The sequence below is a fragment of the Aegilops tauschii genome, chromosome 4 (genome assembly GCF_002575655.3).
Source record: "Aegilops tauschii subsp. strangulata cultivar AL8/78 chromosome 4, Aet v6.0, whole genome shotgun sequence".
NCBI lineage: Eukaryota > Viridiplantae > Streptophyta > Magnoliopsida > Poales > Poaceae > Aegilops > Aegilops tauschii.
In genome coordinates, this window is record NC_053038.3 from 90410103 (window position 1) to 90481494 (window position 71392).

General features: G+C 48.3%; 3 protein-coding genes across 4 annotated transcripts; all 3 read left to right on the forward strand.

The window, feature by feature from the left end:
- The first annotated feature begins 29526 nt into the window (after positions 1–29526).
- On the forward strand, positions 29527–33943 carry LOC109769285 (calcium-dependent protein kinase 24). Its single transcript, XM_020328037.4, has 9 exons — positions 29527–29783; positions 29968–30059; positions 30150–30810; positions 31568–31711; positions 31790–31942; positions 32054–32169; positions 32868–33035; positions 33144–33368; positions 33476–33943. The coding sequence occupies exons 3-9, from the start codon at positions 30204–30206 to the stop codon at positions 33605–33607; spliced, it is 1545 nt and encodes a 514-aa protein (XP_020183626.1). The 5' UTR covers positions 29527–29783; positions 29968–30059; positions 30150–30203; the 3' UTR covers positions 33608–33943.
- Positions 33944–37971: 4028 nt separating this feature from the next.
- Positions 37972–40440, forward strand: LOC109769286 (uncharacterized). The gene has a single exon (XM_020328038.4). It carries the CDS (start codon positions 38212–38214, stop codon positions 39670–39672), a length of 1461 nt encoding a protein of 486 aa, XP_020183627.1. The 5' UTR covers positions 37972–38211; the 3' UTR covers positions 39673–40440.
- A 936-nt stretch (positions 40441–41376) lies between these two features.
- Positions 41377–44474, forward strand: LOC109769287 (fructose-bisphosphate aldolase, chloroplastic). Of its 2 annotated transcripts, none has more exons than XM_020328039.4 (6): positions 41377–41826; positions 42580–42849; positions 43098–43207; positions 43288–43378; positions 43478–43747; positions 43944–44474. In XM_020328039.4, the coding sequence occupies exons 1-6, from the start codon at positions 41680–41682 to the stop codon at positions 44220–44222; spliced, it is 1167 nt and encodes a 388-aa protein (XP_020183628.1). In that variant the 5' UTR covers positions 41377–41679; the 3' UTR covers positions 44223–44474. The 2 variants fall into 2 exon arrangements, with proteins under 2 accessions (XP_020183628.1, XP_073352435.1); XM_073496334.1 differs by having other exon boundaries at positions 41520–41826; positions 43478–43751.
- Positions 44475–71392: the final 26918 nt, after the last annotated feature.

Genomic DNA, 71392 nt, shown 5'->3' on the forward strand with positions numbered 1-71392 from the left:
TAGCTTGCTATGATGGAGTGCTTGCTTTTCCTTTGATGAAACTTTGCATTGTATCTAGCTTGCTATCTTCATGACACTTTGCATTGTAATATATATATGGATGGAACAATGTGTATGGATGGAACTTCCTTATGTATGAACAATGTGTATGGATGAAACTGATGTGATATGTCATATGAAACTTATGTGCTAGATATGTGTTGGATATGTGCTGGATATGAAACTTATATATGTGATATGTGCTGCAAATTGTGGGATTTAATAAAAAACAGAAAAAACAGACAATATGCAGGCTCTTTGCCGTCTGCCACCGACGGCAAAGAGCTCTTTGCCGTCTGCCGCGGACGGCAAAGAAGCCACGTGGCAGCCAACTGTGCTTCCTGGGAGCTGACCCATTTGGTCAGTTTGCCTACAGTGGCAGACGGCAAAGACTTTGCCGTCAGTGGCAGACGGCAAAGAACCTGGCATCTAGTGACGTGTAGATGACATCATAAGGCGGACTGCAAAGACCAAAGGCTCTTTGCCGTCTGCGGCGGACGGCAAAGGTCTGCCGTTAGCCACTTAACGGACTGACAGCGCAAATATTGCCGTCCGCCCTCTTTGCCGTCCGCCGCGGACGGCAAAGAGCCTTTGCCGTCCGCCGCCAGGAAGCAGACGGCAAAGAAGCTGTTTACCGTAGCCTTCTTTGCCGGAGCCTTTTGCCGTCCGCGGCTGACGGCAAAGGTCTTTGCCGTCCGCCTTTCGAGCCTTTGCCGTCCGCCATGGCAGACGGCAAAGTAGCTGTTTCCTGTAGTGCTAGAATGAAATATGATCCCGCTTTTGCTACTTCACCTATCTTTGTTACTGATAAGGATTATGAATTCTCTGTCGATCCTGAGTTAATTACTTTGGTTGAATCTGATCCTTTTCATGGTTATGAATCTGAAACTGTTGTGGCACATCTTACTAAATTAAATGATATAGCCACCCTATTTGCTCATGAGGAAAAAATTTGTTATTACTATATCCTTAAATTATTTCCTTTCTCATTAAAGGGTGATGCTAAGATATGGTTTAATTCTATTGCTCCTGGTTGTGTGCCTAGTCCCCAGGATATGATATATTACTTCTCTGCAAAATATTTCCCCGCTCATAAGAAACAAGCTGCTTTAAGGGAAATATATAATTTTGTGCAAATTGAAGAAGATAGTCTCCCACAAGCTTGAGTGAGGCTTCTCCAATTACTTAATGCTTTGCCTGATCATCCTCTCAAGAAAAATGAAATACTTGATATCTTTTATAATTGACTAACCGATGCTTCCAAAGACCACCTGGATAGTTGTGTTGGTTGTGTTTTCAGGGAAAGAACTGTTGAGCAAGCTGAATTGCTATTGAATAATATATTGAGTAATGAAAATGATTGGACACTTCCTGAACCAACTCCGAAGCCAACTTCAAAGAAAAGGGGTATTCTATTTCTCAGTCCTGAAGATATGCAAGAGGCAAAGAAATCAATGAAAGAAAAAGGTATTAAAGCTGAGATGTTAAGAATCTACCACCTATTGAAGAAATACATGGTCTTGATAACCCAACACACGTAGTAGAGGTAAACCCTCTCCGTAGATTTGATGAAGGTGATATTCCTCATAATAAGTTTGCTAGACAATGCTTTGATGAGTCTGATAATGTTATTGTTAAACAAGAAGATTTCAATGCTTATGTTAGTAGACAATTGAAACATAATGCTTATTACATGCTTGACCACTTGAGTAATTATATGAATAGTACTATTAATGATCTTAAGCTTATTAGTAAACATGCTTCCATGGTTACAACTAACGTAGAACAAGTACTTAAAGCTCAAGACGATTTGCTTAATGAGTTAAATAGTAAGAATATTGATAATGCTGCAAGAGTTATGACTAGAGGTGGCAAAATGACCCAGGAACCTTTGTATCCTGAAGGTCATCCTAAGAGAGTTGAGAAAGATTCTCGGAGAACTAATACTGATGCACCTAGTCCTAGTACTAAAAAGAAAAAGAAAACTGATAGGACTTTGCATGCTAGTGAACCCGCTATAGACACTCCCGAGAATCCCAATGATATTTCTATTTCTGATGCTGAGACACAATCTGGTAATGAACATGAACCTAGTGATAATGTTAATAATGATTTTCATGTAGATGCTCAACCTAATAATGATAATGATGTAGAGATTGAACCTGCTGTTGATCTTGATAACCCACAATCAAAGAATCAACGTTATGATAAGAGAGACTTCGTTGCTAGGAAACATGGTAAAGAAAGAGAACCATGGGTTCAGAAACCCATGCCCTTTCCTCCTAAGCCATCCAAGAAAAAGGATGATGAGGATTTTGAGCGCTTTGCTGAAATGATTAGACCTATCTTTTTGCATATGCGTTTGACTTATATGCTTAAAATGCCTCCTTATGCTAAATATATGGAAGATATTGTTACTAATAAAAGAAAGATACTGGAAGCTAATATTTCCACCATGCTTGCTAATTATACTTTTAAGGGTGGAATACCAAAGAAACTTGGAGATCCAAGAGTACCAACTATACCATGCTCCATTAAAATAAACTATGTTAAAACTGCTTTATGTGATCTTGGAACCGGTGTTAGTGTTATGCCTTTATCTTTGTATCGTAGACTTGATTTGAATAAGTTGACACCTACTGAAATCTATTTGCAAATGGCTAATAAATCAACTCCTATACCCATTGGTATTTGTGAGGATGTGCCTGTTGTGGTTGCAAACGTTACTATCTTAACAGACTTTGTTGTTCTTGATATTCCCGAGGACGATAGTATGTCGATTATCCTTGGTAGACCCTTTTTGAATACTACAGGGGCTATTATTGATTGCAACAAAGGCAATTTCACCTTTCATGTTAATGGTAATGAGCATACGGTACACTTTCCAAAGAAACAACCTCAAGTTCATAGTATCAATTCAATGGGAAAAAATCAACTATTACTATTGGAGGTTTTGAGTTTCCTCTTCCTACTGCCAAAAAGAAATATGATATTCTTATTGTTGGGGACATGCATATCCCCGTTGAGGTAACCTAGTGTTATTCGAAAGTTCTCCGGTTTCATGTCATTCAGAAGAAGTTTGTTAATAAGACTTGATCAACCTTGTTAATGGATTCCTTTTGATGAGCATGAGATGGATGAATTTAGAAAGCACAACTCTCTGTACCCATCTTTAACTTTCTGTTATTTATATTAAATAAAGAAAAAATAGTATTTTCTGTCAGTTTTCTGAATTATCCATGCAATGAAAACACGTTCCGAAAATAAAAGTTCTCCAAATGCCCTGAAAATTGGATATGATTTTTTAAATAATATTTTAGATTTTCTGGTGCAAAGAACACACCAGGGGGCCTCACCAGCTGACCACAAGGGTGGAGGGCGCGCCCACCCCCTGGGGTGCGCCCCCTGATCTTGTGGGCCCCACGTGGCCCCCCTCCACTTATTCTAGCACCCATCCACTCCTTCTTCCTCCAGAAAAAATCACTCCATTGCTCAAACCCGTGTTCTTGCTCATCTTGCTGCCATTTTCGATCTCCTTGCTCAAAGCCCCATTCACAAAACTGCTTTGGGGGATTGTTCTTCGGTATGTGACTCCTCCAATGGTCCAATTAGTTTTTGTTGTAGTGCTTTATTCATTGCAAATTTTTGCTGCTGTGGTGACCTTGTTCTTGAGCTTGCATGTAAAATTTATATGGTCCAAAGTAGTTTTGATGCATGATATAGCCTCTAGGCACTTGTAGGAGTAGTTGCTATCAATTTTGTTGAGTTTGGTTCACTTTTATTTCGAGTCACTAAAAATTTCAGAAATTTTTCAGAGGAAGAAAAATGTTCAGGAAAATGTATCAAGGTGGTTCCTCAAGGAAGCAAGCACCAAGGCGTGCAATACGCGAATCAGACCTTGAACTACCAAGGGAAGCTCAAGTGAAGTCGTGTGAATGGCCGTCGGATGAATTTATGGATCGTGCAGGTTTCAAGGATGAATTCTATGCGTACGCCCAAAATGCCGACCTCGAGGATTTCTTATCGGACAAATGCTTACAGTATTATTATCCCACTGATTCCTTCATGCGGAGGTTTGAGTTTTCATCCAAGCGTAATACTCATACTGTCCTGTTTGACCTTTATGATGAATCTTATACCATGGACCTAGAAGATTTTTGTGATGCATGCAAAGTTCCGCAATGGGGTAGTCTTAGTGAGCCTCACAAATATGAATACAATGATTTCCTTGCTAGCATCACTGTTGTAGAAACTAGAAATATCACACAAGCAACCGTAGGGAGCATTCATTTTCCTACCATACATTATTTTGCTCTCTTTATCGGTAGGTGTATTAATGGTAAACATGAGCAGTGCCATATTTGCGTACCAGATCTTAGTTTCCTCAAGTGTGCGGTGTTAGGTGATAAACGATATAATTTGGGGGCCATTATTGCTAGAAGGCTACATCTTAATGCTAAAGATGGAGATTTATTTGGTGGGATTTATGCAACTCGTTTAGCTAACTATTTGAATGTACCTATTAGAAGTTATGATATTGAGTTGCCACCTGCTTTTCTGGATTATGGGGCTATGGTACGCCACCAGTTTCTCCAGTACCGACTAATCTTTGATAGACGGCGTGTCGTCCTTGTTACTCTTCCTGCTCCTGCCTTCTTTAACTTTCAGGCAAATGGACGGTATTTTACAACTAGAGAGGAGGCAAACGAGTATGAGAGGGCAGCGGAGGTTGCTCGTCTTCAGGAGGCAGCTCGCCAAGCGGTAGCTGCGGAAGCGCAGTACAACCCCGACTTCAACTTTGGATATCCACCAGGCCATCCGTGGGCTTAGACCAACTTAGGCCAAAAGCCTAAGCTTGGGGGAGTACGTATTCCTCACCGACATTACATTCAGGTTCACACACTCATTTTAGTTGTCGGTGTTCATACTTTTTCATTGTATTATCCATGCTAGTTTATTTGTTTCTTCCGCTTTCTTCTTGTGTGTTTGATAAACCTTAAGAAAAACAAAAAAATTTAGCTAGTTTACTTTCTATGCATGCTTAGTAGTAGTAAAATTAATAGAAAATCCAAAAAGATTTCCAGTTCTTCTTTTGCTTGTTGGGAGCTTTCCCGTGTAAATAGTTTTTCTCGTTCTTGTTCTTCTTTCTTCAGAAAAACAAAAACTCCAAAATATTTCAGTGCATTTCTTTGAAATTGTTTTCTTTCTTTTCTTTGGGGGGTCGAGAGGAGAAGACCACGATGAAAATGTTGAGTGGCTCTCATGCTTGCACTCAATGTTGGTTAATCTCAATGCATGTTTATGACTGTTGTCACTCTCTAGTTGGTCGCTTCCCAGTCTCTTTCTAGCATTCACTTGTACTAAGGGGGAATACTGCTTGTGCATCCACTTCCATAAACCTCAAAGTTGTTCCATATGAGTCCACCATACCTTCCTATATGCGGTATTTACCTGTCGTTCCAAGTAAATTTGCAAGTGCCAACCTCTAAACCTTCAAATGATAATCTGTTTTGTATGCTCGAATAGCTCATGTACAAACTAGGGCTGTCAATATCTTCCATGCTAGGTGGGTTATTCTCAGATGAGTGGACTCCGCTCATCATTCACGAGAAAATGGCTGGTAACCGGGATGCCCAGTCCCATGTTCAAAGTAAATCAAATCAAAATAATTGCAAACAAAACTCCCACAGGACGTTGTTAGTTGGACGGTACCCGTTGTTTCGGACCAGCCGTGGAGTGTGCTTGTTGGTGGCGGGGTAGTATAAACTTTACCATTCTGTTTGGGAACCGCATATAATGTATGTAGCATGGAAGATACCGAGATCTCTTAGTTGTTATGTTGACAATGAAAGTATACCGCTCAAAATATTATTCAATCTCTATTTCAAAACTCGAGCTCTGGCACCTCTGCAAATCCCTGCTTCCCTCTGCGAAGGGCCTATCTATTTACTTTTTATTGCTGAGTCATCATCCTCTTATAAAAAGCACCAGTTAGAGAGCACCACTGTCATTTGTATGCATTGTTATTAATTTATATTGAGTATGACTGTGACTGGTTCTCTTTTACCATGAATTAAAATGTCTAGTCAGTCCTTAATTTTCAGGGGTGCTCTGCATTTATGTTTTGCGGTCTCGGAAAGGGTTAGCGAGATACCATCTTGTATCATATCATGATTGTTTTGAGAAAGTGTTGGCATCCGAGATTTATTATTATTGCTCGCTAGTTGATTATGTCATTGATGTGAGTAAATGTGACACCTAAAAGTTATTGTGAATATGGTTAGTTCATAATCTTTGCTGAAAACTTGAATGTTGTCTTTACATATTTGCAACAACAAGATCAAACAGAGTTCGTAAAAGTTTTTCTTTATCACTTTCAGTTTATCAACTTAATTGCTTGAGAACAAGCAAAGGTTTAAGTTTGGGGGAGTTTATACGTCTCCAGCGTATCTACTTTTCCAAACTCTTTTTCCCTTGTTTTGGACTCTAACTTGCATGATTTGAATGGAACTAACCCGGACTGACGCTGTTTTCAGCAGAATTGCCATGGTGTTATTTTTGTGCAGAATAAAAAGTTCTCGGAATGACCTAAAAATCAAGGGAGATAACTTTTGGAATTAATAAAAAATATTGGTGAAAGAATCAGCAGCAGGGGGCCCACACCCTAGCCACAAGGGTGGGGGCGCGCCCTCCGACCTTGTGGGCCCCCTGGACCTCCACCGACCTCAACTCCAACTCCATATATTCACGTTCGGGGAGAAAAAAATCAGAGAGAAGGAATCATCGCGTTTTACAATGCGGAGCCGCTGCCAAGCCCTGTTCTTCCTCGGGAGGGCAGATCTAGAGTCCGTTCGTGGCTCCGGAGAGGGGAATCCATCGCCATCGTCATCATCAACCATCCTCCATCACCAATTTCATGATGCTCACCGCCGTGCGTGAGTAATTCCATTGTAGGCTTGCTGGACCGTGATGGGTTGGATGAGATTTACCATGTAATCGAGTTAGTTTTGTTAGGGTTTGATCCCTAGTATCCACTATGTTCTAAGATTGATGTTGCCATGACTTTGCTATGCTTAATGCTTGTCACTAGGGCCCGAGTGCCATGAGTTCAAATCTGAACCTATTATGTTTCCATGAATATATTTGTGTTCTTGATTCTATATTGCAAGTTATAGTCACCTACTACGTGTTATGATCCGGCAACCCCGGAGTGACAATAGTTGGGACCACTCCTGGTGATGACCGTAGTTTGAGGAGTTCGTGTATTCACTAAGTGCTAATGCTTTGGTCCGGTACTCTATTAAAGGAGGCCTTAATATCCCTTAGTTTCCAATAGGACCCCGCTGCCACGGGAGGGTAGGACAAAAGATGTCATGCAAGTTCTTTTCCATAAGTACGTATGACTATATTCGGAATACATGCCTACATTACATAGATGAATTGGAGCTAGTTCTGTTTCACCCTATGTTATAACCGTTGCATGATGAATGCCATCCGACATAATTATCCATCATTGATCCATTGCCTACGAGCTTTTCACATATTGATCTTTTCTACTTTACTTTTCCGTTGCCACTGTTACAATTGCTACAAAACTGCTACTGTTACTTTTGCCACCGTTACTGCTACTTCCATACTACTTTGCTACTAAATACTTTGCTGCAGATATTAAGTCTTTCAGGTGCGGTTGAATTGACAACTCAGCTGCTAATACTTGAGAATATTCTTTGGCTCCCCTTGTGTCGAATCAATAAATTTGGGTTGAATACTCTACCCTTGAAAACTATTGCGATCCCCTATACTTGTGGGTTATCAGCAATGAATTCCAAAGATTTTCTTCCCCTAGATATGAACTCTTTCTCCCCCTGAATCTGATATGGGATAATGGGAGAAGATAGGGTAAGAAGAAAATCAGATCAAAGAAAAGATAGAGCAAGGTAACATCTACTAACATGTCTTTCCCCTCTTAAAGACATGTGACTTCTCTCCTTTATGGATATATACATCTGGAGAAGCTTAAAGTATGCTTTCTCTCTTATGTGGTAAGCTTTGATGTGCTCTCTCTCCCCCTTTGACATCAATTTCCAAGAAGAGATTTTCTGGAGCATGAGTCAAACAGGTTTGGTCCTTGAGTCACATGACAAAGCAGCATGTAATTTAAGATGCCAGTAGAGGACTGATACGTCTCCAACGTATCTATAATTTTGTTTGTTCCATGCTGTTATATTATCATTCTTGGATGTTTTACAATCATTTTATAGTCATTTTATATCATTTTTTGGTGCTAACCTATTGACATAGTGCCAAGTGCCAGCTGTTGTTTTTTGCATGTTTTTTACATTGCAGGAAATCAATACCAAATGGAGTCCAAATGTAGAGAGACTTTTTATGGATTTTTTATGGACCAGAAGACATCCAGTGGGCCAAAGAAGCACCTGGGGGGGTGCTCCGAGGGGAGCACAAACCACCAGGGCGTGCCTGGAGGCCCAGGCGCGCCCTGGTGGGTTGTGCCCACCTCAGGTGCCTCCCGAACCGCCTCTTTACTCTATAAACACCCAAATATTCCAGAAGCCCTAGGGGATTCACCGAAAATCAATTCCAGCTGCCGCAAGTTCCAGAACCACCAGATCCAATCTAGACACCATCACGGAGGGGTTCATCATGTCCATTGGTGCCTCTCCGATGATGCGTGAGTAGTTCTTTGAAGACTTACGGGTCCGTAGTTAGTATCTAGATGGCTTCCTCTCTCTCTTTTTGATTCTCAATACAATGGTCTCTTGGAGATCCATATGATGTAACTCTTTTTGCGGTGTGTTTGTTGGGATCCGATGAACTTTGAGTTTATGATCAGATCTATGTTTTTATCCATGAAAGTTATTTGAGTCTTCTTTGATCTCTTATATGCATGATTTCTTATAGCCTCGTATTTCTTCTCCGGTATTTGGGTTTTGTTTAGCCAACTTGATCTATTTATCTTGCAATGGGAAGAGGTGCTTTGTAATGGGTTCGATCTTACGGTGCTTGATCCCAGTGACAGAAGGGGAACCGACACGTATGTATCGTTGCTATTAAGGATAACAAGATGCAGTCTATTTCTACATAAATAGATCTTGTCTACATCATGTCATCGTTCTTATTGCATTACTCCGTTTCTCCATGAACTTAATACACTAGATGCATGCTGGATAGCGGTCGATGTGTGGAGTAATAGTAGTAGATGCAGGCAGGAGTCGGTCTACTAATCTTGGACGTGATGCCTATATAATGATCATTGACTGGACATCGTCATGAGTATTTGAAGTTTTATCAATTGCCCAACAGTAATTCATTTACCCACTGTTTGCTATTTTTCTCGAGAGAAGCCACTAGTGAAATCTATGGCCCCCGGGTCTCTTCTTTATTATATTTGCCTTTGCGATATATTTTCCTTTGCTTTTATTTTCAGATCTATTGAACCAAAAATAAAAAATACCTTGCTGCACTTTATTTTATTTGGCGTTCGATCTATCAATCTATTACAACTTTCTCCCGTCCTCGTGCCAATTTCTGGCGCCGTTACCCGAAAGGGATTGACAACCCCTTTAACACGTCGGGTTGCGAGTATTTGTTATTTGTGTGCAGGTGTTGTTTACATAGTGTTGCTTGGTTCTCCTACTAGTTTGATAACCTTGGTCTCATCACTGAGGGAAATACCTACCGCGCTGTGCTGCATCATCCCTTCCTCTTTGAGGAAATACGGACATAGTTCTAGCAGACATCAAAAGGAATTCCTGGCACCGTTGCCGAGAAGACATCATCAACATCTTCCAGGTTCCTAATCACAAATCTCATCTCCTCGCAATTACATTATTTGTCATTTGCCTCTTGCTTTCCTCTCCCCCACTTCACAAAAACTTGTCGTTTTATTTGCCCTCTTTTTCGTTCGCCGTTTTCTTGCCGGATCTGTTTTTGAGTGCAGTCTTGTTGCGTAGTCACAATGACTCAAGAGAACACCAAGTTGTGTGATTTAACAAATACCAACAACAATGATTTTATTGGCACTCCGATTGCTCCCGCCACTAGTGCGGAATCTTGTGATATTAATACTGCTTTGCTGAATCTTGTTATGAAAGATCAATTTTCTGGTACTCCTAATGAGGATGTTGCGTCCCATCTTAACACATTCGTGGAATTATGCGATATGCAAAAGAATAAATATGCGGACAATGATGTTGTGAAGATGAAATAATTTCTGTTTTCTTTGCGAGATCATGCAAAAAATTGGTTTTCTTCTTTGTCTCGCAATAGTATCGATTCCTCAAATAAGTGCAAAGATGCTTTTATCACTAAGTATTTTCCGCCCGCAAAAATTATTTCCCTTAGAACCCAGATCATGAACTTCAAGCAACTTGAACATGAGCATGTTGCACAATCTTGGGAAAGGATGAAAATGATGCTAAGGAATTGCGCAACTCATGGGTAAAATCTTTGGATGATCATACAAATTTTTTATGCGGGGTTGAATTTTATTTCTCGTAATCTTTTAGATTCTGCCGCGGGTGGTACTTTTATGGAAAATACTTTGGGTGAAGCCACCAAATTGCTTGATAATATCATGGCCAATTATTCACAATGGCATACCGAAAGAGCTCCTACTAGTAAAAAGGTTAATTCGGTTGAAGAAATTTCTTCTTTGAGTGAAAAAGTTGATGCTCGTATGAAATTGGTTGCTAGTAAAAGTGATCCTATTGATTTCAATGATATGCCTTTGTCTACTTTGATTGAGCATAATAGTGATGTTGTAGATGTGAATTTTATCTCGCGAAACAATTTCAATAACAATGCTTATAGAGGTAATTTTAATCCTAGGCATTTTCCTAATAATTCCTCTAATAATTATGGTAATTCCTATGGAAATCCTTCTTATAATAATAATAGGAAGACCTCTGATCTTGAGAATAATATTAAAGAATTTATCAACACTCAAAAAGTTTTCAACACTACAATGGAAGAAAAGTTGAATAAGATTGATGATTTGTCTAGAAGTGTTGATAGAATTTCTCATGATGTAGAAAATCTCAAGATGAAAATTTTTGTGCCTAAGGTTGAGGAATCAATTAAATCTCTTTATGTTTCTATGGATGAAAGTAAGAAAAGAACCGCTATGCTTAGAGCTAGAAGAGAATTTTTAGAAAACTCATTTTCTAGTGATTGCTTTCATAAAAATGATGGAGATCTTAAAATGATTGGTGTTTCTTCTATTGATTCCTTGTTTAGTAAAATTAAGATTTATGAAAAAGGGACTGAAGAAGAGTCAACTTTAGCTGGAAGGCATCCCGATAATTCGGAGGGTGAAAATCTTGTTGAGAAATTTCATAAAAGTGGGTTTGAAGAGGTCAAAACTTTAACTAGTGATGTGCCCACTCTTTTGGATTACAAAGACTTTAATTATGATAGTTGCTCTTTGATTGATTGTATTTCTTTGTTGCAATCCATGATAAGTTCACCCCATGCTTATGATGAACAAAATAAAGCTTTTACTAAACAAGGAATCAATAGAAGAAACTATGATGAAAGCTTTAGAAGAAAAAATGGAATTAGAAGTCTCAATTCCTAGAAAATTACATGATGAGTGGGAACCTACTATCAAAGTCAAGATTAAAAATTATGAGTGTTTTGCTTTATGTGACTTGGGTGCTAGTGTTCTACAATTCCGAAATCTTTATCTGATGTGCTTGGTCTTACCGATATTGAAGAATGTTCTTTAAATTTGCACTTGGCGGATTCTACTATTAAAAAGCCTACGGGAAGAATTAATGATGTTCTTATTCTTGCAATTAGGAATTATGTTCCCATAGATTTTATTGTTCTTGATATTGATTGCAATCCATCTTATCCAATTATTCTTGGTAGACCGTTTTTACGCACTATTGGTGCCGTGATTGATATGAAAGAAGGCTAAATTTCAATTTTCGCTAAGGAAGGGTATGGAACACTTCCCTAGGATAAGAATTAGGCCACCATATGAATCAATCATGAGGGCATCTTATGGATCTAGAAACAAAGATGACAATACTTAGGTCCGTGCTTTATGCCTAGCTAAGGGCGTAAAACGATAGCGCTTGTTGGGAGGCAACCCAATGAATAAAATTTATTTTTGCTTTTTGCTTTCTGTTCTTGAGTGTTTGCACAATTATGCTACTGTTATGATTGTGTTCTTTGTGTTTTAATTAGTGTTTGTGCCAAGCAAAGCCTTTAGGATCTTCTTGGGTGATAGTTGTTTTGATCTTGCTGAAAAACAGAAACTTTTGCGTCCAGAAAAACAATTGTTAAAAATCTTAGAAGCAACGAAAAATTCTGAATTTTTGACACAAGATTGATATACAAATTTCCTACGTTGTCCTAATTTTTCAGAATATTTGGAGTTACAGAAGTATTCGAAATATCCAAATTGTTACAGACTGTTCTGTTTTTGACAGATTCTGTTTTCTTTGTGTTGTGTGCTTGTTTTGATGATTCTATCGTTTTCTTTGATGAGTTTTTGCCATCGAAAAGTTGGAATACAGTATATATAATGCAAGAAAATAAAATATGAATTGGTTTGCTACAGTACTTATAGTAGTGATTTGTTTTCTTATACTAACGGATCTCACGAAGGTTTTTGTTGAGTTTTGTGTGATTGAAGTTTTCAAGTTTTGGGTGATATTACGATGGATGAAGGAATAAGGAGTAATAAGAGCCTAAGCTTGGGGATGCCCATGGCATCCCAAGCTATTATCCAAAGAGAAGCAAGCAACTAAGCTTGGGGATGCCCGAGTGGCATCCCCTCTTTCTTCTAACGACCATCGGTATTTTACTCGGAACTATATTTTTATTCGTCACATACTATGAGTTTTGCTTGGAGCGTCTTGTATGATATGAGTCTTTTCTTGTTTTGCTTTTTATTTTAAGTCTTGAATCCTTTCTGGACACACTTATTTGAGAGAGCCAAAATTATGCCATGACTTGTTAGAATTTCTCTCTATGCTTCACTTAAATCTTTATGAGCTATGGAATTGCTCCAGTGCTTCACTTATATCTTTTTGAGCATGGTGTGCTTTAGTATTTTTGAAGAAATGCTCCCATGCTTCACTTAGATTTATTTGAGAGTTAGTAATTTTTTAAAGAAATTCTCTCTTGCTTCACTTAAATTAATTTGAGAGAAAGAAATATTATGCTCACAATCTTCCCTTATATTTGTTTGAGCTTATCAAAAGCAACACATGAAAATTAGTTCCAAAGTGATAGATATCCAAGAAGGATATAACAAAAACTTTCATGAAGATCATTGGATAAAATAAACTTGATTCCTTGTAATAGTTTTGAGATATGATGATGTGATATGTGAGTCATGTTGATGAGTAATTATGCTTTAGTAAGAATATTGGTGTTAAGATTTGTGATTCCATATGCAAGCACGAAAGTCAATAGTTATGCAATGAAATTACATCCTACTTGTGGTGCATTATTCGGTGTTAATTATGCTCAATGCTCGCTTATGAGATTATTCGTTTCTTGGTTGGTCGCTTCTCAATCTTTTGCTAGCCTTCATTTTGCACTAAGTATGATCACTACTTGTGCATCCAAAATCCTTTAAACCAGTTTTGCCCATGAGTCCACCATACCTACCTATAGGCGGTATTCTTTTGCCGTTCTAAGCAAATATGTATGTGCCATCTCTAATTTTTAAAATAAACTTCTCTTTTGTGTGCCCGTACCGCTCATGAAGCGGTTGGGGGTGGCTAATATATTTCCATGCTAGATATGTTATTCTCACGATGAGTGTTTATTCACTTGTCATTGCACGAGAGTAAGGCAAAGGTATTAGGGATGCCCGGTCCCGAAATGAAAAATGAATTTACTTTATGTTGTCAAATAATAAATTCCTTGGAAAGTGTTGGTATGGAAGGCGCCCGTGGATACGGCTAGCCATGGAAAGTGAAAGTATGGTTGAAAAAGGAATAAACTATAATTTCTGTTTGGGAACCGCCTATGATATATCTAGCATGGAAAGTATTGGTAACTTCTCGATTGTTCTCGTTGACAGGAAAAGTATGCCTCCCAAAATGTTTTTATCTCAATGTTTTTCGCTTTGAGCTCTGGCACCTCTATAAATACCTACTTCCCCCCGCGAAGGGCCTTTTGTAAGGGCATTTCCCTACTTTGTGTTTTGGATGATGATGACAACCCTTTATTGGTCTAATCATGTGCTAAGTGCTTCAGGTTCTCGGTGATTAGGCTTTCATCGGTTGGCTATTCTCTCTGGAAGGAAAAGATCGAAGACGGAGTTTTCTACGTGTATATCTCTTTGGTCGTAGGGAACCCGTACTATTAAGAGGGAATCCACATTGGAAGGAGTTGGGGAAAATCCTCGCACGTACACTTTTGCCACCCCATCTGTTGCCTTCCGTGTTTTGTGTGAGAGAGTGCTCCCTCTCTTTTCAACTACCTACTGTGTTCTCCCAGCGGTTGTACCGCTCGTTCGAGCGGTTGTACCGCTGGATCCTGCACTTACCCAACCACCGTGTGACGCCCCCGATTCAATCGTACACTAATCATGCACGCAAATGTGTACGATCAAGATCAGGGACTCACGGGAAGATATCACAACACAACTCTACAACATAAATAAGTCATACAAGCATCATAATACAAACCAGGGGCCTCGAGGGCTTGAATACAAGTGCTCGATCATAGACGAGTCAGCGGAAGCAACAATATCTGGGTACAAACATAAGTTAAACAAGTTTGCCTTAAGAAGGCTAGCACAAACTGGGATACAGATTGAAAGAGGCGCAGGCCTCCTGCCTAGGATCCTCCTAACTACTCCTGGTCGTCGTCAGCGGGTTGCACGTAGTAGTAGGCACCTCCGGTGTAGTAGGAGTCATCGTCGATGGTGGCGTCTGGCTCCTGGGCTCCAGCATCTGGTTGCGACAACCAGGTAGAAGGGAAAGGGGGAAAAGAGGGAGAAAAGCAACCGTGAGTACTCATCCAAAGTACTCGCAAGCAAGATCTACACTACATATGCATGGGTATATGTGTAAAGGGGCCCTATCAGTGGACTGAACTGTAGAATGCCGGAATAAGAGGGGGATAGCTAATCCTGTCGAAGTTTACGCTTCTGGCAGCCTCCATCTTGCAGCATGTAGAAGAGAATAGATGGTAAGCTCACCAAGTATCATCGCATAGTATAATCCTACCCGACGATCCTCTCCTCGTCGACCTGTGAGAGAGCAATCACCGGGTTGTATCTGGCACTTGGAAGGGTGTGTTTTATTAAGTATCCGGTTCTAGTTGTCATAAGGTCAAGGTACAACTCCGGGTCGTCCTTTTACCGAGGGACACGGCTATTCGAATAGATAAACTTCCCTGCAGGGGTGCACCACATAACCCAACACGCTCGATCCCATTTGGCCGGACACACTTTCCTGGTTCATGCCCAGCCTCGGAAGATCAACATGTCGCAGCCCCACCTAGGCACAACAGAGAGGTCAGCACGCCGGTCTAAATCCTATGGCGCAGGGGTCTGGGACCATCGCCCATTGCACACCTGCACGTTGCGAACGCGGCCGGAAGCAGACCTAGCCTAGCAGGCGTTCCAGTCCAATCCGGCGCGCGCCGCTCAGTCGCTGACGTCACGAAGGCTTCGGCTGATATCATGACGTCGAGTGCCCATAACTATTCCCGCGTAGTTGGTTAGTGCGTATAGACCAAATGGCCAGACTCAGATCAAATACCAAGAACTCGTTAAGCGTGTTATTTGATGTAACCGCGGACACCGGCCAGGGCCAGGCCCACCTCTCACCTAGGCGGTCTCAACCTGCCCTGTCACTCCGCCACAAAGATCCACCCAGAGGGCCGTCGGGACAAAGGTCCTTTCAGCCCCCAATCCGTGAATCACTCGCGGGTACTCCTCGAGCCGACCCGACTTTAGTCACCACATGTATCATGTATAAAGTATATAGTATATACCCGTGATCACCTCCCGAAGTGATCACGGCCCAGTAGTATAGCACAGTAGACGGACAAGAAGGTAGGGCCACAGATGGAATACTAGCATCCTATACTAAGCATGTAGGATTGCAGGTAAAGGTAACAACAGTAGTGGCAAAGACAGGCTATGCATCAGAATATGATTAATCGGAAAGCAGTAACATGCTACACTACTCTAATGCAAGCAGTATAGAGAAGAATAGGCAATATCTGGTGATCAAGGGGGGCTTGCCTGGTTGCTCTAGCAAGAAGAAGGGGTCGTCGTCGATGTAGTCGATCACAGGGGTATCGGCAACGGTCTCGGAGCCTACCGGAGAAGTAACGGAGGGGGAACACAATAAATAACAGAGCAATCAAATGTAATACAAAGCAAGACGCGGCAATACGTTGTGCTAGGGGTGACCTAACGCAGGGATAGGTGATACCGGTGAAGGGGGGAAACATCCGGGAAAGTATTCCCGGTGTTTCGCGTTTTCGGACAGACGGACTGGAGGGGGAAAGTTGCATGTTCGCTATGCTAGGGATGTGTGGCTGACCAACGGACTGTGTATTCGGATTCGTCTCGTCGTTCTGAGCAACTTTCATGTACAAAGTATTTTCATCCGAATTACGGATTATTTTATATGATTTTCTAAAATTTCTGGATTTAATTATATTTCGAAATTAAAACAGAATATACTAAGTGTACCCATGGGTTTCCTAGTCTATTGTGTGCCAAGTGGAGCCTGGGTGTGCTGAGTCATCAGGTCAACAGTCAACGTTGACTGGATTGACCACTACAGTGCATGTGGTGGGGTCCACATGTCATTGTGTAATAACTAACCTAACTAGTACTACCAATTAGTCTCTAATCTAATTTGCACGGCCGGCCACTAGTGGCTGTGCACACCCACGCACATAGCAAGGTCACCGTGGCCATTAGCAGCAGCAAGTAGCGCACAGCAGCGGCAACAACTAACAATAACAGCAGCGGCAGAAGCTAAGCAGCTAAGCAACGGCAGAAACAGAAGGCAGCAATAGGGGCTACACTAGGCAGCGGTGGCGCTAGGCAGCGGGCGGCAGCAGGGGCGGCGCTAGGCGATGGCCGGCGAGCAACTGCAGGCGGAGGCGAGGCCAGGGGCGGGCGCGCACTGGCAGCAGTACACACCAGCAAGTTAAGAAGCAGCAGCTCATGCACGCACGTATGTACGCGTACGCGCGAGGTCGGATGTGCTCGGGGACGGCAAACGGCGACCGAATCGAGGCAGGGGAAGGAGGGATCCAGAGGTGTTGCTCACAGGTAGACCATGGGCGCGCTCGGAGAGGGTCGGGGTGGACCAGAGAGGCGGTGGTGATGGCGAGACGACGACGGCCGGACGAAGAAGACGAAGACTGCGTCGGCTACGCAGCTCCCCGCCTCATTCCAGTGCCCTGAACGGACGCGGTAGAGCGCTGCGAACCTCCAGGATGTGCTCCATGGATGGCCGGCACGCATGGCTCTGCCTCTCCCCTGTGAGAGGTAGGGGAAAAGGCCGGCCAGTTGGGCTGGGCCTGGTACAGTAAAAGTACTAGGCTTAAGTTAACGGGGGGATTTCTCCCCTTTTTTATCCTTTTCTGTTTTCCAATCTAGCTATTGTTTTTCTAAATAGTTATCAAATGAATTTTTTTATTATGAAACTTTTCACAAAAATGGTATGTAATATTCTAGGGTTGCACAAAAAGTATTGAGGGCATTCGCAATTATTTGATTTTTGGTTTGAATTTAAATGTGTTGGATAGGTGTTGCTGGGTCTGTTTTACATACTTTAGGGGCATTTTAACCACTCAAATAATGTTAGTTTCTACATGAAAATTATATAGTGATTATTTTCAACCCAACGAACATTTTTGTTTTACTGTTTAAAGAAATATTATTTTGACTTGAAATTAAAATTTGAATTTGACTTTGCTTTTTATTTAGTGGCAATGTGCATAGTAATCATGATGACATGGCCACCATTAGGGGGAGATTACTGTAGCATAATTATCCGGGCGTCACAATTCTCCTCCACTACAAGAAATCTCGTCCCGAGATTTAAGAGGTAGTGAAAGGGGGAAAGGTTTGGTAACGAATCTAGCGGGTCTCCTCATTCTGGCTTGCTCTTCTCGAAGAGGCCGGTCCAATACATTGATGTCTTCATTTCTCTGCTTCAGGTCATCATGATGAAGTCGGCATCCTTTCTTCGGGAACTCCATCGTACTTACGGAAGAATAAAGGGTGGGCATTCCGGGAGAACAGACCTCTGCAAGGTCGACTATCTGGTCGATAACATCGAGGAAGGTGGCGGAAAGTAACACTCGAATTGAATTAAGAAAATATCGAGAGCAATGTAAGGAGGTATCATGGGAAGTTTCGAGCGGGCAGGCAATCGTTCGATGCCTGTTACAGGGCACGAAAGGGGTTCAAAGCAACGAGAATAAATATTGTGTTTAATACCTGAATTGAGGATCTCTCGGAAGGTGGCTCGTGAATTACATACGGGATCACACACGAGGAATAACTATGGAAACAGGGGGTGTACAGGAGAGTCAGGTTTCGATCATGTGGAACTATGGGTTATGGGCCCACCATGTGGGTTAAAAGTAGGCAGGGCGGAGACGTCTTGCGTGATCATGCAAGCAAGGCATGTCAGAGGATAGACTATCGGTTATGTTGGCAACAACGTCGGTACCAAGGGCGAGGGATGAAGAGAACCATTTTCCTGCTCGTTGGACGAGGCGGACCAATAGGCAAAGTTCTCGTCCATCGGTGGCTACCAGAATGTCATCAACAATAGTAACAGGGTATTGCTGACAGAATTGTACAACGAGGTGTTTCCATAAGCAGGAGAATGCTACTGCTTAGATCATATAGATCACAAGAAAGGTTAAACCAAATAATGGAAAGGAAAATATGATTATCAGATTGGCATAAGAATGGAAAGGAAAATGTGTTAAAACACATATTCCCGGGGTATATCCTTCCCACGGACAAGTAGGGCATGATATCCATGACAGGATTTAAAGTAGAAAACCATTTAGGTAAGGGGAGAGGAATTTCATGACATAACCCAAACAACGGTGTTTGGATAATGGACAAAGAAAATTTAGCATTGTTCTTCAAATGCTCTTATTGAAAATTGGAGTATCACGGACATGCTTCGAGATAACATTGGCATGGTCTTCAAGCAAAGGTCAGACTTTGGATACAAAGGATCCATCGGAAACAACTTATAGAATAAGTCTTACAATTTCCTCATGGAAGAATGGATAACCTTGCTGAAAAGGAATCTATAACAGTAGGGCCTCCGGCCAGGTGTGCTAGGCATGACATCACCTTACAGGGTCATATAAAGACCAATGTTATAACTCTTGGAAATATGTTGCAACCATCATATCTGACCGAGATTCAGATCTGATTGGTGTTAGGATGCCTCAAACTCAGGATGCCCGTGGAGAAAAGGTGCGACACAAATTGACGAGATGACATCGAAGATTCTCGGGAAATGAACTATGGAAGCGAGTTCCGAAACAAGAGTTCACCATTAAACCAAGGAGAAGAAGAGGAGGTAGCTGATGAACTCAGCGACAATTCACCGAGATTTCCAAAAAGATGGATTTCCACAATTATGTGACAAGGAGATAACATTTGTCAGATCAATGATATAATGAGGTATACTCGAGGAAAACATATCGATTAAACATTGGTTGATAGGTGCGCCTGAAATGGGGGCATAGGTAGCCTGATCAATTGTTAGAATGGTGATCCAATAACCGATAGTCTAAGTATGAACTATTGAAGCATTAACTTCAAAGCAATAAGGTTGCTATAAGTACGGAGTCTAAGTAGCACCGTTCACCTGTTGGTATCCCGGTTAGAATCAGCACGGGGACCAAGAAAGAATGGTGATGGTGAGAAGTATCACTTGTATCAAGAATTCTTAAGAGGTGGTGAAATTCTCACGACATCCTTGACATAAAATATGGTAATACTCCAAGGCAAAGAAGAACAGATGCTGGACAGTAAGGATCTCAAGGTATAACACAAAACACGAATAAGTTTGTGTTGAACGGAAGGCAATAAAGTGGTCGATGATAACACAAACCATCGAGGGGCAAGGACGGTATTTCCCATCAAGAATTCGATATATATCTTGGAAGAGCTCAGGATGTTGATGATGATCACGACACATTTGTCGAGAGATTTCATGAAGATGTAATCAATCGGCGATGACATCAAGTTAAAGGAAGGATGGAGCGAAAAGTTATTGAAACCATGGATACGACACAAACTCGGAATCAAGCTTGTTGTTCAAGGCGAAATGATATGACGAGGAAGATCGACATAAGCTTAGCTCATCGTCGAAAGTTGTGCTCCGGGGAGAAGGACCAGGTAGCATAGTTAAAAGTTTGCACGATAATGATATAGCCGATAAGGCTAGGAATGACTTGAAGGATTATTAAACTCGTAAGCAACAAGAATTACTTAGAGTTATTGAATCGGAGTGCGGAATCGATTCACTTATCGGTGTTCTGGGTTGACAAACAACCCAGCACCCATGAAGTGACAGCGACAGGGAAAGGTAGTACTTCATCAAAAATTCATAAGATGTAGAGCAATGGCATGATATCCTCGAGATACCAGGGGTAATACTCGAAGGTAGAACATAATAGAGGTCGGGCAGACGCATTGATCTGTAAAAGACAAATGTTTTAACTTGTCCGAGAAATGGGATCAAAGAAGAACAATCATGGTCGGAACCACTGTTGCAAAGGATCAATTCACAGATACCAGATGATAGTTATCAAGGAAATAGTTATTATTACAAGAAGCTTTCATGATAGGATCTACATCGTGTCCATGGGCATGAACACAAAGTTCAAGGTCGAATCCCACTTCTTTAATGCATAACCTTTCATTCACTCCTCTAAATAAAAATGATTTCAGTGTCAAAACCTACTTGGTGAATTACCAGAGGAGTATGACCCGTGAAAACTTTCGGGTTCACATAGATTAAGGAAGGCATAGGTTCAACCCATCGGGGCATCTTAGAACATATACCATGAACTTTAGGATCAATTAACACGTGCTCAAAGCAGAGCATGGTTGACAAAGGCATAGGATATAACTTGACAAAGGCGGAAGACACAATTTACCAAAGGCATTATGTATCAAGGGAGAAACTCTCAAGGTTATTGGAAATGAAGGACACGGTCGGATAATAACCAAGCAATTGGTCTGGCGGTCCACAACGGGGCTGATGTGAGTATTGGTACTTAGTCAGAGGAAGAAGGAATGCCAAGGCATCAGATTACAGAAACAACTGACTAATTCAAAGCTTAATGCAAAGAAATTTTATGATTTCCAAATCAGGAAGCAATCGTTCTGATCGAAAATGAATAAGTTCAGTAGACTTAGAAGCACAACTGATCAAGGCATTGATTGGTCAAGAACCAGCTCATATCCAAAGGACGTCTGAGCCAGAAGGATAATCCTAGGATTCGACTGGTGATTGTGAACATTCACAACTTATTGAATCAATGGACTCAAAAATGATAGTGACAAAGGGTGCCAATAAGATTACTATACTTATGGGATTAACCATAATGCAAGCAAGCAAGAATTTCAAGAACAACAGGCTATTGAGGATTTTTGAAAGATCAAATAGTATGTCGAAGTCTTTTGCGAAACACATGAACAACTGGGAATGAGCAGATACTCGATAAGTGCGAGGAATTATCTGTAGGGATATTCATGCGACAAAGATCTGTAAGGCAGTGGCTCAAGAGATTCTTAATAGTCGAAGAATAATTTGATGCATCTTGTCATAACAAGAGCAACTAGGAATGGAAGTAAGAAGGTCAGGTGTAAGTATTTATCCATAGGGATGTATCGGTGGTAGGGGATTGCAAAAGCGACGGGCACAGAGTCTCGAGAGAACATCAGAGAGTATCTTCGGAATCTTCCGATGCACCAAGCAATCATCTGGAGTGAGGGGCTCCCCGGGAGGAAGTAGTTACGAGAACCTAGAGTCCGAGTTAGTAAAATCATTTCACCCGAATAGAAGAGAGGTCAGAGTCCCAGAGTATAGGTCGAGGAATAAAAGATCCTAATACCACCCAATGGCGACATGGGCCCGTAACCCACACAACCATGTTAGTAAAAGTTTTTTTCTCAATGACTAGACTCGACTTCGGCCAAGGAGTTGGAAAGGGGATTCCTATAGGCAGTCGGCTCTGATACCGACTTGTGACGCCCCCGATTCAATCGTACACTAATCATGCACGCAAATGTGTACGATCAAGATCAGGGACTCACGGGAAGATATCACAACACAACTCTACAACATAAATAAGTCATACAAGCATCATAATACAAGCCAGGGGCCTCGAGGGCTCGAATACAAGTGCTCGATCATAGACGAGTCAGCGGAAGCAACAATATCTGAGTACAGACATAAGTTAAACAAGTTTGCCTTAAGAAGGCTAGCACAAACTGGGATACAGATTGAAAGAGGCGCAGGCCTCCTGCCTGGAATCCTCCTAACTACTCCTGGTCGTCGTCAGCGGGCTGCACGTAGTAGTAGGCACCTCCGGTGTAGTAGGAGTCGTCGTCGATGGTGGCGTTTGGCTCCTGGGCTCCAGCATCTGGTTGCGACAACCAGGTAGAAGGGAAAGGGGGAAAAGAGGGAGAAAAGCAACCGTGAGTACTCATCCAAAGTACTCGCAAGCAAGATCTACACTACATATGCATGGGTATATGTGTAAAGGGGCCCTATCAGTGGACTGAACTGCAGAATGCCGGAATAAGAGGGGGATAGCTAATCCTGTCGAAGATTACGCTTCTGGCAGCCTCCATCTTGGAGCATGTAGAAGAGAATAGATGGTAAGTTCACCAAGTATCATGGCATAGCATAATCCTACCCGACGATCCTCTCCTCGTCGACCTGTGAGAGAGCGATCACCGGGTTGTATCTGGCACTTGGAAGGGTGTGTTTTATTAAGTATCCGGTTCTAGTTGTCATAAGGTCAAGGTACAACTCCGGGTCGTCCTTTTACCGAGGGACACGGCTATTCGAATAGATAAACTTCCCTGCAGGGGTGCACCACATAACCCAACACGCTCGATCCCATTTGGCCGGACACACTTTCCTGGGTCATGCCTGGCCTCGGAAGATCAACACGTCGCAGCCCCACCTAGGCACAACAGAGAGGTCAGCACGCCGGTCTAAATCCTATGGCGCAGGGGTCTGGGCCCATCGCCCATTGCACACCTGCACGTTGCGAACGCGGCCGGAAGCAGACCTAGCCTAGCAGGCGTTCCAGTCCAATCCGGCGCGCGCTGCTCAGTCGCTGACGTCACGAAGGCTTCGGCTGATACCATGACGTCGAGTGCCCATAACTGTTCCCGCGTAGTTGGTTAGTGCGTATAGACCAAATGGCCAGACTCAGATCAAATACCAAGAACTCGTTAAGCGTGTTATTTGATGTAACCGCGGACACCGACCAGGGCCAGGCCCACCTCTCACCTAGGCGGTCTCAACCTGCCCTGTCGCTCCGCCACAAAGATCCACCCAGAGGGCCGTCGGGACAAAGGTCCTTTCAGCCCCCAATCCGTGAATCACTCGCGGGTACTCCTCGAGTTGACCCGACTTTAGTCACCACATGTATCATGTATAAAGTATATAGTATATACCCGTGATCACCTCCCGAAGTGATCACGGCCCAGTAGTATAGCACAGTAGACGGACAAGAAGGTAGGGCCACAGATGGAATACTAGCATCCTATACTAAGCATGTAGGATTGCAGGTGAAGGTAACAACAGTAGTAGCAAAGACAGGCTATGCATCAGAATATGATTAATCGGAAAGCAGTAACATGCTACACTACTCTAATGCAAGCAGTATAGAGAAGAATAGGCAATATCTGGTGATCAAGGGGGGGCTTGCCTAGTTGCTCTAGCAAGAAGAAGGGGTCGTCGTCGATGTAGTCGATCACAGGGGTATCGGCAACGGTCTCGGAGCCTACCGGAAAGAAGTAACGGAGGGGGAACACAATAAATAACAGAGCAATCAAATGTAACACAAAGCAAGACGCGGCAATACGTTGTGCTAGGGGTGACCTAACGCAGGGATAGGTGATACCGGTGAAGGGGGGAAACATCCGGGAAAGTATTCCCGGTGTTTCGCGTTTTCGGCAGACGGACTGGAGGGGGAAAGTTGCATGTTCGCTAAGATAGGGATGTGTGGCTGACCAACGGACTGTGTATTCGGATTCGTCTCGTCGTTCTGAGCAACTTTCATGTACAAAGTATTTTCATCCGAATTACGGATTATTTTATATGATTTTCTAAAATTTCTGGATTTAATTATATTTCGAAATTAAAATAGAATATACTAAGTGTACCCATGGGTTTCCTAGTCTATTGTGTGCCAAGTGGAGCCTGGGTGTGCTGAGTCATCAGGTCAACAGTCAACGTTGACTGGATTGACCACTACAGTGCATGTGGTGGGGTCCACATGTCATTGTGTAATAACTAACCTAACTAGTACTACCAATTAGTCTCTAATCTAATTTGCACGGCCGGCCACTAGTGGCTGTGCACACCCACGCACATCGCAAGGTCGCCGTGGCCATTAGCAGCAGCAAGTAGCGCACAGCAGCGGCAACAACTAACAATAACAGCAGCGGCAGAAGCTAAGCAGCTAAGCAACGGCAGAAACAGAAGGCAGCAACAGGGGCTACACTAGGCAGCGGGCGGCAGCAGGGGCGGCGCTTTGCGATGGCCGGCGAGCAACTGCAGGCGGAGGCGAGGCCAGGGGCGGGCGCGCACTGGCAGCAGTACACACCAGCAAGTTAAGCAGCAGCAGCTCACGCACGCACGTATGTACGCGTACGAGCGAGGTCGAATGTGCTCGGGGACGGCAAACGGCTACCGAATCGAGGCAGGGGAAGGAGGGATCCGGAGGAGTTGCTCACAGGTAGACCATTGGCGCGCTCGGAGAGGGTCGGGGTGGACCGGAGAGGCGGTGGTGATGGCGAGACGACGACGGCCGGACGAAGAAGACGAAGACTGCGTCGGCTACGCAGCTCCCCGCCTCATTCCAGTGCCCTGAACGGACGTGGTAGAGCGCTGCGAACCTCCAGGATGTGCTCCTGTACGCCGGAGAGGCCGGTGGACGCGTCAACGACGGCGAGGTAGCGGTGACCGCGTGAGTTTGCAAGCTCAAAATCGAGCTAGAGGAGAGGGGGGACGATGGGGATCGAGGAGGGGATGAACGAGGGCGAGCTAGGGTTTCTGGGGGACACCTTAGTAGGCCGAGGGGGGTTGCCGATGGCCGGCATGTGGCCCTGGAGCCATGGATGGCCGGCACGCATGGCTCTGCCTCTCCCCTGTGAGAGGTAGGGGAAAAGGCCGGCTAGTTGGGCTGGGCCTGGTACAGTAAAAGTACTAGGCTTAAGTTAACGGGGGGATTTCTCCCCTTTTTTATCCTTTTCTGTTTTCCAATCTAGCTATTGTTTTTCTAAATAGTTATCAAATGAATTTTTTTATTATGAAACTTTGCACAAAAATGGTATGTAATATTCTAGGGTTGCACAAAAAGTATTGAGGGCATTCGCAATTATTTAATTTTTGGTTTGAATTTAAATGTGTTGGATAGGTGTTGCTGGGTCTGTTTTACATACTTTAGGGGCATTTTAACCACTCAAATAATGTTAGTTTCTACATGAAAATTATATAGTGATTATTTTCAACCCAACGAACATTTTTGTTTTACCGTTTAAAGAAATATTATTTTGACTTGAAATTAAAATTTGAATTTGACTTTGCTTTTTATTTAGTGGCAATGTGCATAGTAATCATGATGACATGGCCACCATTAGGGGGAGATTACTGTAGCATAATTATCCGGGCGTCACAATTCTCCTCCACTACAAGAAATCTCGTCCCGAGATTTAAGAGGTAGTGAAAGGGGGAAAGGTTTGGTAACGAATCTAGCGGGTCTCCTCATTCTGGCTTGCTCTTCTCGAAGAGGCCGGTCCAATACATTGATGTCTTCATTTCTCTGCTTCAGGTCATCATGATGAAGTCGGCATCCTTTCTTCGGGAACTCCATCGTACTTACGAAAGAATAAAGGGTGGGCATTCCGGGAGAACAGACCTCTGCAAGGTCGACTATCTGGTCGATAACATCGAGGAAGGTGGCGGAAAGTAACTCTCGAATTGAATTAAGAAAATATCGAGAGCAATGTAAGGAGGTATCATGGGAAGTTTCGAGCGGGCAGGCAATCGTTCGATGCCTGTTACAGGGCACGAAAGGGGTTCAAAGCAACGAGAATAAATATTGTGTTTAATACCTGAATTGAGGATCTCTCGGAAGGTGGCTCCCGGGCGGTTGTACCGCCACAATGCTTAAAATTGACTGCGAGTGTCTCTAGCGGTTGTACCGGCCGAGTACCGCTCAACAACCAGCCCAGTTTCTGTTTTGATGCGGTACTTGGGCGGTGGTGGCCCGGTTGGTCCGGTTGTGCCCTGCAAACTGGTACTACCAGTGCCCTAAGCGGTTCTACCGCTTGGGACTTAGCCACCCGAAGTGTCCAGGGCCAGGCGGTTGCACCGGTCCTATACCGCTCGACTACCGCACTCAGGGGTGACACCCTACTGTTTCAATGCGGTGGTTGAGCGGTGGCTGGGCGGTTGTTCCGGTTGTTCACACCAACCGGTACTACCGCATGCTTGCCCGTTTGTACCGCCTGGTAGGGTTCTGCAGGTAAACCGTGAGTCCCGGTTGTATCGGGACAAGGAGCGGTTGTACTGCTGCAGTGCTGATTTCGCGGTAACGGTTGGATTTTAGGGTTTGCTATATAAGGGTGGTTCTTCCACCTACCACAACTACCTCTTGCCTCTCTCACTCCACCATTAATGCCACTCAAGCTTTGCCCGATCTCTCTCTCTCTAGCCACTCAAACTCGGTTGATTTGCTAGGGAAGGAGGAGACCTAGATCTACACTTCCACCAAAGGATATTTGTTTCCCCCATACTTTCTTGTGTGGATTTTGTTACTCTTGGGTGTTTGTGCACCCTAGACAGTTGAGGTCACCTCGGAGCCACATTCCATTGTGGTGAAGCTCCGTGGTTTCGTTGGGAGCCTCCAATTCAGTTGTGGAGAGAGCCCCAACCTTGTTTGTAAAGGTCGCCGCCTTCAAGGGCACCAATAGTGGAATCACGGCATCTCACATTGTGTGAGGGCGTGAGGAGAATACGGTGGCCCTAGTGGCTTTTTGGGGAGCATTGTGCCTCCACACCGCTCCAACGGAGACGTACTTCCCCTCAAAAGGAAGGAACTTCGGTAACACATCCTCGTCTTCACCGGCTCCACTCTTGGTTATCTCGAACCTTTACTTGTGCAAGCTTATATTGTGTTGTATCCTTAGCTTGCTTGTGTGCTTGTTGTTGTTGCATCATATAGGTTGCTCACCTAGTTGCGTATCTAGACAACCTACTTTGATGCAAAGTTTAAATTGGTAAAGAAAAGTTAAAAAATTGTTAGTTGCCTATTCCCCCCCTCTAGTCAACTATATCGATCCTTTCACCTTTCTTTTACTTTAAGCAATTTTTATTTTTAATTTGAGTCTCCATCTTCTCTTATAAAGCACCAACTAGGGGGCACTATGATCGTACTTGAGCATTGGGTGTAGCTAATATGCGAGTGTGTTTCATGAATGAATCAAATTGGTGGGGCCGATTTTGACTTTAGGTTTTGGACATATTTGGAATTGAGAAAGTGGTTGAGGGCTTTGGAGCATATCACTAAGCACTTTGAGCAAGTAGACCATTAAGCAACACCTCATCTCCTTTTAACAGTATTGGTTTTTTCTATGGACTCAATGTGATCTTGGATCACTAAAATAGAGATGAAGAGTTTTGAGCTTTTGCCAATATTTGTCCTTAGCACCTTGAAGGGGTTCCACATCCCCTTGTCCATGCCACGCCTTTGTTGAACTATCTGAAATGTACTAGATGAAAATATTAGTCCAGCAAGAGATATGTTGACATTAATTACCAAAATCACCCAGGGAGCACTTGTGCTTTCACCCATCCCATCCTTCTTTCCTTTGGAACGTTGATGCGTGTCTTTTGTGTAGCAACAACACTAGGCACAACCAGCACAAATGATGGAGGCACAACAGACCCCTCGAAGATATCTGAGTCCGGAGGCATCTGCTCCTCGATGATAGGCTGGGAGTCCTCGACATAGTACGACTAGAACTGGCTCTCAAACAGGACAATGGCTTGACTAAACTATTGCGTGCCCATGTCCTACAGGCGTTAGCATCAGCAAGAGTGGAACACACTATACATGGAGAATATGAACGAGAACTAAACATGAATAGTACGAATGAGCACTAAACATGGACAGTAAGAATAGTACACACGGGCCACCAAGTTCAACGCACCATCCTATGACTATTCTTCAATCTCATAGCATATCATGGGTTTCAACACACAACCATACCTCTACATACTTGCAAACTAGCATACCCCACATACTCTGATTCACAGGGTAGTACCATATCTACCATAGTATCATCTTTGACAACATGGAAACAACATCTAGCATGCCACCAATCCATCAACACTAGCTACCACAACATCACATTCTCACATATCAAAAGTGTACACTGCTACCACATGGTCACATATCTAATCCTATCACATGCTCACAGATCTAGATAGAACGAGTAGAGAGGAGGGACTGATCGAACTCACAGCCATCGGCGCAGCCAGAAGGAGGCAAGGAACATGTCCGAGAAGAGGAGGACACAAATCATACGGAACATGTCCGTAAAGAGGCGGACACGAATCATCACGGCCATGTACCACCGGGTGGAGAAGAAGCACCTTTTACCTGCTCGTCAGTGTCGAACCGTGTGGCAGGGATGACTCGAAAGTGGGAATGGTGGCGGGAATTTGGGCGGTGAGATGAGACTGGCTATATAGGGCGACCGAATCGGCGGGAGGTGACCCCAATTCCTCCCATCGCTTTTCATGATACGTGTGCGAGCTCGCACCATCTCCATGGTCGCATGAGCTCGGCGCCGCGTTCCCCTCCCTGTAACGCCCGAGCCTGTTTGAGGGGAAACAACCGGTTCAGCCATTCCCAACGTGTGTGGCTGGGTTTGCTTTAAGGTTCGTGTTATGTAGGCAAGCAGTGAATGCAGGCTACTAAACATGACATTTTTACACCACGCGGGCCTGTTTGGGCTGTACCTAGGCAGCCGCCCTTAAATAAAATGTAGGACACACCTAAAATAAAAAATAAAATGTAGGACCCATTAGTTGGGAATATCCGATAATGAATGTTTTGCTGAGAAAAAAAACATAATTAATTATTGAAGAGTAAAATAATGGAGGAGAGGTTCTGGTTCCTTCCTCCCTCCTTCCTGAAAACCCCGTGGAGGTCGTGGTACGACCTGACCTAACAATCCTGCCCGGCATTCTCCTTACCCCAATCGGCATATCCCCCTCTTCACCAACCCATCCTCCCCTTTTACCATTTCCAACCCCAGAAGAGATTACCATCGTCCTCGTCTTCCTCGTCGTCATCATCCCATCCCCTCCCCTCCCCCTACCCCAGAGAACTGGTATAAAAAATGGGCGAGCCACCAAGATCCTGTCCTTTTGTGCGACCCGACTCCTCCAACTTGTAGCAGCTCCACGCAGGATAAAGAGGTTTGTGCCAATCTTTTCCCCCTTTCTTCCGTTCTCATTCTTGGGCGAGGTTGCATCTTCCCCATGTGACACCTGAGAAAGTGAGAGCAAGATTTCTTCGCCCTTCTCTTTATTTTTTGCTTCACGCTTTGGCCATAAACCTCCCATAAAGCTCCTTTTTCTCGCCTCCTAATCTCATCGACAGGGTTGGAAAGCCCAAGAATCCCCAGAGCCCCACCCCGAGATCCCGAGCTTTCTGCGTTGCTCCGTCGCAATCCACAGGAATCCCCATCGGAGGTGAGCGAGCTCCCCCTTTTTGACCGGTTCTTGATTGCATCCGCCGCCGCGTTGCCGGTTTCCTGACCCCTCCTCGTTTCTTGATTCAAGGTTTCGCGTCCTCCGTGCGGTTCTTGATCCAGGGTGCGCACCGAGGACTCGCCAATGCAGCCGGACGCGAGCGGCAACGCTGGCGGCGGCGGCGCGAATCCGAGGCCGAAGCTGCCGCCGGTGGCCGCCGCGCCGGCGCCGTCCGGGCGGCCGGCGTCCGTGCTGCCGCACAAGACGGCCAACGTGCGGGACCACTACCGCATCGGCAAGAAGCTGGGGCAGGGGCAGTTCGGCACCACCTACCTGTGCGTGGCCAAGGAGGACGGCGGCGAGTTCGCGTGCAAGTCCATCCCCAAGCGCAAGCTGCTGTGCCGCGAGGACTACGAGGACGTCTGGCGCGAGATCCAGATCATGCACCACCTCTCGGAGCACCCCAACGTCGTCCGCATCCGTGGCGCCTACGAGGACGCGCTCTTCGTGCACATTGTCATGGAGCTCTGCGCCGGCGGGGAGCTCTTCGACCGCATCGTGGCCAAGGGGCACTACACCGAGCGTGCCGCAGCGCAGCTCATCAGGACAATCGTTGGGGTCGTAGAGGCATGCCACTCGCTCGGCGTCATGCACCGGGACCTCAAGCCGGAGAACTTCCTGTTTGCCAGCACTGCCGAGGACGCCCCACTCAAGACCACCGATTTTGGGCTATCCATGTTCTACAAGCCCGGTATGTACTATGCTTCTATTGATTTACATGTCTAGTACTTTGTTCTTTCATATGTAGTACTTTGTTGACCAGTTCGAGCTTTGTTGGTATATCATATTTGATCAGGTTGATTTAAATGTCAATAGTGCTTTTATTCCTTTTGCTAGAGTAAGAATGCTTGCCATGAGGTGACATTGCTTTGAAAGTGGGAAGAACTGGTACTGGAACAGTGTTGGAGTTCCAGTTGGAAATTATGATAATTAGTGGGTTGTTGTAGTTGCCAACAAAAGGAGTGTCAGAAACAGTTCCTAGTATTAATGAATGTCAAGGGCGGTGCTTGTGTTATTGTGTGGTTTATCTCGTTGGAACCTTGAAGACTTGCCAAAACTTGTCTTCTTTTAGATATGATGGTTGCAAGATACCGAAAGGAACCGTGTAACTTTGTAATGTTCATAAGATTACTATTTCGGAACCTCATATGGGTGGGAAGACAAGTGTGTTCATATAACCAGACAACACTGGTTCGAATCTCTGAAGCAAGTTTAGACTAGTTACATGTTGTGAAATGTGTAGTACCCATTACTAGCAATATCAGCAATCTAGTTGTTTCTGAAAAAATATCATCAATTTAGTTGTTATTCTAGTGTGCAGTCTTGATTTGATATTTTCATCTGGCGCTTCAAATGCTACGTTGTATATTTTGAGTCTTATGTTTTACTTAAAAATTTCTGTTCGAGCCAGACTAGATTTGTTGAAATATCTGCTTCCATTTCCTCAGGTGACAAATTCTCTGATGTTGTTGGGAGCCCCTACTATGTTGCACCTGAGGTGCTTCAGAAATGCTATGGTCCAGAAGCTGATGTCTGGAGTGCTGGGGTGATTCTGTACATTTTGCTATGTGGTGTCCCCCCTTTCTGGGCAGGTAAACTAGTTGCAGTTAAACCATCAAATTGGTAGGCCTCCATATTCTCATGTTCCTTCATGCATGTTTTCTTTTCAGAAACTGAAGCAGGAATCTTCAGACAGATCCTTCGAGGCAAACTTGATTTTGAGTCTGAGCCCTGGCCTAGTATCTCTGACAGCGCTAAAGATCTAGTCCGTACTATGCTTTGCAGGGATCCTACAAAGCGACTCTCTGCTCATGAGGTTCTTTGTAAGTGCACCTCCTCCTTATCACTCATGGAAGCGGTAGATTTGGTGCTTTAGACAGGATATATTTTGATTTCTTGCTTCTCATACTGTCATTGCCTTTGATGCCTGTCAGGTCACCCATGGATTGTTGATGATGCTGTGGCGCCTGATAAGCCTATTGATTCTGCTGTTTTGTCAAGACTGAAGCATTTTTCTGCAATGAACAAGCTCAAGAAGATGGCATTGAGGGTATGAATTTTCAATTGTCCATTCGTAAATGCACAACTTCTTTTTGAGCAGAAACTGTAGGGAGATCCTAACAGTAAAGTTTTATTAAACAAGAGAAACATGTTACATGAATGTGCTAGTAAATGCACTAGCTAATTCTCCAGATGTAGGTTGTATCCATGTGGTTAATTGCTGAGTTACCTCAAATTTAATGCTTCGTTCCATTATTGTTAACAATAGTGTTGCCATATTTGCATCATATACCAATGCATGCCTATCGAAGTCCAAGCATCTCTGGCTACCATCAGTGTTGCTTTTTTCTGTTACCATACACATTTATGGAAGGAAATAGTGGAGCATCTTGACGTGCCTGCCTAATTTTCTCTAGTTTGCTAGTCTTGGCCAACTTTGTTTTATCCAGATGGTTTTCTAGCTTTCTAGAATGATCTTGTTCAGATCCATATTATCATAGCAGATTATTGTTATACGACAGTAGTTAGTGTATCAATGCTGTTATTAGGTCCCCATATTTTTTCTGTTTGTTATTTGGTTGTGAACTAAATACATATATTTGGAGTCTTGAGGGTTTATGGCTGTTGATGCATTATAAAGATTGCATAATTTCTCAGATACTTGATAAGCATTTTGCAACTTGCAATGCTCATCTTGAACTGCTTATTCACAGATATTCATCTTACTATTATCATTTTTTTCTTCAGGTTATTGCTGAAAGCCTGTCTGAGGAAGAGATTGGAGGTCTAAGGGAGCTGTTCAAAATGATTGATGCCGACAATAGTGGAACTATAACATTTGATGAGCTGAAAGATGGCTTGAAAAGGGTGGGCTCAGAGCTAACCGAACATGAAATCCAGGCTTTAATGGATGCGGTAGGTGCTTCGTTACAAGCTAAATAAACGATTCCTTCATTCAGAAAACGAGTATAACAGAATCTCTGGATTTTATGATTCATAATGGTATCTATCTATTTGTTTAAGGCGGACATCGACAACAGCGGAACGATTGATTATGGTGAATTCATCGCAGCTACATTGCACATGAATAAACTAGAGAGGGAGGAGAACTTGGTGTCAGCATTCTCGTTTTTTGACAAGGATGGAAGTGGATTCATCACCATCGATGAGCTATCACATGCATGCCGCAAATTTGGTCTGGATGATGTTCACCTTGAGGATATGATCAAAGATGTCGATCAGAACAATGTCAGTGTTTCTTCATACTTGGTTCTACTCTGTCCCGTCCCATGCATATATGTTTTGTTCGAATCCTGACTTGTCTGTTTGCCAATTAATCTCTGTGTTGTTTTCAGGACGGGCAAATCGATTACAGTGAGTTCACAGCGATGATGAGAAAGGGTAATGCCAGCGCAACAGGGAGGCGAACCATGAGGAACAGCTTGAATCTGAATCTCGGCGACATCTTGAATCCCAGCAACAGCTAAGCCGGCATGGGGAGGAGAAGTGCCATACCTGGTGGATGCCATTTTGTGAAAGTTTTTGCATGCCTGATCAGCTGGACTACTAATCTAAGAGGGAAATGGGAGATAGATGGAGTCTCCTAGTAGTACTCAGTAGCTAGAGGGAGGGAATGGCGCACTCCTTTGGTTGTAACCGAATCTTAGACGCTGGATATGGAGGTGATGATGCGATGAACTGCATTGTGTATTCCTGTGGTTGAACACTGTTGGTAGCCGCATCAACTATTTACTGTTCACTTCTGTTTACTGTCAACTGTTGGTACAGTTGTTGAAAGGAATTCAGATGATGCCTGCTGGTCACCTTGTGTCTATTTTTTCCTATATAATGGGGCTACCTTGTCTATACAGTGACGAGGTAGTATAAAATTGCTGAACAAAAACTATTTTCAAACAATTTCGCACAGATTGAATCCATTATCAATTTACAATAAACATGGCCCGTTAACTGCACTATCTATCTGTAGGCATATCCGTCGTCCTTGGAGTTTGGACCTTTGATGTTCTGAAAAATTCATCGTGTATGTTCTCTTCGTATCACAGAAAACATGGGTCATTTTGTGTCTCCATTGACTGAGAATCCCTCGAGTCGATCAACCTGTCCGCCACGTGAATCAGTGACGCGACGTGTATCTCAAGGGGAAATCAGGCGATTTAGAGCTAGCGATTCCTTTTACTTAAACTAATTCATTCAACATGCTTGATTGCGTGTGCATTTGAAGATGTGTACTGAATTTCTGTTTGGTTATTTTATTTCATTTTGAAAGAGTAGTCTACCTTATGCTTTCAAAACGAGCCGTAGCCCGGGTGACCAGAGGTCAGTTACATGAGTTTGGTGAAAACAGAGAGCTTCCACCCACTGTTTGGTTCGGGTGCGGTGACCACCCCCGGTGCTGTGTGTCTCTTGTGGGATCGTGGGAAAATGGGGGTGCTGCGCCGCCACCCTCCCTCGTTCTCTCGCTTGTAACTTCCCCTGATCTCTGTTACTCATCTGATAATCAATAAAAAAAAGAACGCCGGCCGCCCTTCCATCGCCCACGCCCGGATATAAAAAGGCCCTCCCTCGACGGGGAGCACACACTCTCTACCAAGCTCCTTCCCTCGCCGCCGACGCCCCTCTCGACCGAGCTCGCCTCTCCTCTCCTTTTCTCCCCGCCGATGAGCATGGCCGAGCGTTACCCAGGCAACGCCGCGACGGCTAATGGCTTTGGCAGCCGTCTCCTGCACGAGGACGAGGCACGGCTCCTCTACGAGGCCGACTACCCGGCACCGCCGGACATGCAGGTGCCGGGCACGTGGAAGCTGAGCGCCGGCGGAGTCCCGGTGCCACCAGTGCCCACCGGCGCTGCCCGGCGCGCCGAGATCGCGCGCATCTGGTCCTCGCTGACGGAGGAGGTGCGCAACCAGCCGAGGTACGCTGCCGACAGCAACACGCTGTGGACGGCATACTTCGGACGCCACCACGCCGACCAGCTCGCCTCCTCGAACGGCGTCGAGCCCCGCGGCCACCACAATTCCGAGGGGCGCCGCCGATGGTGGGGCGTCCCCGGCCTCACCCTCGAAGCCGTCCTCGAGCACATCAAGGCCGACAACACGCCGCGCCTGGAGTACCCGGCGCCCCTCACCTTCTCGCGCCGTCGCGACAGCTCCTGGACGCCGCGACGGATGAAGACGGCGACCTCCTCGTCGTCGGGCTCTGACTCCCTCTCCTCCGGTTCGCCGGCGCTCCGCCCCGTCAAGCCGGAGCCACAGGAGAGGGTGCTCGGGCGCCACACCCGCGACAGCGCCCTCGTCATCCACGACGGCGCCGCCCCTCTCCTTCTTCTTCCCGGCTCGTCAGGCCGAAGACCGAGCTGGGGTTGCTCCCCGTGAAGAAGGAGCACGCGGACATGGCCGCCGCCGACGAGACCGCCCTCAAATGGGCAAAGGCGGACTACGTCCGCGAGCAGGTAGAGCACCAGCGCCGCGCCCTCGAGGAGATCGCCGCTCGGTGCTGCGGACGCGAGGAGGGCGGCGTCGTCATCCTCGACAGCGACGGCGAGGAGGTGCCCGGGCCGTCCAACCCCCCGCGCATCGGCGACGCTGGTCAGGGGTCCAGCAGGGACGGCGGCGACGACGACGACGACTACACCCGGTTCTACATGCTCCTCGGCATGTAGAAGGCGGGCTTTTCGGCAGCGGCGCGGCGGCGCAGTAGTGCTAGGCGTTTTTTAGTTTAGTTTAAATTTATGTGTTTAAGTTTTTTTACAAATATCAATGAAATCGTCTAGTTTGAACAAATATGCGTCATGTTTGGCCGAGCTTATTTTTCAAAAAACGAGGTCTAGGAGGGTCGCGGGGCGGCAGTTGGGAAACCGACCGCCCCCACGCTGATATTATCGCCGGCGCGCCATATTTGAAGTCCCGGGGGGGCCGAACCGCTGAAGATGCTCTAAGCAACAAGAATCAAGTGCGAAGCCTCTGAACCCACGATAAAAGAGATGCTCTGTCCATTTGACTCCATAGTCTGAGTGGCCCAGCAGCGGTACAGCACAATACACCCGGCGACCATCTTTTATTGTTGAAAGTGCGATCATTCGTGGCTCTGCCATAACGACACAGCACAAGTAGCAAAAAGCACACACCGGATAGGCCCATAGTTGTCACCTTCACTGATGCGTTCAACAAACTCCGCAATACCAACAAACTCCGATATACTCTGAGTGGCTCGGCAGCGTTAGAGCACGATACCCCCGGCGACCATCTTTTGTTGTTGAAACTTGAAAGCGCGATCATTCCTGGCTTGCTACGGCGACGCAGCACAAGCAGCAAAGAGCACACATTCTTTGTTCAACAATCGCCGCATACCACTGTTGGTTCACCACATGGGCCCATAGGAACCACGGAGCCTGAAGTTTGCAAGTACTCCCTCCGTTCAATTTTATAAGACGTTTCAGACAGCTGACATTGAACTATTTTGGGTGATGTCTGAATTGTCTCCAATGTCTTATAAAAAGTGGACAGAGGGAGCAGCTTAGATTCCAGTAATTATTAACATGGATTCTATCAAGCCGCTCAAGAGTTGGCCGCAATCTCTTATCGGACCAAGTAAACTTCCGATTGTCAATATCAATATCATCTAGACCATTAGCTCCGATCCAATCATTAAATACTTTCACGAGATGTCAGTTAAGCCGCCCCTTGGATTTCCCATAATCAAACCTGTACATGTTGAAATCATCCAGCAACACCCATGGACCAGAAATGGTAGCAGCTACGTGATTCAAGATAGAGAAGAAATCCACTCTGCCAATTTCATCACAACTCACAAGGCGCATAGACGGTGGTAAGCATGAAGGACATGTTGCCGGTGCTAGAACTGAACTTAGCAGTGACGTGAAACTTATGCTTGTTGACAATTTGGCAGTCCACAACTCACTGATCCTAGGCAAGCAATATAGCCCCAGTAGTACCTTCACCCGGCATGAAGGTGAAAGAACGTAGCCGATCAGGAAGAAACTCTCTCACTTTGAGCATTGAAACTGATGACAGTTTTGTCTCCTGAAAACAGAGGATATCCGCATGACAAGAAGCAGTGGTTTGTCTAACAAGCAAGCACTTGTCCAAATCCCACAACCCAAGCACATTCCAGGTAAGGATCTTCATAAAAGTTACTCCCTCCGATCCATAATAAGTGTCGCAGTTTTGAACTAAGGTTCAACCCTGCGACACTTGTTTTGGATCGGAAGGAGTAATTAACATCTCAATGATGTGTATGAAAATGTGGATGAATGCATGCCAAAGATGGTGCAAACTGAAGCCATGTATTAATTCATAGATGCGTACAAAGTGGCGATACAGACTCATACATACAGTATAACCGGAACAACACTCCAAGGGGAAGAACATCCTTCGGGACAAAACCTATCAAGAACTAAGATAATGCATCGCCGATGACTGTAGCTAAACCTGAAAGGAGGAAATAACAAAACATGCTAGACTAAATGCAGATAACATAGAACATTCAGTAGGCTCCAGTACTGAAGAACGAAGTGAGTTTCAGCTACCCATTTTGACATGCCATTTGCTCCAATTCGATTCGATGTTGCTCAGAAAAAAATGTTGCATATATGACATTGGCCCTAACTAGGAAGCTATATTTTTTTTTGACTTGACTAGGAAGCTAATTAAGGTCAAGATGATCACAGACTAAAACTAGTAGGAAGCTAATTAATGTTGCGTTTCCCTTTTTCCTTTTTTCTTTTTCTTTTGATTTTGAGGGTACCTATTATTCTTTTTCTTGGAGTAAATTTTGCCTCTCCATTTTAAGAGTTTTTTTTTGAGAAATCTCCATTTTAAGAGCTGGATTGGAATGGGCAAGTCTTTTTTCGCGGGCCGTCCTGGAGACCAGCCCACTAAGAAATTTAGGTCCGTTCATACTCTGGCCTAAATTTCTTGTATAGATGGGCCCAGGAACCCTAAAAAAACACTAAAAAGGAACCCTAAAAAAAACTAAAAAAAAGAACCTAAAAAAAAGGACCCATCTATCCATCATCGACCGCTAACCTCTTTTCATCCTCCGGCCACCCGCGATGACGCCGCCGCCGCCACGGCTGCTCGCCGGCGGCGACCACAGTCCGCCCCCCACGTCAACCTCCTCCCCGGAGCACCCTCTCCTCTCCGCTCACCTCCTCCTCCCCGACCCATCCCCCTCCGATCTCTCCTCTCCGCACCTCCCCCACGCCCTAGCCTTCTCCTTCCTCACCCACCCGTCCCCTCTCCCGCGCCGCCTGCTCCTCCTCCTCCACGCCGCCGGGGGCCGCTTCCCCGCCTTCTACCACTCCTTCGCCTCGGCCCTCCTCTCGCTCCCCTTCCCCCTCCTCCTCCCCCACCCACGCGCCCGCCTCCTCCTTGCCGCCGCTGAGCTCACCCGCGCGGCCGCGCCGGGCTTCGCGCCCCTACTACTCTCCCTCCTCCGCCGCGTGCCCTTCCCCGGAGACGCCCGCCTCCCCGACCTCATCCGCGAGCATTCCTCCTTCCTCGCCGCCGAGGAGCCGCAGCTCCTCGCCTCCGCCGTCTTCGCCTTCCTCCGCCTCCTCGCCAGGAACCGCCTCGCCCCGTTCCCCAGGAGCGCCGAGTGCAGCAACTGCGAGGAGTGCAAGAGCGCGAAGAACCTCGAAGAGTGCGGAGAGAAGCTGGTATCCTTCTGCGTCTCGGTGCTGCGGGACCACTTCCAGGTGTGCACGCTGATCGGGAGGGACCTTGTGCGGTCGCTCCATGAACTGGTGCTCGTGCCGGAGTTCCAGGGATTTTGGAAAGACTTGATGCTGGCCCGCAACACTGACATCTGCCGGGTTGTCACTCCAGGTTGGTGCACAGCCTTGTCTATCTCGCCGGAGATGGAGACGCAACTGCTGTTCATGATGAGCAATGTGAAGTGGGGAGGCCAGAAGAGGTACCAGCTGTGGTTTGCGAGGAAGCATTTGATGGTGCCTGGAGGGGAGGAGAGGATACCGGACATTGTCCGGTTCATATGCTGCGGGTACCACCCGACCAATGAGGTTATACAGTCCGGTGTCATTGCCCGCTGGGCGGTCATCGGTTGGTTGCTGACTAGTTGCAGCAAGGGGTACATTGTAGCGAATGCGAAGTTGGCGCTGTTCTACGACTGGCTGTTTTTTGATGAGACTAAGGGTAACGTCATGAACATTGAGCCCGCAATGCTTCTGATGTTGAACTCAATATCTCAGTATGTAGATATCACAAACGTGCTACTTGAGTTCTTATTTCTTCTGATTGAGAACTATGAGGTGCGGAGGAAGGAGGCCATCGAGCAGTGTGTGAGGTGTGCATTTATAGTGCTGGTGAAGAAAGGAGTGCTCCCATCATTGGAGTTGTTGACAGGCTGCGAGAAGCTGTCGCCATTACTTAGGCAGAAGCTTGTGGCATTTTTATCTAGTACCACTCCTGTAGCAGCTGTAGAAGCTTGCTTGAAACCGATTAATGAGGTTTCTAAAGCAGCAGAGTTGAAGAAGAGAGTTTGCTCCAACTAGATGTCACAACGGTATGTGTCAAGAATGAACTGCAGTCAGCACCAATCCACCAATACTTCAACCATGTGAATGATCTGAGAAGGCATACAAAGAGGAATTACAAGACCGCACCAATTTACCAGCAATTCAGGTGAAGACATCCCTTGAGCAAGAAAAGAAAAAGGAACCTGGAGTTTGGGCTCATCATCGGCTTGCCCTTGGACCTACAAACCTGGTCCTCACCAATATGCACAGAATATGTTAAATCAAAAGCTACTGTGCGATTCAAACTACATTAGAAGTCAATTCAATTCCGTTCAGTTAATACTGATAATGCCAATTTTTAATTTCTGCTGATTGAAAACTATGACAAGTGAAGAGTTTCTCAGCCGATGCTATATCTGATTAATCTGAAGCATGAAATGAATTTAATTGAAGGGTAGACCGCTTCTTGTGATTCATTATCATTTGAAGCTAATTGAAGTGCTGGCAGCAAAGCAACAACTCTCTGCACACACTCATCATCTGCTTGAACTGATGAAAGAAGCCTCATGGCCCTTTTGACAACACCAAGATAAATACACAGTATGTGGATTGAATGATGTGATCAGACTTCAAGACCTGGTGGCATGTGCAGCACAGGCATCATGCACATTAAGCTTGTGATAGCGAGTGTTTTTGTTCAGGCATGCTAATACACCTCATGGGAGAAGTCACATACACCATAGGGAGTCTCTATTGATGTATTTCTGCGGAGTTATAGGACATCGTCTGATCTAAGTAGGCCAACCTTATGTACTTGTAAACTACTCCCTCCGTCCGGAAATACTTGTCATCAAAATGAATAAAAGGGGATGTATCTAGATGTATTTTAGTTCTAGATACACCCCTTTTTGTCTATTTGAATGACAAGTTTTTTTGGACGGAGGGAGTATTTGTAATTACTGGCTTTTGTTATTCAGTAGTAAAATCCCTTTCATCGTATTTTGTGTCTTGTCCTTTCGTTGAGGGCACTAGGTGCCACATACCAACTCGCTCTCGGATGTTAATGTTTATGGTGAGTAGACAAAGGTGCCAAATTCCTTTTCTGCTTTACGCTTTAAACTTTTATCAAACACCTCCAGTCTGGAAAATATGCATTTTTGTATCCTTGTTTCTCTGTTTTTCTCCTAGCCAGTGTGACACTTCCTAGTTCCTACTAATGCATTTTGGTATGAAATATATTATGACATCTAAATTCAGATATTTTAGTAAGGCTAGGGAAAGATCATTTTTTCCTAATTGAAAGCATTATATCAAGAATCATGGGGTCCAGGGATTACATACAAGATTATTGCATGGTTGGTTTCCTCCTGATGGCATCCTTGACAGGGAGTGTCATGTTGATGGTGGATGTGTTTTCTGCAGCCAGGCACTGGAGCACAAGGAGAAGCAGCACTCTGTCTTAGAGCCAGAACAAAGAACGGTGTACCACACAAGCCACAGCTCGAGTTGTTATCACCAAAAGACTGACTGAGAAAACCGATTTATTCCTTGAAATCAACGGTTACTGGACAAATACATGGATGCAATATATCAGGGCATCTCGACCGTCAGAAGACACTCATGGGTGATAACCCTTGGTGAAATGCACCCACAGAAACGCAGAGCGGTTCATCGCCAAGACCATCATCCTTAAGGACAAGAACATTCAGACAATATTTATGGACCGCATAGCGCAAACAAGAAAAAAATTCAGTATTATACAGGCTTTACATGGTACACAGAAAAGGGAACGAAATCATAGAGACAGCCATGTGGCAGAGCCAGGACAAAAAGGAGGTGGCAAGAGGATTGGAGCAACCAAATCACAGCCATCCATATCCAAAAGGCCAACCTCCACCTCACAACTCATATCCCTTGTGCACCCAGGTGCTCACCCTTATATCTCAGCGGTTGCTGCACTTCTCACCCCCCCTAAGGAAAGGCTGCAATTGTAAGGTGTGTCAAAGAAGAGGGTAGCACCTGATCTGCTTGCCTCCAGAAACAATGGCGTCTGCTACTCTCCTCAAGTCGTCTTTCCTTCCCAAGAAGGCCGAATGGGGCGCCACGCGCCAGGCTGCCGCCCCCAAGCCGATGACCGTCTCCATGGTTGTCCGTGCCAGCGCGTACGCCGATGAGCTTGTCAAAACCGCGGTATGCTTTCTTAACACCAACAGTATAATTCTACAATTTTGCCATGCATATGCGTGTATTAGTTTGATGGGCAGTAACTTCTCGGGAGAATCCTCTTTATTACATCAGTGGGAAGGGGAGATCTGGATGTATTGTCAGTACAGAAACTACCAGAGATAACTCAAATGTATTATTAGGATGAACAGTTACCCGGTACCGTTTATCATAATCCATTGGACGTAAGACCAATGTTTTGTCAGGCAGAGGAGTATTATTTGGCTGTTTTTGATCATACCAAAATCTCTAGTCCGAATTAACATTCATAACGTATTTTTCTATATTGCATTGGTACAGTAACTTTTCTATCTTGATCGCTGCAAATTAAATAGATATGATTGATGTTGTGTTGTACCAAAAAGGAGCTTGTGAAACTCCAAACATAAACGTGATATGTTTCTGGATTAGACATCTGCAGTAAGACATGACACAGGTTAATCAGCACTAGCTGTAATGATAAGGCACGATGCATCAAGGCACACAGAAATTAAACAACTTGCATTCCATTGATATCATTGTTTGAATCCATGTGTCCTGCTTCAGCTCAGCAATACATCTGAAGGTTCGTAAGTCATAACAAAACCACATAATTGCTTTTGACTTGAAATTTTGATAGCATAAATCATCAACTTCACAACAGTAAAATCTCTACTAAATGAGTAAAGCTTCCGTTCAGTATGGTTCAGAAGATCTCAAGCTTTATTATTCCTGCTGCAGAAAACCATCGCATCGCCAGGCAGGGGTATCCTTGCCATGGATGAGTCGAATGCCACCTGTGGCAAGAGACTCGCCTCGATTGGCCTTGAGAACACTGAGGCTAACCGCCAGGCTTACCGGACCCTCCTTGTCACTCCACCAGGATTGGGAAACTACATCTCTGGTGCTATCCTCTTTGAGGAGACCCTCTACCAGTCGACTGTTGATGGCAAGAAGATTGTTGACATCCTTGTCGAGCAGGGAATCGTTCCCGGTATCAAGGTTGACAAGGTAGGCTGTCCACTGATTTGTGATTTCACTCCAAACTGACACATGATTTTCTTCGTGCATTCCCTTATCAGAGTTTTTTAATTAAAACAATTCTAAACTAAAGATTCAAACTGCTACTATTACTAATGCATCAGAAGAATCATATGTGCTCATGTGACTAGCTATACATTACAAGCAAAAACTGATGATCCCAGGTTTATTTCAAGCTTAGAAACAAAACATTCTTCTAAACTGGTGCTCATTCTCAGGGTCTTGTGCCACTTGTTGGTTCCAACGATGAGTCATGGTGCCAAGGTCTCGATGGCCTTGCCTCCCGTGAAGCAGCATACTACCAGCAAGGCGCCCGCTTCGCCAAGTGGTTAGATATTTGCTCCTACAACTACAAGGACAGTTTACCTTCCATTAAGTCACCCTAGCTGACATGAAGTTCTCTTGCAGGCGCACTGTTGTCAGCATTCCTAATGGCCCATCTGAGCTTGCTGTCAAGGAAGCTGCCTGGGGTCTTGCCCGTTACGCGGCCATCTCACAGGTATTGTTCCCATTTCCTGACAGACCAAACTTCTACAGCACAATGGCGAGGCACAACATTCTAGTGGATATGTAAACCTCTTGTTTGTTGATGTTCTAGGACAATGGGCTGGTGCCGATTGTGGAGCCTGAGATCATGCTCGACGGTGAGCACGGCATCGAGAGGACCTTCGAGGTCGCGCAGAAGGTGTGGGCGGAGACCTTCTACTACATGGCCCAGAACAACGTCATGTTTGAGGGCATCCTCCTGAAGCCAAGCATGGTGACCCCTGGTGCCGAGTGCAAGGACAGGGCCACCCCCGAGGAAGTGGCCAGCTACACCCTCAAGCTCCTCCAGAGAAGGATCCCCCCTTCCGTCCCCGGCATCATGGTGAGCAGAGCACCCTCCCAAACCTAAATGCACAATCATGAATATAAGATTATGTTGACAAGACACTATCCTCAACAACCAGTTTGCATGGTAACTAAAAAGTGCCAAAATAGTATGCCTTCAGAAATCAACAAACCATTATATTATTTCTGCAGAAGCTTACATCCTATGTTGTTTCTTTTCTGTGGTGGTGCAGTTCTTGTCTGGCGGTCAGTCGGAGGTGGAGGCGACGCTGAACCTGAACGCGATGAACCAGGCGCCGAACCCGTGGCACGTGTCCTTCTCCTACGCGCGGGCGCTCCAGAACACCTGCCTCAAGACGTGGGGTGGGCGGCCGGAGAACGTGGCCGCGGCGCAGGAGGCGCTGCTGCTGCGCGCCAAGGCCAACTCCCTGGCGCAGCTCGGCAAGTACACCAGCGACGGCGAGGCCGCGGAAGCCAGCGAGAACATGTTCGTCAAGAACTACAGCTACTGATCCGTCGGCGAGCTATCTATCTAATTATCTACCTATGGAGGGAGAGTGCTAGTAGCGCCTTGAGCAGCTTGAGGGCACCTTAGCCAGCCAGTGTGTCGTCGTTGTTACAGGTCGAGACCAGCTCTGATGGAAGAGATGGACGGAGAGTATATACTGTGTTTTGCCACCCTAAGTAAAAAACTTTTGGAATGGTTTTACTGCTGTATTCGAATGGTTTTTCTAGAGCATTGTTGCCTTTGTTTGCCACCCTAAGTATGAACAATCTCAAGCGCCAGGTGTGGAATGCGGTATTTTTTCTGGGATTATATGTTGATCTGTTTTCTGGAACCACGAGCTCGCGTGAAATTTCTGCGTTCCAAACTGGCCAGTTTCTCTTTGCAGGTTGTCACTGATATATAACCAAAATTTGGCAAAAGGTGAAGGATCTGGCATGAACCCAATCTAGAACCTAGCACAGGCTCATTTTTTAGGACAGTAAGACGAGCCATTTCCTAGCCCTCTCAGGTAGGGGCTGGACACGAGCCGAGCCGAGCCGAGCCGAGCTTGATCCGAGCCTGGCTTTGGCTCGCTCTGGAGCGGCTCAGCTCGGCTCGGCTCGCTCAGCCAACGAGCCTACTTCAAGCGGCTCGGCTCGTTTTGGGTATGGCTCGGCTCAGACCGAGCCGGCTCGAAAGCCAGCTGCCACCAGTTTCATTTTTACTTACAGAAGACAGAACCTCTGTATATAGTCCACAATGTTGATTGTTTTGCAGTAATTAAACCCATATGTTGAAAGAAAAACAGTTTATACTGCTTAAAATGAAACGTCCAGCAGTATATTGTTTTAAGAAATGGTCATAGTAATGAAAAATAAGCTTTCTTCTATGAATTCTTCTACAAAAATTGTAACAATGCAAGAGATATGAGAGAAAGAATTGGGCAGCATTTCTATTGAATTTTGGACAGCACATCCTTTGAACTTTACACAGCAAAAACATCAAATATTGACAGCGAAACAAAGAAATTTTCACTATCCGGAAATTCATCTAAATCTGATTTGTCACCAACCCCAGACGGCACCTCAAACAAAGTATCTTGCTCTTCCTCATCCTCCTCCTCATCCTCTTCCACATCTTCATGATCCTCCTCCACTTGCTTATCATGCTCCATTGCCTAGCACACAACAACAACACACACATGAGCTTGGACACACATATATTTGACTTTTGGACACACACATGAGCTTGCACAAACATATATCTGAGATTTGGACACCAAAAAAAGCACACACATGAGCTTGCACAAACATATATTTGACATTTGGATACCAAAAACAGCACATATGAGCTTGGGCACACATAAATTTGACTTTCAAAAAGCAAAAACAGCACATACATGAGCTTGCACAAATATATATTTTGCACACACATACTTGGGAAGATGTAGCCTCCCTCTCATAGTCGTTTGCGGAGCCAGAGGCAGCGGCGATTCCGGCACGCACGCCAGCGCCGGTGGGGTCAGGGGGACGTCGAGGCGGAGGTCCCCGAGACCGGCAACTTACTCTTCATAATGGAGTCCAAGGTCCTCTCTTTCTCCTTCTCCTTCCCATTCGCCTTCCCCTTTTCCTTGACTATTGTTGCGACGATAGGCCTCTGCACACATCAGCAAACAACACACGGTCAATCATCGACAGAAGTAAACTAATTACACATGGAATCAATGTAATTTCCCAGCAAGTAGTTTTTTTTCAAGCTGCTATGCTACAGCAAGTAGATCATCAACAGCAGAAAACTAATTACACATGGAATCAATGAAAATTTCGATCCATTCTGCCCTATAACTCCATCCATCCATGATCCATCCATCCGGCTCTTCTAGATCTAGCCCTACAGGCTACAATACATCCATCCATGATCCATCCATCTAGCCCTACATCTACATGACTACATCCATCGATCGATCCATCATCCATCCATCCATCCATCCATCCATCCATCCATCAGATGCATGCTAGTTTAGACACCTACGGCTAGGGATTGGGACGGAAGAACTACATGAGTACATCCATCGATCCATCCATCCATTGATCCATCACATGCGTAATAGTAGTTCAGAGAGTTGCGGCTAGGGATTGGAAAGGAAGGAGGTACCTGCTCCCGCTCGTCACGTTCGGCGAGAAACCAGGGGAGGCGCGTCCGTCTGCGTCCGGCGTGGTGAGGAAACGTGGCGTCGCCCGTCGCCGTCGAGCCCGTTGCTGTCGGTGTGGTTAGGAGACGCGGCGTCGCTCGTCGCCGTCGATCCAGCTTTGCGGCGCAGAGCAGAGAAAGGGGCGAGGCAGCACAGAGCAGAGAAAGGGGGAGGCGGCGCTCTCTCTGCTTCTCTCGTGCCCTAATGCGTTGCGTGCGGTGCGATGGAGATGGACGAATTGGGCTGGGCCTCGAGCGAGTCACCGAGTTGGACCGGGCGAAACTCGGCTCGGCTCGGTCGGGAATCGGGCCTCTTTTTCCAACTGGGCTCGCTCGTTTATTGTATCGGGCCGAGCTGTAACGGGCCGAGCTGGAGCGAGCTTCGGGCCGAGCCGAAAAGCTCGCTCGGACATCCGGTCCTACTCTCAAGCCCCTTAGCTTAGGCCGTCCGTTTTCGTGATCTAGCCGCTTCTGGCTATTGGATCTTTGTTTTAGATCCACTGTATCGCGACCTGGGCAACATGTCCTAAGAGCATCTCCAATAGCGGGCTTAACCGCTTTTTAGGGCAGTTGAGGAAAAAATAGAGCTCCAATAGCCCCTAGCTACTTGCAAAAGTTGGTCAATTTTTTTAGGCCTGCAAAAAAACAGAACCAAGTGTCGCAAATATTCAACACTTGGGCTGTGGAGAGTGAAGTCTAAAATAAACCCTCAAGTTGTAGACCCTGACTGAAACAAACCCTGGCGTTTAAATCCTTGAAATCAGTATCCTGACCTTGTCGATCCCGGTCGTTTTGAACCTTAAGGTCGTATCCAAGCAGAGGATTCCTACATGGCACCGGGAAAGACCGGGATCGATGAGTCAGCTAACACCTGCAGGTGGGTTCAAAAATCTTCTTTGTTGCTGTCTGGATGCAGCTCCTGCACGGCGGCGGACTGCACCCTCATGATGCGAGCGGCCACGGGAGCTGCGTGACTCGCTGGTTGTGCCAGGATCGCCGAGTGGTGTACTAGGACCTGCTCATTCACGATGCTAGCCATGGTGGCACAGACGGTTTCCTACACCGGCGAGCGAGCTGCCGACAGTCTCACCGGCTTCTACATCGCCTGGGCTGCCGCGAGTCTTGCCGACCATCGTGTCGCTGGTTCTCTGCTCGCCGGGGTCACCGGGATGATCCCATAATATTTGTATCTGGCTCCGACTACTGATGCCATGCACCGGCTTGACGTACCGCTCGACCTCGGGGACCAAGGTCTGCGGGGCCCGAAGGCCAGACGTGTCCTGGCGTGGACGCTGCCGTTGAAGGCCTCGGCCGGACGCGGAGCCCGAGAGAGCGCACTCGCAGAAGTCCTGTCCCGTGTCGCCTATCAACTCCATGCCGTGCTTGCAGCTGCGAGGCATACCTAATACACGATCCAAGCAACCTTCCGAGCTAATCGATGCACAAGTACACAGCAGAACACACACGTACAAGCGACTAAGCTGCTGCATCGATTCTACCCACCGTCTACACACGTAAATGTACGCATATACAGGCGTGCTTCTGATCTATTTCCGGTGAGATATATACTGTACATGCGAAACAGAACACACGCGATGCAGAAGAAGTCGGCGAGGACGAAGCACAGGACATGGGCATGACGGCGTAGCATGGATAGCCGATGGTAGTCGAATGTGCATGACGGCGGCTCGCAGGTGAGCAGGCGACAGCCATTAATTTGGTCAAAGACAGAAATCCCAGCCTCCCACTGCCATGTCATCAAATCCCGTCCTAAAAACGGCGGAAGGTTCAAAACAACCGGGATTAGAAAGGTAGGGTACCGATTTCAGGGATTTGGACGTTGAGGTTTATTTCAGTCAAGCTCTACGACTTCAAGGTTTATTTCAGACTTCACTCGGCTGCGGAAAACAAACGGCAGTCTCCCGCAACCGTGTGCAGCCCACTTGCCGCACCGACCCCCCGCGCCCAGCTTCCCGCGGTCTCACGCGGCCAACGCCACTAAATTTGGCAGCCTCCGGCCGAATCCACGACCGCCGCTGGATCCACCTCTCCCCATTATCGCCGCACCGTTGCATCCACCAAATCGCCCATCGTTGCCGTATCCAAATCGGGCACCGCCGCCGGATCCACCTCCTACCTTCACTGTTGCCGCACCGGGCCGCATCGCTCGACCCCGTCGCCGTTGCCACACCCGTAGCTTCCCACCGCGATGCCGCCGAAGCAAAAGCCAAAGAGTAATACCGACTTCAAACAGGTGTGGAAGCAAAACTTCGGCCACTACGACGTCGAGTTCCAGTTCGACGGCCGGGGGTATTGTCTTGGCATGTTCACGACGACAGAGATCATCGCACGCACCTGTGATATCGCCGCTTGGGGGTTCGACCGACCGCGCGAGGGATGAACTTCCCAGAGATCGCTTCCGGGAGGATGCAGAGTTTGTCGGTTCATCGATGACCGTTGTGCCATGTAAAGAAGAAGAGGGAGATACACATTGTTTATGGCCAGATCGATGCTGAGGCTATGGCGAGGTTCACGAGGGAGAATCAACAGTACATCCAGTACAAGGCAGAATTCTTCTGGAAGTGGGACCTGTTCGCACATGAACACGTCACGTGTACCCTCGACGCCGTGGGTGATGCACCGCAGCTCACGTTGAAGGAGTCTCACTGGAAGCGCGATTCACAAGACAACCGGAGAGAACTTTTGAGGACCGAAACCCCACACTCCCAGGAGGGACCCCGTCGGGGAGTACGGCGGCTATGGGCTGCCCTAGGTCGGTCAAGCCGCCCCTAGAGCCTCGGGATTTGCAGCTCTCCAACACGAAAAACGAGGGAGCAAGAACGAGGGAGGGACAAAACGTAGATGAAAAAGTTGTAAATGCGTTTGCGATTGTGTGTTGTTGTTCAATTGGCCGTCACCTCTTGTCTATATAAAAAGCGGATGGACTTCCCGTATAAGAAAAGGACTTGCTTAGCCGTCCAAATCATCAAAACCTAACAAAACACGGACTATTCACGACCTCCGGCCCGGATGTCCGGATCAAGGCTCAGATGATCCGGCCTAGCCCAGTTTTCTGACAGCAGCTCACTAATCGGGCTGCAACTTTTACATACGAACTTGGATTAAGATGATTTTTATATCAAAATCAACCGTCGACGAGTTGCACAACTTTTCTGTTGAAACACTTTTCGATTTGAGGTCATCTTGAGGGTATTTCGGGCTGTTTTCTAACATCTGCAACAGAAAAAAGTTGTCCGGACGTCCGGATCCTTGCCCGGATCGCAAAGTGTAACTTTTGCATATGACATCGGATTAAGACGATTTTTATATCAAAATCGTCCGTTTCGATGAGACGAAGAACTTTCATGTAGAAACTTTTCCCATCCAAGGCCATCTTAATTATGTTTCATGCCATTTTCTAATCTGATGTTAACACGGGTATCTCCGAAATTGTCATATCTTTTGCATGTGAGCTCCGTTTTGGACCATCTTCATATCTATTTCGATCATCTTGAAGAGATCCATCAAATGGTGACATGAACTCATAATTTTAACCTCATCCCATTATAGCCACAAGTCACTCTTTGTGATCATGCCAATTTCGAGCGCCAACAGGACCATGAGAAGAAGAAGAAGAAGAAGGAGGAGGAGGAGGAGGAGGAGGAGGAGGGTCCAGAAGGAGGACGAGGCTGGCCCCTTGACGGTGATCAACCTCGAGTCGAACAAGGAAGAGTAGGAGTTGAACTCCTCTGGTGAGGAGACCATGGCGCATTGGAACTCTATCGACGCCGACTATTAATCGGGCGAGTAGATATGTTTAGGGTTATCAAGTAGAAGGGTGACTTTTATGTTTATCTAGTTTTAATCATTGCAATGTTTGGATGTCTAAAATGTTTTAAATGAACTATGCGATGTGTCTTTAAAAAAATGTGTTTGTATGTTTCGATGTGCCCTATTTTAGTGCAGCTGTTGAAGATACATTTTTTAACATATTACAGACACAAGCACTCATATATATACATGCGTATACTCACCTCTATGAATGCACACACGCGCATCCTACCCCTATGAGCACCTCCGAGAGACTCAGCCAGCATCTCATCTTGAGATTTTATAAAGTCACACGCGCACCCCTATGAGCACCTCCAAGAGACCGAACCGGCATTTCAGGATAAATGCGAGCACCAAAATTTAAACCCTAGTGGGCTGGGTATACCACTGTCTTCCTAATTATCCAATCACAGATTGGTTTGCGAAGATGCATTTTTTTGGTGTTGTAAATTTTACTTCAAGTAGGTTTTTTTTTGGAGAAAGACTTCAAGTAGGTTTTGGTGCCCTAAAATAGACATGTGGTTGATTGGGCTGGCGTGTCTAAGCAACGTGTTAGCCCATCCATCGAACCGATTCGCCTGAGGCCCTGAGCAGCCACTGCCATCGTTCGTCCCCTCCGCTTCATCTACCTCTCACACGCACGGGCGACGGCGGTGGGACGGAGATGCTGGGTGCGAGGGAATCTCCATGAAACCATGGAGGTGTGCCCGGCCCGTCCGTCTTCGATTGGGCGCGATGCACTCCTGGTGGCATTGGGAGGGAGCCGAAACCGGAGTCCGGCGATGGCGAGGGCCGCGGTGCGTGAGGACTGAGGGAGGGATTGTGGCGATGGGTTCGCGGGAAACTCACGCGAACGCCTTCGGCGGCAGTTGTCGATGCGGACGGCGCCGGCGCGGCCAGCAACGAACTCCGGCTGCTCTTTGGCATCATGGCCACGCCCCGTGCATATGTGTGTGCCGCTTAGCCGCCCCTGTACGGCTGTACCTGAGCGTTAAGGGCTTCTCGATTTTGTGTAAGTGTGTGTTAGGCGGAATGCTTAGACGCTGAGTCGAATTTCTTCTTGGATGTCTATGTCTGAGTACTCTTGATTCTTAAATTCATGGTCTGCAACTCTGCAAAATGTAGGTGATCCTTGATGTTTCAGAATGATGCTTCAGCTCCGCCGAGGAAGAGGGAAGAAACGTCAATTTAGTTTGAGAGATTTCGGCAGCCCAGTATGCTCGGGAGTGGTGCGTTTCTCAAGCAAAGCCATACAATTGTGCATTTTCCTTGTCTTGTTAAACCAGCAGGTATGGAGGTGAACGCAAGCAACACCCCTATGGGTTTGGCTGGCATACACCTTCAGAATTTTCTTTTCAACCAGTTCTAACCATATCTTTTTTTAAATGAAAAGGGTTCCCCCTGCCCCATTTTTATAGAATGAAGCAAAACAGTAGTACAGCCAGGAGTTCAAGACAACTAAAACCATAAAGCAAACAACTAAAGCTGTCGGATGTGGGGTTCCGGCAAACCCTTAAGGTTCGAACACTGGGGTGCGCGCGAAGTCTTTCCCTCCTACCGATCTACGTTCTAGCTCGCTAAGATCTTGCGGACGAACTCAGCGAACTCACAACACAGAAAGAGGCACGGGGTTTATACTGGTTCGGGCCACCGTTATGGTGTAATACCCTACTCCAGTGTGGTGGTGCTGGATTGCCTCTTGGGCTGATGATGAACAGTACAAGGGAAGAACAGCCTCCTGAGGTTGAGGTGTTCTTGTGCTTGCGAGCTTGTGCGCGTCTCTGGATTCGATGTTGCTACTGTGGTGGCTAGTTCTACTTATATAGGCCCTGGTCCTCTTCCCAAATGTTGAGCGGGAAGGGAGCCAACAACGGCGGGCAAATTTAAAGGGGGACAGCTAGTACAAGCTATCCTGACAAAAGCGGTCTTCGCCTGTGAAAAGCCTTGGGCTGACGCCGTCTTGGGTTCCACGATGACCTCCGCCTTGCCGTCCTCCTGGTCTTGGTCTTGTTGCACCAATATGGCAACCTTTGCCTGATGCCTCGGTACTCTTCGCCTGTGCTTACCTCCTTAGCACCAAAGAGGAAATGGGGACGCTGTGCGCACTGGCGCCCGCCTGACACCCGCCTAGCACCATTCGTCATGGCTCACGTCACGAGGGCCTCGTGAGGTTTGCCCCGCCTTGATATCTCCGCTCCTCGTGAGCCCGCCTGGCTAGGCCACTCCAGAGGAGGTCTTGCGTCGTCCGCCTCGCGAGGCTTGGCCCCTCGCGAGGGTCTTGGATGCCTTGTTGATGAAGATGGGCTGTACAGCTCGCTGCTTAGCCACGCCGTGGGCCGCAGGCAGGCAAGTATGGGGACCCCCGTTCCCAGAACGCCGACAGTAGCCCCGGGCCCAAGGTGCGCTCGGGCTTGGCTTCGCGGCGAAGCCAAGGGTCAAGTTCGGAGCGTCGCGGGCCCCAAAAGCCTGCGGCCTCGGTCGACGCGTGGCGGTTGATTGGACGTGGGCGTCTCCGCTTCCCCACGCCGCCTCGACATCTGCTTGACCTGACAAAAGGCTGGCGCGGGCAGTTCTCGCCTTCATTGCTCCTTCCCTGCCTTGCTCCATATCCCCTTTCTCGCTCCTTGTTGCTGCTATCTCTAGATCTGCTCCTCTCTTGCTCTGCTTCTGCCGCCCATGGCGCCGTGCAAGGTCAGAGCCTCCTCGTCACCGGCTTGGTATGAGCCGGCCCTCGAGGCGCCTACTGTCACGGAGAAGAGCCTCGCCTCCGTGCGCCTGCTGACAGCGGGCGAAGGCAACTAGTGGGGGAAGACGGAGCTTCGGCTTGCCTCCGACGAGCCGGAGCCCGAGGGAAGCACCTTCTTCTCGAGTAGCATCACCGTCGGGTTGGTTCCTCCCTTCTCTGATTTCTTTTATGAAGTCCTCGACCACTACGGGCTGCAGGTGTTGCATCTCCATCCCAACTCTGTCCTCCTCCTATCCATCTTCGCCTATTACTGCGAGGCATACCCGGGCGTCATGCCATCCGTGGCGCTCCTGCGCCATTTCTTCTTCCTCCGTGTAACTGGCGAGCATATCACCGGATACGCTAATTTCGTCGCCTGCGGCAAGGCCAACTCGATCTCGAGCACCGGGAAGAGGGCCGACAATATCTGATCCAAATGGGTCATGATGGATGCTCGGCGCGCCGACCCGCGTCTGGAATTGCCCACAGCGGCGCCCCCTCCCAACAGGGGGTGGCCCAAGGCGGAGCTTGTCGACGAGCGGGCATCGCTGGTGCTGGGACAGATGATGACCGACCTGAGGCCGGGCAACGCGAGGACGGCCAAGGTGACGGGGGCGATGCTCCTGAAGGAGTTCTTGATGCCGCGGGTTGCCCCGCTCCAGGCGCGCGCGCGCCCCCTCTGGGAGCTTGACGAAAAGGAAACCAAGACCCGCCTGAGGCCCGGGGACTTGCCTGGTGACGAATTGGACGCCGTCTTGCGCCTCATAGTCGGGGAAAACCAGGAGTACCCGGCTAGTGTTGGAAATATGCCCTAGAGGCAATAATAAATGGTTATTATTATATTTCTTTGTTCATGATAATTGTCTATTGTTCATGCTATAATTGTATTATCCGGAAATCATAATACATGTGTGAATACATAGACCATAACGTGTCCCTAGTAAGCCTCTAGTTGACTAGCTCGTTGATCAACAGATAGTCATGGTTTCCTGACTATGGACATTGGATGTCACTGATAACGGGATCACATCATTAGGAGAATGATGTGATGGACAAGACCCAATCCTAAGCATAGCACAAAAGATCGTGTAGTTCGTTTGCTAGAGCTTTTTCCAATGTCAAGTATCTTTTCCTTAGACCATGAGATCATGCAACTCCCGGATGCCATAGGAGTGCTTTGGGTGTACCAAACGTCACAACGTAACTGGGTGACTATAAAGGTACACTACGGGTATCTCTGAAAGTGTCTGTTGGGTTGACACGGATCGAGACTGGGATTTGTCACTCCGTATGACGGAGAGGTATCTCTGGGCCCACTCGGTAATGCATCATCATAATGAGCTCAGTGTGACTAAGGAGTTAGCCACGGGATCATGCATTACGGTACGAGTAAAGAGACTTGCCGGTAACGAGATTGAACAAGGTATTGGGATACCGACGATCGAATCTCGGGCAAGTAACATACCGATTGACAAAGGGAATTGTATACGGGATTGATTGAATCCTCGACATCGTGGTTCATCCGATGAGATCATCGTGGAACATGTGGGAGCCAACATGGGTATCCAGATCCCGCTGTTGGTTATTGACCGGAGAGGCGTCTCGGTCATGTCTGCATGTCTCCTGAACCCGTAGGGTCTACACACTTAAGGTTCGGTGACGCTAGGGTTGTAGAGATATTAGTATGCGGAAACCCGAAAGTTGTTCGGAGTCCCGGATGAGATCCCGGACGTCACGAGGAGTTCCGGAATGGTCCGGAGGTGAAGAATTATATATAGGAAGTCCAGTTTCGGCCACCGGGAAAGTTTCGGGGGTTATCGGTATTGTACCGGGACCACCGGAAGGGTCCCGGGGGTCCACCGGGTGGGGCCACCTATCCCGGAGGGCCCCATGGGCTGAAGTGGGAAGGGAACCAGCCCTTAGTAGGCTGGGGCGCCCCCCTTGGGCCTCCCCCTGCGCCTAGGGTTGGAAACCCTAGGGGTGGGGGGCGCCCCACTTGCCTTGGGGGGCAAGCCACCCCCTTGGCCGCCGCCCCCCCTCAGATGGGATCTCCAGGGTGGAAGGCGCCCCCCAGGACCCCTATAAATAGTGGGGGGAGGGAGGGCAGCAAGACAACAGCCCCTGGCGCCTCCCTCTCCCCCTGCAACACCTCTCCCTCCCGCTTGCGCTTGGCGAAGCCCTGCCGGGATCCCCGCTACTTCCACCACCACGCCGTCGTGCTGCTGGATCTCCATCAACCTCTCCTTCCCCCTTGCTGGATCAAGAAGGAGGAGACGTCGCTGCTCCGTACGTGTGTTGAACGCGGAGGTTCCGTCCGTTCGACACTCGGTCATCGGTGATTTGGATCACGACGAGTACGACTCCATCAACCCCGTTCACTAGAACGCTTCCGCTCGCGATCTACAAGGGTATGTAGATGCACTCCTTCCCTCTCGTTGCTAGTAGACTCCATAGATGGATCTTGGTGATGCGTAGAAAATTTTAAAATTCTGCTACGATCCCCAACAGCTAGCGCCTTCCTTCCCCTGTTCAAGCGCAGGGACTGGGAGGAATTCATTGCCTCCAGGCCGACTTTTGATGCACGTGGGCTGGTGCCACCGGCGCTTCCGGAAGCCCCCATGGCGCAGAACCCGGTGGAGGTGTCTTCTGGTGAGTCCGACGGAGAGGGAGAAGAGGAGGAGGACTCGGAGAAGACCCTGGAAGAGGTGGGGGAGACTTCCCCACTGAGCAAGGCCGAGATTCTCCGCGCCCTCCCTGATGATGCCGATGCCGATGCCCACCGAGGGGGTAGGGAGCAGCCTCCTGTCCCTACGAGGAGCAGGTCGTCGCTGGTGGCCCGTGGTGCCGCCTCCGACCCGATACCTCCTGGGGCTGGATCCGGTTCCGCTTCCGCTCCGCCCGGCGCCGCTGGTGTCCGAACGCCCGCTCCTCAGGTCCCGCAGCTGTCGGGCCTCAAGCTTCTCAAGCGGTCAGTGGAATACGTTGCAGTGGACCGGTGAGTGTCTTAAGCTTCGTCTTGTCCTTGTTTGTGCTCGTTGTTTCCTGATGCTCGCTCCTGGTTGATTAGGCCGACACCTTCGGCGAAGAAGAGGAAGGAGGATTCGGCGGCTGTGGCTTCCTCCGCAGGGAAAGGAGGCAGCAGCGCCCGTGTTTTCCCGGCTCGGTCGTCCTCGCGAGGCCAAGAAGAGCGCTGCCGCGTGGAGTCTGCCCCCATGGCCCCGCTGGCCCTGGTACTTGGCGCGGCTGACGAGGTCCCAGCTGCTCCGGAACCCGCAGTCTCCCAAGCCCTGGTGATGATGTCGCTTCCTCCTACTACTGCGCCTCCACCTCCTGGTCCTTCTGCTCCTGATGCTGCCTTGGAGCGTGCCATTTCGGAGATGACCCAGCTGCGGGCGGATCTCCTGAGCGCGGACCCACACGTGGTGGCCGGGCGTCTGGAACTAGCCTCTGGCTGGCTTCACTCTGACCTGGCAGTTCGCGCGGCGCTGGGCCAAGCTGCTGCGGCTTCCGAGAAGGACAAGCAAGGCGCCGCCAGTGCTGCAGCCGATCGTGAGGCAGCGCTGAAAGACGCCAAGGCCGCCCGTGACCGTTGCCAAGAGCTAGAGGGCGAGTTGCAGAGCCTGTGCGACAAGCACGCTGAAGAGGTGCGCTGCCGCCAGGCGAAGGAGGAGGAAATGAAGGCCCGGGAGGAAGCCGTCAAGAACTGTGATGCTGAGCTGGTGGAGCTGGGGAAGAAGCAGGCTGCCGAGCGCAACCGGTTGGAAGAGCTGGAGCAGAAGATGGGGGCGAGGGAGGCCGATCTTGACGCCAAGGCACGAGTCCTGGCGGAAGATCGCGTGGCCTTCGCCGATCTCGAGAGGAGGTCACGCGAGGCGCTGAAGACGCTCTATGAGCGCGGCCTGGAGAAGCCTCTGGACACCGACGAGGACGGCCCCGCCCAGCTGCTTCCTATCGTGGTGAAGGCGCTTGAGGAGGTCGTCGACGGCCTCGCTCCCATGGCAGAGGCAGAAGCTCGCGTCCTGTCTTCAGCTGCACTGACTCGGGTCTTCAGCCATCTGCACCTCCGCGACCCCAACGCTCGCCTTGACGAGCTGCTAGAGCCTGTGGCTAAAGACCAATACGAGGCAGTTGCCGCGGCTGTGCGGGGTCAAGTGGGGGCCTTGCTGAGAAGGTTCCGTGGCTTTGTCTCCGCTCCTCTATCCGGCGTCGTCGACCTTGCGGCTGGTGGTGAAGACAAAGCTGATCACGAGTGAGCACCTCCCGCAGGTGTGGGCGACGTCCAGAGGTGACCTGCGGCCATTTCTCCCGTTTCGTTCCTGCGACATGTAACCGGCCTCGTGGAGGCGTTTAGACTTTTATTTGGTATTGTGAGGACAATATGCTTGTAATATTTGCTTCGAGATTTTGCGATTTTCTTCCTATTTGCTTTGCGTTCTGCGTCGGCAGAGCCCAGCCCCGCGCATACCTCAACCGCCATTGGGCTGACCGGAGACCAGGATGGACCAAGGAGTGAGGGGCTACGTGACCAGTTAGGCTCATGAGTCGCGATGCTCAGGAGTCCCCCTTGACGCGCAAACAGCATATAGTGAGAGTTCGCTGGGATAGATTATTGTTCTACGTCGGCAGAGCCCAGCCCCGCGCATACCTCAACCGCCGTTGAGCCGACTGGAGACCAGGACGGACCAAGTAGTGAGGGGCTACGTGACCAGTTAGGCTCCTGAGTCGCGATGCTCAGGAGTCCCCCTTGACGTGCAAACAATCCCGTACCTGCCCTCGCCGAGGCCTCGGGAGGGGCGTGCGATGCCCTGGTCCGGGGGACCTGGTTGGGTGGCGTGCGCTTGGGCGTGACCCGTGCGCAGCCCCCGTGCCTATCCCCCATGCGCGGCTTTCCCAAGGGGAGGCGTTGCGGTAAGGCTGGGCGCTGAGCTCTGGGCTCCCTGAGGTTGGCACGACCGTGGGGTTGCCCTCAGTTGTTTATCACCAGCGCGGAGCATAGTGCTTCCGCTTGTGCACGGGCATAGCCGTTCCTCGGCAGTGTCGTCAGCCAGCGCGGAGCATGGTGCTTCCACTTGGGCGTGCGATGGGGGCCCCCTCCGGGAGGAGCCCCCAGGGCGTGTACAGCCCCGCCCTGACACGTGGCTTGCACGGCAGGGCTGCGAGGTGTATCTGGGCACTCGTGAGCCAGCGCGGGACTCACGAGGCCCTACCTCAAGGCGGGTTGCGCCTGGTCTTGAGTCTTGGTGACTGTATGTTCCTGCAAGGCGGTTAGATGCAAGCACTCTACGTCCTCAGGTCCCGGCCCTCGAGCGAGCTCAGCCGCTGTTGGTATGCCAGGTCGCGATGCCGTGGTCAAGGCCAGGGGGTGAGGGCTGGAGAGCTAGTAAGAGCTCCTGAGTCGCGATGCTCAGGAGCCCCCCTTTTAACGTGCAAGCGGATTGCATAGGGTGAACAGGCCCGCGGCGGGCGGCAATCGAGCAGGCGATAGCCGTTTGCAGGTTAAGCATAAAGAGCAGATCGACTTGGATAAATGCAGGAAGATACATGCCACCGGGTCTGGCCCGAGCGGCTTGGGGATGATGCAACCCGAGGGGCGCCCCCAGCAAGGTAAGCTAAAGACTTAAGCAAAAGGGATACATGCCACAGGGACGGACCCGTGTGGCCTGAGAATAATGCAGCCCGAGGGGCGCTCCCAGCTTAAACGAACTTGGAAGATGTCACCTGGTTCTGTAGACGAAATAGAGTTGATGTAGCTGAAGCCACGCGTTGTAGGAATGACTCCTCATGAGCCACCGGGACCCTGAGCCTCGGGAGGCTCTGGGGGTTCAGGAGGTTCCCTGAAGAGCGTATCCATCTCCTCCTGAACGGCGCGGATCCTGGCCTCCTGAGATGCCAGGACCTGCCGCAAGTTGCACTGATGGGCCGACGCCACGCTCGGCAAGCCGAAGGGCATGCGAACATAGCTGTGTGGTGGGCCCTCACAGTGGACCACACGTGATGGCCAGAAGCGCTCCTGAGATGCAACCCTGTTGAGCCCTAGGACATCGACGCAGAGACGCAGCCCGGCATCCTCGCCTGGATGGGGAGCTGCGCCTTGTGAGCGGCTGTGGCCGCACATGGCTCTTGCTTCTTGCAGTTCCTGGGTGGTCTTGGTGCTGAATTCCTGGGTGGTGGGCACTCCTTGCCCTGTGTTCTCATGAGGGAAACGTGTCGCGAAACACGCCTCCAAGTGGTGTCCAAGCGCCTCCCTCATGAGGTTGGCAAGGTCTGAGGTCCTCCAGAAGAGAGCCCCCGAGCCCTGCCCGAGGAGGGCGCCGGGCGCGCATTCCTATGCGATGGAGGGAGGCGCCCCTGGAACGGGCGCTGATCCTGACGAGGTTCCTGACGCGGCGTCATCTCCTTGGGGTCCTGTGCGGCGTGATAACTTCTTCTTGGGGATGGTCTCCGGAGGGCCTTCACTTTTGCTGTCGGGGTCATCGATTGCTGCGGCTTGAAAGGCGCGCTCAAGGGAGCACACCGCATCCCTCTCTTCACACGGGACCGTGATGATTCCTCCGCTTCCTGGCATCTTGAGAACGTTGTAGCCGTGATGAATGACTGCCATGAACTTGGCCAGGGCTGGATACCCGAGGATGGCGTTGTACGGCAGGCAGATGTGCGCGACGTCGAAGTCGATGAGCTCGGTGTGGTAGTTGTCGCGCCTGCCAAAGGTGACGGGCAGGCGGACTTGCCCTATCGGTGTGGTGGAGCCATCAGTTACTCCTGAGAAAGGCTTGGTTGGCTGGAGTTGCTCGTAGGGCACTTGAAGGTTGTCGAACGTGTCGACGGACAGGACGTTGAGCCCTGCGCCGCCGTCGATAAGAGTCTTGGTGACTTGCACATTGCTGATGACTGGGGAGCACAGCATAGGGAGTGCGCCGGCGGTGGCTGCGCATTTGAGCTGGTCTGCCGAGTTGAAGGTGATGGCGCACTGGGACCATCTGAGCGGGCGCGTGGCCTCGAGCTTGAGGAGTGCCGCGTTCACCTCGCGAGCGAACTGTTTGAAGATGCGCTGAGAGGCTGGGGCTTGTGCACCGCCCAAGATGCAAGCGATCGCACGCGGCTCCTGGAAGCCCCCAGCCCCCTCGTCCTGGTGGTGGTCGTCGTTCCTTCTTGGTGGCGGCAGCGGGGGAAGATCGGCGTTGCCCTGAGGGCGATCCTCACGAGGCGGGTCCCTCCAGGCAGCCTCGCGAGGTTGGTCTTGCCAGCGGTCCTCACGAGGCCGGTCGCGCCACTCTTGGCGCGGGCCACGGTCTTCCCAGCGTCCGCCTCCGCGTCCTCCTCCACGGCCGTAGCCCCAGTCGTTGCGCTCGGGGCGTCGACCGTAGCGTCCTTCTCGTATGGCTCTGAGCTCTTGGCAGTCGTTGGTGTTGTGGGTGTTCAGGTTGTGGAAGGCGCAGAACGGCCGATTGTTCTTGGACGACTCAGGATGATCTCTGCCTCTCTTGGTGTCGGGCTCCGCTGCGAGCACTACTGCCTCTTTGCGCTTCACGTCTTTGGCCTTGGCCTTCTTCTCCTCCGCTCCTGCCGCCGGCAGCTCAAGGAGAGAGAGACGCCCCTCCTCAGCCCTTGTGCACTTGGTCGCCAAGTTGAACAGCTCTTGAGATGTGCTGAGCTCCTTGTGGATGGCGAGCTCTTCTTTCATCTTGACGTCACGGACGCCGACTGAGAACGCGGAGATGATAGCTTCGTCGGTGACCTTGGGGATCTTGAGGCGTGTGCTGTTGAAACGCTGAATGTACTTCTGGAGGGTCTCTCCTGGCTGTTGCTTGATGCGGCGCAGGTCACCCGCGGCCGGCGGGCGGTCGCGAGTGCCCTGGAAGTTGGCGATGAAGCGGTCGCGCATCTCGTCCCAGGAGGAGATGGAGCCGTGCTGCAGGTTCAGGAGCCAGGAGCGGGCCCCATCCTTGAGAGCCATGGGAAACCAGTTCGCCATGACTTTTTCGTCGCCGTTGGCCGCTTCATGCTCAGCTCGTAGAGCTGCAGGAACTCTGCGGGGTCGGCCGTGCCGTCGTAGCGAGGAGGCAGATCTGGCTTGAACTTGCCTGGCCAGGCGACGCTACGCAGCTCGGGGGTGAAGGCACGGCAACCGGCTGTGGTTGCCGGGGCCCGCTTCGGGAGTGGAGCTTGGTCTTGACGGGGTTCACGCTGCGCCGCTGCTGGCGGTGCGCGGTCCTGACGAGGCGGCGCGGGGAGCGCCGGTGCAACTTCTCGTGGCCGCGGGATTTCTTGGCAGCTTCTTTCTTCACGCGGATGCGCCGGGCGCGGTGGATCACGCCGCAGAGGTGCGCGCCTTGGTGCCAAGGCACCGTCTTGGGGTTGAGGTGGTGGAGGCACGCCATGAGCCCCGTCGCCCGCGGCTGGTTGAGGGGGAGGCAGAGAGTTGGACGGCGCCGGAGAGCCTCCTGCGGCGCGGACGAGCTCGGTGACGCGGTTGAGCCACTCCTCGTAGACGTCGTCGACAGGGCGGTAGCGCAAGAGCTCGTTCGCCGCGATGAGCGCGGCTCGTGCCTCCATGGGAGCGCGGTGCGCGCGGGACGAAGAACCAGCAGGGGTGAGCGATGGAGTAGCGGTGCGGCCGTCCTGCCGCACCGAGGGATGCAGCGAGGACGCCTGCTGCTCGTTCCCCGCCGGGCCGGTGGCAGCGTTGGCGACGGGAGACGGAGAACGACGAGGTGGCCCGCCTGCAGGAGCCGTCTGAGCGACGCGGGCGGAGAGGGCAGCCCGACGCTCAGCTCGAGCACGGCGAGCGTCCGCCATGGAAACGACGGAGCGATGGAGCAACGAGCCGATGGAAGGGAACCTACGACGCACCCCTACCTGGCGCGCCAAATGTCGGATGTGGGGTTCCGGCAAACCCTTAAGGTTCGAACACTGGGGTACGCGCGAAGTCTTTCCCTCCTACCGTTCTATGCTCTAACTCGCTAAGATCTTGCGGACGAACTCGACGAACTCACAACACAGAAAGAGGCACGGGGTTTATACTGGTTCGGGCCACCGTTGTGGTGTAATACCCTACTCCAGTGTGGTGGTGGTGGATTGCCTCTTGAGCTGATGGTGAACAGTACAAGGGAAGAACAGCCTCCCAAGGTTGAGGTGTTCTTGTGCTTGCGAGCTTGTGCGCGTCTCTGGATTCGATGTTGCTACTGTGGTGGCTAGCTCTACTTATATAGGCCCTGGTCCTCTTCCCAAATGTTGAGCGGGAAGGGAGCCAACAACGGCGGGCAAATTTAAAGGGGGACAACTAGTACAAGCTATCCTGACAAAAGCGGTCTTCGCCTGCGAAAAGCCTTGGGATGACGCCGTCTTGGGCTCCACGATGACCTCCGCCTTGCCGTCCTCCTGGTCTTGGTCTTGTTGCATCAATATGGCAACCTTTGCCTGATGCCTCGGTACTCTTCGCCTGCGCTTACCTCCTTAGCACCAAAGAGGAAATGGGGACGCTGTGCGCACTGGCGCCCGCCTGGCACCGTTCGTCATGGCTCACGTCATGAGGGCCTCGTGAGGTTTGCCCCGCCTTGATATCTCCGCTCCTCGTGAGCCCGCCTGGCTAGGCCACTCCAGAGGAGGTCTTGCGTCGTCCGCCTCGCGAGGCTTGGCCCCTCGCGAGGGTCTTGGATGCCTTGTTGATGAAGATGGGCTGTACGGCCCGCTGCTTAGCCATGCCGTGGCCCGCAGGTAGGCAAGTCTGGGGACCCCGTTCCCAGAACGCCGACAAAAGCGATGAATGGCTTAAGGCCAGTGCAACCAAACGAGAGCAGAAGTTTACTCTTAGCTACTTAGGTGGTGACTAAAAAGCTCCATATTTTTATTACAAGCCCAAGCTGAGAACAGAAAACGAGCCAGCATCAGCCATGGATCGCTGGTTCGACCTCCTCCTCGATGGGTTCTTCGGTCATCTCCACGCAATCCGAAGCACTTCTCCACGTCGCTTGTCCAGTAGAAGTATGCAGCATTGCAGCAATGTCGCCTGAGTATCGTTGCAGAGGACTTTCCATTGATGCAGAAAACAGCTTAGCTTTGCAAGAATTCATTTGACACGTCACCAGGTACGCCCCTGAAAACAGAATTCATTTCTCAATTTCCACAAGCTCCACAAGGAGGCAGAAATTACCATATTCAACACTGATTTTTTTAACTGAATGCCAAAAAGCACAAATATCATCAAATCCAGAGATTAAGCTAATACCAAAGAATTCAGAGACGAAGCTCCAAACTTGCTGAGCTACAATGCAATCAAACAAAAGATGTTGGACAGATTCATTCTCACTATAGAATAGACAATAGGGGTCATCCACCTGTCTTCGTTTAGCCAAATTATCCCTATTGAGCACCTTGTTATAGATGTACAACCAGAGAAAGACATGGATCTTTTGTGGGCAGAGCACTTTCCAGAGTTTGTCATTGACAGCAGAGACTACACCACCAAAGTTAAATTTTGCATAAAAAGCTTTTACCGTGTAGACACCTCCTCTCGAAGAGGGAACTCTTGACCAGAGTCACTAATTGTTCCCAAAGCACCATACCGGCCTGGTCCACACACCTTCTAAACGACAATTTCAGTTTAGTGCCATCCCAGACCTGGGCAACTGTGCAATCAGTCTGATTGCAAATGCTAAACAGATCCCATAATTGCACCTTAAGGGAACACTCCCCAAGCCAGATATCATGCCAAAAACTAATAAGCTTACCATTTTCTAATTTTCATATAAAAATGTTTTGGTTGCAGATAAAGCCCAGGTGATACTCTTCCAAAAAACGAGCCCACCCCCTGTTTTGACCAAAGTATATTAGGTGAATCCACCTTGTACTTATAAGAGTTAATCTTTTTCCAATCCTTATCAGAATTATCAAAAAATCTTTTTCCCCACGAAGCCAATAAGGCCATATTAAACTCTCCGAGGTTGGGAATTCCTAAACCTCCAAATTCTTTTTTCCTGGAAATCAAGCCCCAATTAGCCAAATGATATTTGTGCTGATCACCTAGATTACCCCAAAAGAAATGGGCCATCTGGGAATTAATAGCATTTATAGCCCACTTAGGGAACTTGATCATAGCCATGAGATAGGCAGGAATACTAACAACACAGGCACACAACATAATGATTTTGCCCTTATAAGTAAGTAATCTCCCCAACCAACCAGAAATATTCTTAATGATTTTTTTTGACGAAATGCAGCTTGGTTGCTTTCATTGCGATTAGAAGGAGTAAAAGGTTACAAATGGGTAACCAGAAAGTAAACAAAGAGTGGCGGAGGTTGGGGGTTGGGGAATAGAATAGTGGTGGCGTTGTTGTTTCTAAACTAGCCCTCAATCAGGCTCCCTTGGCCTTTCAATCAGTGCTATCACCCGACGTCTCCCAGCATCGATCCATATCTTTGCTTCCTCCTGTATGTTGGAAAGAACCTGACTGATCGTAGAGGCTTGTTGGCTGAAGACACGGGCGTTTCGTTCCTTCCATAGTGACCACCAAATGAGCGCACTAATCGATCTCCAAGTTTTTTTGGCGTCCTTCGTGAGCCTACCTGAAGTGCGTGTCATCCAGCCCAGGAGGGTATCATCTGTGAGCAGCGGCGCCATGTCGCTCGGCATCGTCAACAAGTCAAGCACTCGAAGCCACAACCCTTGCGCAAATGGGCAGGTCGCCAATATGTGCATCGCCGTCTCTGGAGTTTGTTGGCATAGCAAACAGGTTGGGTTATGTGGCCACCCACGCTTGGCAAGGTTATCAGCCGTAAGGCAACGTCCTTGAATCGCCAGCCAAACGAAGAACTGGCACTTCGGCGGGGCCTCAGAGTTCCATGCCATTTTGGCAAAGTCCTGCTTGATGGTTGTAGCAAAGAGAATTATGTTTGCAGAGGCTGCACTGTAAACACCATTACTAAAAAGGCTTTCGCCCCGCTTTATATATAAAGTAAAGATCACCAACAACCCAGTACAACACACGCCACCAAAACACACGCACACACCCAAGGCAGGATGCATAGGCGCTGAGCGCAGCAACACCACCCCTAGCACTACAAGAGCCATCGGGGGCCTCAACCATGAACACGCCACCGCGAAGAGAAGAAGCTACATACGACGCACTGTGGGCTCCAAGGCGGTGCCTACAGGATGGTTATGACACCAAAGCGCCGCCACCGCACGACCCAAGGATCAGAGTTTCCCCTGGAGCAACACGACGGACAGCGAGAGTCGCGGCGACGCCTTCAAGAAGGGAACGAGTTTCGCCGTCGCCGGTCAATCCGAAGATAGAACAGGTTTTCACCCCGACTAATATTCACCGCCACCGAACGCCACACCCTAGCTACCACGCCGCCCACACGGCCATGGCCACCAGGCAACACCAAGTCACGGGCTTTGCCCAGGAGCACCGCGACACCACCACCAGGGCCGCCGCCCCAGCATCCAGGACCTTGCCGCCACCTCAGCCGCCACCCACCGCTACCCCAACCAAAGAGACGAATGGAAAGGAACCGCCTTTCGCACTCCTGAGCAATCCCCAGCGTTGAGACCCAATAGATCGGCCAAAACTGGCCACCATCGACCCGTCCTGCCGCCGGGTGCGAGACAAGCTCGGTCCTGCAGCCGGGCGCGAGACGAGTCAGATCCTGTTGCCGGGCGTGAGACGAGCTCGGTCCTGCTGCCGGGCGCGAGACGAGTCCGGTCCTTCTGCCGGGCGTGAGACGAGCTCGGTCTCGCCGCCGGGTGCGAGACGTGCGATGGGCGCCGCTGGGAGAGGGCCAACCCTCTGATGAAGGTAGCGCCCGAACGACGGGGAGAGGAATCGAAGGTCGTCAAGGGCGCTCACTGAGAGCAGACGCCGAAGAAGTCCAGCCGCCGTCGTGAACCGACCCAGACCATCGCCATGGGCCACCACCATGCCGTGACAGCCCACATCCAAGCCGGGACCCCGAGGGGCAGTTCCGAGCCAGCGCCACCACCCTCGCCGCCAATGGCCGCCGCACGCAAGGATGGCCGAAGCCAGCACCGCCGCCAACACCACCACTAACACGAACCACCACCACCACCACCACCGCCCGCCGCCGCCACCACCTACCACTGCAGGGCGGCCGCCCACGGCCCGCGCCGTCACATAGCCGAGCAAACAAGCCCCCGGCCACCCGCCCGCCTAGACGTGCATCATCCAGCGCCGCCGCCACGCCTCGCCACCATGCCAGCAAGCCAGCCGACGTGGCCAGGCGTGCACCACCCGCCCCGCCGCCCTCGGCCCGCGCCGCAGGAACTAGCAGCGCGCGCAGATCTGGATCCCGCCGCCGCCACAGCTTCCGCGCGCCCCACCACCTGCAGCGCCGTCCGAAACCCAGCAGATGCACCGGCGACCACCAAGGTGCCCGCACACCGCCGCGCCGCGCCCAGGACGGAGGGGCCGCACCGCGCCAACCCCAGCCGCCAAGGGGACGAACTGGCCGAGGCCCAGGGCGGCGGCGGAGGGGGCAGGGGAGAGAGGAGGGTGGGGGTGCCGGATTTTTAGGGTTCCCCCCGGTCGCCGCGCGGGGGCGACGCGGGAGGGGGAGGAGTCGCGGGAGGGCAAACACAGGTCATCAGTTGATCTTGGGGGCAACCCACTGTAAACACCATTGGCCGTCCATTGTTAGAATTAATGGGCTAGGCCCATAGCAATTTCTGAAATCTCAAAGCCCATGTGTAAAAATGGCAAGTGGTGGTGCTAAGTTTAGTCCCACCTTGGAAGTTGAAGAAGAGTTGGACCTCTTTATATAGTGGGTTCTCTCCACCACTCTAAGTGGTGTGTGAGAAGAGAAAGGGAAAACCACACGCGCGCGCTCGCTCGCCTCGCCTCGCCTGGCCGGGCCGTGCCGTGCCGTGCCGTGCCGTGGCGAGGCGAGGCGGCGCGTACATGCGACATGCGCGTGAATGGTCCGCCGAAATCCGGTCCGTCTCCTTGCAGGAGCGCAGCTTCCTTTTGCCGTTTTATTTTTATGTCTTGGCAGACAAGTTTTTGATTTCTTGTCCGGCAAGTATACGAATTAGAAATCGAGTCGGTTTGGGATTGTGGTCGCGACACAATACCGCCTCTGGTCCTAATATATATACAGCTACCGGCTGCGGCCAGAGACACACCGAAAAACACCTAGGGTTTTGCCTCATCTCACACCTTGCGCCGCCATCGTAGTCTACTCCATCCCAAACGCCGGCGTGCATCGGCGCGTGGGAGAGCAGGTCTCCGGAACCGTTCGTCTTTGCGATCCTGCACCGGGAGAGGACGAATTAGGTTTTTGGGAAGCGCTGTGCGCGACTGCTCAAATTCGTCATCACGGGTCGTCTTCCGTCCAAGTCGGGCGGTGCTACTCATCGTCGTATTCATCGCCGTCAGCAGCAGATCGTCGCCAACATCGTCATCAACACTGTCGCACCCATAATAGCTAACGATCAGTACGTCCAACATCCTCTGTTCATGTCTGTTTCTACAGCTATTGTTACGTGTTTGCTGCTGTTATGCATGTCTTGCTGTTCTTCTAGTTTGCTAGATTATTGCATGCTAGTATCTCTTCTAGTCATGAATTATTTACTGGAATTAATCATGAACTTGCCTAATATTCCAACAATCCAAAAACCTAATTGTAGGCAATTTCCTGAGTTAACTATGGCTGGATTTGCTGATGCACTGAGGCCGGATAAGTTTACCGGTGTGCACTTTAAGAGGTGGCAGGTGAAGACCACGCTCTGGCTTACTGCTCTGAAAGTTTTCCACGCTAGTGTTGGTGCTCCAGAGGGAATAACCGACGAAGATCGGAGAAAATTCCAGGAAGCCAATACTATGTTTGTGGGATGCATTCTGAGTGTTCTTGCTGACCGTCTGTGTGATGTGTACATGCACATAAACGACGGAAAAATTCTGTGGGATGCACTGAATGCAAAATTCGGTGCAACAGATGCAGGCAGTGAACTGTACATCATGGAGAGTTTTCATGACTACAAGATGGTGAATAACCGTTCTGTGGTTGAACAAGCTCATGAGATACAGTGCATTGTGAAGGAACTTGAACTCCTTAAATGTGTTCTACCCGACAAATTCGTGGCTGGGTGCATGATTGCAAAGTTGCCTCCTTCATGGAGGAATTTCGCCACAACTCTGAAGCATAAGAGACAGGAGATATCAGTTGAAAATCTGATTGCATCTCTTGATGTTGAAGAAAAAGCTCGGGCTAAAGATACCACTGAAAAAGGAGGTGAGGTTCAGCCTACTGCTAACATGGTGCAGAGGTACCCACAGAACAAGAACAAAGGGAAGAATAAACCTGTTTTCAACAAGCCTACCAAGACTACTACTTTCAAGAAGAAGAAGTTCAACAAGGCTGAGCTAGAGTGCTACGCCTGTGGGAAGCCTGGACACTTTTCCAAGGAATGCCCTGAACGTGCAGACCGCAAAGGGAAAACAAGCTCCAAGACTGTCAACATGGTGACCGCTAGCAATACTGATGGGTATGGTAATTTACCTATTGTGCTTTCAGTATTTCAATCATCTTCGTGGTGGATTGATTCGGGTGCTAACGTTCATGTGTGTGCTGACATCTCCTTGTTTACTTCTTATCAGGTCGCAAGGGATTCTTCCGTCCTAATGGGGAATGGGTCACATGCTTCTGTTCGTGGCATTGGCACGGTGGATCTGAAGTTTACTTCGGGAAAGATCGTGCAACTAAGGAACGTGCAGCATGTCCCTACTATGAACAAGAATCTAGTTAGCGGCTCCCTTCTATGTCGAGATGGATTTAAGGTAGTTTTAGAGTCCAATAAAGTAATCGTGTCAAGATTTGGACAATTTATAGGAAAAGGCTATGAGTGCGGAGGCTTGTTCCGCTTTTCTCTTTCAGATTTTTGCAATAAGTCAATAAACCAAATTTGTGCTAGTGTTAATGATGATGCAAGTATTTGGCACTCTCGTTTATGTCATATTAATTTTGGTTTAATGTCTCGGCTATCCAGCATGAGTTTAATTCCGAACTTCACAGTTGCCAAAGGTTCTAAGTGCCATAGTTGTGTGCAATCTAAGCAACCTCGAAAGCCTCATAAGGCTGCCGAGGAGAGAAACTTGGCACCTCTAGAACTCATACATTCTGATCTTTGTGAGATGAATGGTGTGTTGACAAAAGGTGGAAAGAGATATTTCATGACTTTGATTGATGATGCGACTAGATTTTGCTATGTTTATTTGTTGCAAACTAAAGATGAAGCATTAGACTACTTTAAAATCTATAAAGCTGAAGTTGAAAATCAACTAGAGAGAAAGATCAAGCGTCTTAGGTCCGATCGTGGTGGAGAGTATTTTCCAAAAGTTTTTGATGAATTTTGTGAGGAACATGGTATTATTCATGAGAGGACGCCTCCCTATTCACCTCAATCAAATGGAGTGGCCGAGAGGAAAAACCGCACATTGACTGACTTGGTGAATGCCATGTTAGACACTGCTGGTTTATCTAAGGCATGGTGGGGGGAGGCTCTATTGACTTCATGTCATGTCCTGAATAGAGTTCCCAACAATAATAAAGAGAAAACCCCTTATGAGGAGTGGGTTGGGAGAAAACCATCACTTTCTTATTTGCGTACTTGGGGATGCTTGGCAAAGGTCAATATTCCTATTCCTAAGAAACGCAAACTTGGACCAAAGACAGTGGATTGTGTCTTTCTAGGGTATGCTCAACGGAGCATTGCTTATAGGTTTTTAGTGGTAAAATCTGAAGTACCTGATATGCATGTTGATACTATAATGGAATCTCGTGATGCAACATTTTTTGAGAACATATTTCCTATGAAAGATATGCATAGCATTGCTAGATTTTCTTCTGAGATAATTCCTGAATCTAGTACAACTGATGAATATTTCGAACAATCACATGAGGAAGTCCTTGAGAAGGATAACAATGAAGTTCCTAGAAGGAACAAGAGACAAAGAATTGCAAAATCCTTTGGTGATGATTTCATTGTATACCTTGTGGACGACACACCCAAGACGATTGCAGAAGCATATGCATCTCCGGATGTAGATGATTGGAAAGAAGCTGTTCATAATGAGATGGACTCAATTCTTTCTAATGGAACTTGGGAACTAACTGATAGACCATATGGTTGTAAACCTGTGGGCTGTAAGTGGGTCTTCAAAAAGAAGCTGAAGCCTGATGGTACTATTGATAAGTACAAGGCGCGGCTAGTGGCCAAGGGCTACACTCAGAAAGAAGGCGAAGATTATTTTGACACCTATTCACCCGTTGCTAGAATGACCACCATTCGAGTGTTACTTTCCTTGGCTGCCTCTTATGGTCTTATCATTCATCAAATGGATGTAAAGACAGCTTTTCTCAATGGAGAGTTGGAAGAGGAGATCTATATGGATCAGCCTGACGGGTTTGTGGTAAAGGGTGAAGAGAGAAAGGTGTGCAAGTTGTTAAAATCTTTGTATGGTCTGAAACAGGCACCTAAGCAATGGCATGAGAAGTTTGAAAGAACTCTGACTTCTGCAGGATTTGTCATTAACGAGGCTGATAGGTGTGTTTACTATCGCCATGGTGGGGGCAATAGTGTCATATTATGTTTGTATGTGGACGACATACTGATCTTTGGTACAAACATTAATGCAATTAATGAGGTCAAGTCTTTTCTATCGAAAAGTTTTGACATGAAAGATCTGGGAGAAGCCGATGTAATTCTAAACATCAAACTTATTAAGGATGAGAGTGGGATTACATTAACGCAATCTCACTATGTTGAGAAGGTCTTGAACCGATTCGGTTTTATGGATAGCAAGCCTTCTCCAACACCTTATGATCCCAGCGTGACACTCAGAAAGAACAAGAAAGAAACGAGAGATCAATTAAGATACTCTCAAATTGTCGGTTCACTCATGTACTTAGCTAGCGCTACAAGACCAGATATCTCTTTTGCTGTGAGCAAACTGAGTAGGTTCATGTCCAACCCGGGTGATGATCATTGGCATGCACTAGAAAGGGTCTTGTGCTATCTGAGAGGTACTATGAGTTACGGAATTACTTATTCAGGGCATCCTGCTGTGCTAGAAGGATATAGTGATTCAAATTGGATCTCCGATGTTGATGTACTTTACGCAACAAGTGGGTATGTATTTACTCATGGTGGTGGCGCAGTGTCATGGAGGTCTTGCAAGCAAACCATATTGACGAGGTCAACTATGGAAGCAGAATTAACTGCTTTGGACACAGCTACTGTTGAGGCAGAATGGCTGCGTGAGCTCTTGATGGACTTGCCGGTTGTTGAAAAACCTGTACCGGCTATTCTTATGAATTGTGATAACCAAACGGTTATCGCTAAAGTGAACAATTCTAAAGATAATGCAAAGTCATCAAGACACGTGAAAAGACGTTTGAAGTCTGTCAGGAAGTTGAGAAACTCCGGAGTAATA

Excerpts from the sequence above, each read along its gene's own strand:
- LOC109769285 (XM_020328037.4), top strand. The coding sequence starts at position 30,204 with ATGCAGCCGGACGCGAGCGGCAACGCTGGCGGCGGCGGCGCGAATCCG. Across the intron at positions 30,811-31,567 it reads ATCCATGTTCTACAAGCCCG|GTGACAAATTCTCTGATGTT; the intron begins GTATGTACTATG and ends CCATTTCCTCAG. Across the intron at positions 33,369-33,475 it reads AAGATGTCGATCAGAACAAT|GACGGGCAAATCGATTACAG; the intron begins GTCAGTGTTTCT and ends TGTTGTTTTCAG.
- LOC109769286 (XM_020328038.4), top strand. The coding sequence starts at position 38,212 with ATGACGCCGCCGCCGCCACGGCTGCTCGCCGGCGGCGACCACAGTCCG.
- LOC109769287 (XM_073496334.1), top strand. The coding sequence starts at position 41,680 with ATGGCGTCTGCTACTCTCCTCAAGTCGTCTTTCCTTCCCAAGAAGGCC. Across the intron at positions 43,379-43,477 it reads GTTACGCGGCCATCTCACAG|GACAATGGGCTGGTGCCGAT; the intron begins GTATTGTTCCCA and ends TTGATGTTCTAG. Across the intron at positions 43,752-43,943 it reads CGTCCCCGGCATCATGGTGA|TTCTTGTCTGGCGGTCAGTC; the intron begins GCAGAGCACCCT and ends GTGGTGGTGCAG.